Source organism: Triticum aestivum, chromosome 4B (genome assembly GCF_018294505.1).
Source record: "Triticum aestivum cultivar Chinese Spring chromosome 4B, IWGSC CS RefSeq v2.1, whole genome shotgun sequence".
In the NCBI taxonomy this organism is placed as follows: Eukaryota; Viridiplantae; Streptophyta; class Magnoliopsida; order Poales; family Poaceae; genus Triticum; species Triticum aestivum.
Window position 1 is genome coordinate 212,619,178 of NC_057804.1, and position 72,089 is coordinate 212,691,266.

The following is a 72,089-nucleotide window of genomic DNA, read 5'->3' on the forward strand; positions in this document are numbered from 1 at the left end:
GAACTAACGAGCGGATACCTAACCTTCGAAGGAGAAGAAAAGACGGATGTATCTTTCATTCATATCGATCAGATGTGCTTTGCTCAGGACTCCCATTTTACCATTGCTTAAGCCATATTACATAAAGCATAGTGAGTGATACGCAATGCTGGTACCACCATGTTTTTTTCCTCACTCTGTGTAGCCACACTTGTTTGTCCATGTCTACTTATTATTTATGTTAAATAGTATCCGTTGGTTGTAGAAGCACTGGCGTTCAGGGATTGCAAAATCCATAATATCAAGAAGCAGTAGGAACCTGGCTAACTTCGATGCGGATAACGCCTGTAGAAGAAAGTGGATCAACCAAAGTAGATCTTGATCAAAAGGCACCACAAGGCGACCCAATAGAGTGTGGTGTAAGTGGTGAAGCAGAATAGGAATTGGAACTTCTTGAACTAGAAAGGGCTTCCGCTACCGCGCTACCTCGGGAGCTCCGGAAACGGTATACTCGCTTCACTCATCTGTAATGGTATCCTTGAAAGCTAGCTAAAGTGGGTTCTAGACAAAGTTCTCCTAAGCAGGGCGGAAGGAAAAACAAGAGCAATATAGCTCTACATTACGCTTCGGGGGCCTCGTCTTACTCACTCACCTTCTACTAATCGGACCGTGACAAAACAACCAGCCCAGCAATAGGCAAGGACTGGCTGAAATCCCTTTCCGGATCCAGTCTATCCGTATCTGCTGTCCCTTCCGCTTTCTGTGTTGATGGAGCTCGGTCAGATAGTTCCGGTATTGCGAAGGAGGGCATCGCATTGGGATCGTCCAATCCCTTCTGATCGGTTGTCATATTGAATTGCAAATTCTCGTATAGTAAGAGTTCCTTCGGTTTCCTACCTAGCACATTCTCTGTTGTCTACGCCAATATTTTACCTGCGAGTATAGTGTGGCTGGCTACATACGGGGGAACTCAACCTACCTTTCGAAGGGTAGACCTTTACAGATGAGTGAAACAAGGATTTAGGTATATAAGGAGACGACCCGCCAAGCGAGCCAGCCTGATACCGACTTTCATTGATAGGCCATGAAACATAGAGAATGGGAACTTGTTCGCACGTACCTCGACCGCAGGTCTGAGAATGACGAGTGTGCTTTCGCCCACAGCTTCTGTTGCTTAACCGGCTCGTGGTATTTATGGTCCTGACCCAGTACAACCGCTAAGCTCATTTTTCATTTCCAAGTGTTGTTACTAGCCTCGAGAGAGATGTTTCACAGGATTCACCTGCAACTGATAAACCTGGGGGATAATACTGAAATAGTCCTTTTTTTCTGATCATAGAGGAGCCGTATGAAGCTAAGGTTTCATGTACGGTTTTGCAATAGCGGTGGGAGCTGTGATGTTATTATCGACTATGATTATCTAACAGTTCAAGTACAGTTGATATAGTTGAAGCACAGCCAAAATATGGTTTTTTTGATGGAATCTTTGGCGTCAGCCTATAGGCTTTCTAGTTTTTAGAATTTCTTCTTTGGCTGAATGTGAAAGATTACCCAGAGGGGGAATTAGTTGCGGGTTATCAAACTGAATATTCCGGTATCAAATATGGTTTCTTTTCTCTTGTTTCTTACCTATCCTTATTAGTTTCCTCTTTATTTGTAACAGTTCTTTACTTAGGCGGGTGGCATTTATCTATTCCCTACATATCCATGATTCTCCCAGTGTAGGAATCACACTAGTTATCTTGACCTTGATTCGGTCAAGCAGTTTTTCCTTACTATACTCCAGTACGAACAGGAAAAGAATCTGTGTACTCAACGGTGCATTAGTAATTATCTGGGATTTATTTGGCTCTTTAAAGCAAAACGGTGTCTTGACTCTCAAGAATAGTGCGTGTTAATATCCATGTAGATAAAGATAGAGATAGCAACGAACTGGATGCATAGTCAAACAAGAAACTTGTGACTTGTTCTCATAGGCTAACTAACCAAATCATAGGATCTAACACGAGACCGGATAAACACCGCACCCCCGCCGCGTCTATCTATATAAGCTAATCCCTCGACCTCAACCGACTCCCAAATCTCAATTGCTTTGGCTCTCTCTCTCCCTCCCTTTCGCCGCGTGGGCCGTCCAATCCGAACCAATCCCAAGTCCCCACCCGCTCGCGGCGAGCAAAGCAAGATGATTTCCCCGGACGCGGCCCGCAACGTCGTCGGCAATGTCATCTCCTTCGGCCTCGATGCACTGTTCGGCCTCGTCCTGTACGCCTGCTACTACAGGCCGACCCCCAAGAAGGAGAAGAGCGTAAAGCTCAAATGTGATTGAAGGCTCCTGGCTCCTTGACTGCAATAACAAGTGCTAGCTACAGTAAGAACAAGGGAATCTAGAGACCGAGACTGAAAGAAAAGGCTAGGCTACTTCTATTCGTTATTCGTTTCCCATATGATTTTCCATATTTTACCATAAAAATAGGATGTTTTTAGCCATTTATTGTTAGTACTGAAATTAGGCATAAAGGATTTTACGGGAGGTAAAGAAGTTATTTCAACAACGTTCCTGTCATCAAATCCTGATTCAACAAAGCCATGCCAGCTGTGTTGGTCGTTCCTCCGATTCAAAGTTCTCTTGGATTCCAAAAAGCATCGCTACCCGCATACTGAAGTTGCTTAAATCTATTGAATTCCACCTCTGCACCTCTTTCTTGGGGCATAGGTGAACCTATAATTGATAGTAGAGCGTATGCTAAATCCCCAACCCTCATGATGCACTTCGTTTGATTCATTCCGCTTATCGTACTACTTAGAGCTTTCAAACCCTATTCTTAGCGCTGCGGTAATATGTTGTTATTTATAAATAGGAATGGTATGTTTAATACCTCGCATATGTGTGTTTCAGATTCTATAGTACTCGGTTCTTCTGTTCGACGAGTTCTTATTTTCCTAGGTCTAATAATATGTTTACTGGTTCGTTTTCACCGGAGGAGGCAGCTAGAAATCCTGTTTTGTCAGTAGGTTGGCGTACAAGGAGCTTAAAGGTGATGGATAAGGCTTTCACCCATCCGATACTGAGTAATCCGTTAATCAATCCCCAAGGGAAGGGTACTTGTATCTATAGCACATTGGTGTTTCAAGCAGGCCAGCCCACTCTTAACAACAATGCAATCCGTCCATTCACTCAAAACCGGAACCCACACTCAAAGTTAAGGTCAATACTCCATTTATACATACAAGCCTCGACAGAGGGGAAGCACCTACAGCATAATCACTCATGAACACATATTGACTCACTTCTAGATAGATTAGTTGATTCACAATGCCCGCAGATACCTATATATGTTATTTAACCTTTTTATTGGAATATGTTTATCTAAGGCAGATCGAACTAGTCTTAATATATGGAAGATCTTGGGGACAAGGAGCTTAAACATTATCGATCGACATATTGGCTCAATCGGGGCCCAGGCTCTGCCCTCCGAGCACTTAAGCATGCATCCGGATTCGGGCTCTGGGCTTGCTCATCAATATGTCAGTGTGGCAAGTGCTTAATGTAGCATTCTTGTCAAGGACTTCCCAATGTTTAAATAGAGTCCAGGGATCTGCAGGCTTGTATTGGGAATGCCATCCGCTTCTAGCGTGTGGTTGACCGGGCTGCCATCACAATAATCTAGGGTTTGCATATGCTCTAGCATTCATTCTTGTTCTTGGTCTTGCTTGTTCTCCCTGGATCTCACTGCTTCCTTCCTACCCCCGGTAGCAAAAGTCACGAGATTAGTTATTTAAAACGGGCCTTCTGCCTTGGATTGCTTTGGCCCATTTGACTGGATTCCCAGTATGGCACCTTGCCCATAAAAGCTAACTACTAACTTCGGTGAAGGAAGAAGCAAGTTCCCAAGAGAAGTGAAGTCATCACCCTGGTATTAGTTTGCCAATCTAAAAGTCAAGTGATACAGGTCGGGATGGGAAGAAAGAAGCGATTTCCTCGAATTTGCTTTCGAAAAGGTGTAGCTGCATGGAACAAAATCCACATTACCAGTTCTCAATTATGAGTAAATTGCAGGATGAAAGATTCTTATTATTGTTAGCACCTCTACTCTACCTTTTTAGGCTAGCTTCCCATCGCTCGAAGTACACTTCCGGTGCACTTCTTACTGGTCAAGCACTATCGCTTGATTTCTCTCATAACTCTTCCACCTACTCCTTTGAGTAAAGGAGAAGATTGTTGGATTGATCCCTCGATTCGGACACTGTAGGGAGCTTCTTCAGTCAGTGGGCAAGGAATTCTGCGGCTCAAGACTCTAAGCTTGATTGCACATAGGGTGAGAGAAATCTACCTTCTACTAAGGTGAGGTGTACTGTGTGTAGGGCCCTGCTAAGTCTTAAAGACCAACTTGAGGACTCAAGCCAACCGCTGACTGACTTCTCGATGGCCCGAGAAAAGCAATTCGAAAACTAATCTAAGTAGTTCCACACACAGGGCTTTGTTTGAAAGACAGAGGTATGTTCGTAAAGGTAGGCTAGGCGCAGCGCAATCCTTAGAAAGCATACCTAGATTCAAAGCCCAATCTTTCCTTCAGCTTCCACCGCTGTCTTATGCGGCAAATAACCACCTAGGGAGTAGAAGTTTCTTATTTCGGTCTTTTCCTAGTTGTCTCTATTTCGATTGCATTCTATGTCAATAGGTTCGTTTTTGCTTTATCGATAACTATCTCCTCTTGATGGAAGAACAGAAATCTCATTTGATTCGCTAGGAATAGGAAAAATTGGAATAAGCAGAAGGGAGATTGGATTGGGACGACCAGTCGGTATTCGAAGATCCTTTGGGCTTAAATGAAATAGACTAATAAAGACATTCGCACAGAGCACAGATTCGCTAACTAGTCAGGATTCAGATTTGGTGGAGCATAGTTTGGATCAGTGATATCATGACCTGAGCAGGCATCCTTCACCTTGGAATTTCCTATATTATGAACTATCAAAGTTCACGTGGATGCTGCTTTCTGTCTCGGATACTGGAATTGGCGCAACTGGAGCAATTATCCGAGATGCGGCGGGCATGTTCATTGCGGCCTGCAGTGTTATGCTCCCTCGGGCAATTGACGCGACATCAGCGGAAGAGAAACCAGTATCTATTGATGGCGAGCCCGGATAATTGAAACAAGCAAGATACCATCTCTTCTTTAACCGAACTGAACAGAGCAAACCTCAACCGATGCGGCCAAAGAGCAAGTGGACTGAACTGCTCTCCCTTACTATGAATAAAACGGAGAGTAGAACCGAACACTTGAAGCTCTAATTACCAGTATCTTTGGATAAGGAGACCGAGGAAGAGTACCTCCAATCTCTTTAAACACACTCTAATTGGGGGTCCAGATTCCAGGTCGGAACCCACGTTATCCCTTGTTTAAGGGGAATAGATGAGATCCATGGCATATACCTCAGAACTAACAGAGGCAGACCCGGTTTAATGACACCTTTCACAATATCATTAACCCGAACCTCGTCCTCAGCAGTCAGAGGCGTGATAATTGACGCGAACGTCCCCTTATACTAAATATCTTTTTATCAAGCTATTATGATGCTCGCTTCTCTTCGGTTGGATTCCTCTCGAAGAAGGAAATTGTGCTTCTTCAGTTTTACATTCAAATTATTGTGAGTAGATGGATACCAGGCCTTTTCTGAGAAACTTGGTTTCGGGAACTTTGTGGGATCCTTGGTAGAGCCATTTGGAGCGGAGGGTAATCGGTTTATGACAAAGACTGTGCTTTCAAACACGACACCCAGGGGAATGGAGGCTTTGTACATAGTTGCAAGACGTTGCTCTACAATGTCTCGGTGTTGACGCTCTGCGAGGCCTTGCTTCTCCTTATCTCATTTCTTTGGAAAGGCAAACCTAATTGATACGGAACTCTTGGTACATTTCTTTTTCACTCTCGCCCCGGCGAAAGCACACAATGCAGATCCATGCATGGGAGCTAGTTCAATAGGCCTCTCTGTGAAATCGCCTACTTTACTTTTTATACGAAATTCGTTGCACGTAGATCTTCCATTTATTGGGAATTCGTTCGAAGACCGTCTGATTCTAATTCACTTCCATCCTTTAGCCATGTCTCTTGATCGATACCATCCACGTGTCTTTTATTCTTCCTAAAAATAAAATGCATTGCAACTTCCTCTTTTCTGATTTGCATTCAAGTAGATAAGAGAAGCTTGTGGGGATCATCAAGAACAAACTTAGACCAGTTCATATTTGCGCCTGCACAACTGAAGAGGTCAAGAGAAATAGGCCCGGATGCGCTCACCTTGGCCCAGGGTTGGCCCTTGAAAAGGATAAAAAAATATGAGATAGAGTGGAATTCTTTTCGCTATTACATTCCCTGTAGATCGGTTCAGCCCATTTCTTGTAGCATACATTCGAAGAGAAACCATTTATCCAATCTGCAGATGTACGCTGAGAAGGAAGGGGCAGCAGACCCGACCGTTGCTCGTACTCGGTTTTCTATGGAAGGTCTCGAGTCAGCTAAAAAACTAGAAAATCAACAGCGGTCAATCTCAAGGATCAGCCCATCTGATCTTTTATTTGATTGGGATTGCGGTTTCGCTAGGCTTACTTTCTTGATGAGGTTTAAGGTATAGCAAGTAAGGCGATGCCTCCTCCCTGATTGCAGAAATTGTTGACTTTAGAAAAGGTTCAACAAGTACTATAGCAATAAAGGAGCTTCTCCAGTTCCACAGGTCAAGGTACAATGGTAGAACTTGTCTCCTTGAATGGCTACTTTGGGAAGATAGACCTCTCCCTCGCTTATCGCATGGCTGTTATTCCCCTCTACGAATGCCCAAAATCGGGTCGATTTTGAAAAACATTCCCTCCGGCTATAGGCCGAAACCACGCTCAAGTGCTTCTATAAGTTATTTTTTACTCGAAAGCCGGTTGCTTTTTTTATGATAAAGCCGCCTCTACTATGCTCGCCATCAACTGATACTGGTTTAGCTTCAGCGGAAGGATGGGGAATCAGGAGAACATGGGGGGAGGAAGTAGCTACGCCTAACTCAAGATCTAGGAAATGCTTAGTAAGGTATCCCCGGTATTTACTGATTCTTGCTGTCCCTATATATCTGTAATGATCGCTCTGGCTCTGGGCCGTATGATCTTCGGGATGCAGAATAGGGGATCGCTTGTAAAATGGACCAGCTCCGTATCAACGAATCTTCTCCGTTCTTATTTTTACCTGTTGTATTATTTCCTAGGAGGAATACAATGCTCTTCCGTTCTTTCCAATGACAAACAGGAAGTCAGGTTTCAAATGTAATTCCGTGTTGGTAACTTAATTTGGGTCTGGGAGGCCGAAGCTACCGATCAAGCTCCATTTTATAGATTTTATAGCTCAGCCCTCTTTCTAACAATGAATCACTGATTTCCCCGATATTTTCCTCGGAAAGGGGAAACAAGATATCGATGGAATTTACCCACACCATCACCACTTTTGAAAGAGAAAATAAGTGTTCAGCTGACCCAAATTTCGATCGAAAAAACAAAAACTTATGGATTGAATGATTTTGACAAGCGAAATTGACTCGGAACCAAGGGGAACAAGATGAGATTCCATGTTCACTAATCGATTCCAAAATGAATCGAATTCGTGAACTTTAGAACGATATTACTCCTCTTCCTTAGGGCTCCCCTGTGCCTAGTGATTTCTCGTGCTCGATTCATCCCATTCGAGTATATCTACTCGGCTATCCTTAGAAAAGTCAAAAGATAAGGAGCTCAACCTGTGGAAATCCTACTACCATCAGCTGTCACATTCGTTCCCACTTACCACAGGGATGGATCAAGTAACTGGTGATTCTTTTCAAGGTCAGATGCTTTTTGGGCTTATTTTCTAAAAAATCTTCATTTTGATCGAAAAAACCCGGGGTTAGGCGAATGAGCGGGTACACTTGATCTGGATGCTCCATGTAAATTTCCTCATCCAACTCCCCATTAAGGAAAGCCGTCTGCCCATCTGATGAACGAGAAGACCGTGCGAGGCAGCCCATGATAGTAGTACTCGAATGGTGGTAAATCTAGCCACAGGTGAGTAAGTATCAAAGAAATGCCTACTTTTGCTGCTATGCGGATGGAGGACTTTTGGGCCTGGCATTACGAGAAATCGGGACAGTTCTCTGTCCGTTCTGCTTACCGGATGTTGATAAAAACGAAGCAGCGACTGGGTACCTGTGGATCCACTATGCAATAGACCACTCGGGTAGTGTTGCCATAGGCGACACGCAGAGCCCACACTGTCAGATGGGAGAGCGCCAACAGCCTTTGGACGATGTCAGGAACGGGGGACCTTGAAGGATCAGGAAGAAAAACATCTGAGCCACCGTCAGACTCATCACCGTCGGAGCCAGCGTTGTCAGGCGCCTGAATAGCATGGGATCAGTCCATCATCGCCCGCAGCTTCACTTCAGTTTAGTTCAGCTCAGCATAATAGGGAGACCACGAGGAATGTGAGAGTACTGACATATGACCCAATCGCGACAAAGCCTTGTGCTGCAACAACTGTGGCTAGGGATATGAGTTCCTCGGCTGCAACTTCCAATAACTAAGCTCGCGTAAAAGTATTAGTTAGCGGGTCTTGGTTGAATAGTGGATCTTGGTTGAGAAACTCATAGATAGAGATTGATCTGTTTGCTCTCTGCTTAGTGGTTTCTTACTCGGTCTCCTCATCTGAATAGATGGTCGCACGCTTCAACTAGAATCCAAACCATAGTAGAATGGGGGCTCAAAAGGAAACTTCAGAGCTGGAATATATAATCTCCAGTAGTACACTTAGCCCTTCGGCCTTATTTCAACTTGAACATGAATTTGCAGCACATTTTGGCGTTATTATATTAACATAAGCATTGAACACTGACGGCTAGCCCATACATGCAAACACAAGAAATCAAACCAAACAAAGACACTTAGCATAGGAGTAGATCGGAATCAAACTAAGACAAAGAACACCTGACATGAAAACAAATGTCTCCAGACACTTATTGAATTTAAACCAACCTTAGAAAACTAAAGAGTCTACGGACTCTTCTATTCTAGCAAGATGCTAGACGAATAAAGAGCACTTGCTGCTCCACCCGCAGCGCTTCCTGCCTCTCCTCCAATCCCTCTATGCGCTCTCTGGTAGCGCGAATGCGCGCTTCTTTCTTTGCAGGATCCATTGTTCTAACACTTCTCAACTGGTTGTTTAGCACTCTACGGTGCCCTTCAATCTCATTTTGCAGTTGCTCCGTTTCGGTAGCAATTGCAGAAAGCCTGTTTGCGGTTGCAGCATCCATAGCAATGCGTGCTAGTACTCAATTTCTTTGCGATGAAGTGAAGATATCTATATACCATTTATAGAGTGGTAGAGTAATATCGCCATGCAGTATGAATTGCATTGGTGCATGCAGCCTTTATGAACAAACAAACTTTGCATAGCCATTTCACCTAATCGATTCCGTCAGCGGATCATCCACGTCACGAAATGAATGGCAGGCACAATTCTTACTAGTTCTCCGCCCTACTTTTTTCAGTTGAAGACTATCAGGCCTGGAAATGGAAACTTTGGACCCGGGAGACGGTTTGATGTCTCGTACATAGCCAGCCCAGGGCGCTGCCCATAAGGGTCACTGTATGTAGGTTTTCAGCTCTAAGGTCCCCACTCATCACAATCGTTGGCCCTCATCCCGCATTGGAGCATAGCGTTAGTATCTTTCGGTGTATCAACAACATAGGCACCTGATCTATTTGAACTTTAAACTACGAGGAAGTTTTCACATAAGCGGCCTTTCTCCCGTTAAAAGGTGGGTACCTTTCCCTAAATCCTTCTCCCGTGCATGCTATTCTCCTGTTCCCCCGAAGGGCAGTATCAATACGGCAACCCGAAAGCTCGTTATCAAAGTGGTCTCTTCTCAAAAGCTTATCTGCCAGATGAAAACAAGTTCGTAGTAACAGGTGGCCGTTGAGCTCCTAGTTTGATTGTTGGTGCCAGACTAGAATGGAAGAATGCCCATAATACTGAAATGCAGAAGAATACCTCACTAATAAGAAATAGAGCTACACCCATTGTGCTTCCTTTCTTTTACTAGAGAGAGTAGTCCAAGCCTCTAAATATCTTGAGGGCTTTGTGTTGGATCTGATGGTTGAGCCTTTGTTCTTTGCGAGCCTTGCCTTTCTCTTTTTTTCTATGCTGTGGAGTTCTTTGATGGTCTATCTTCGCACCTGGCGCTTCTGGCGCTTTCTTCCTTCCACCTTCCTCTTGTACTCGACTCTTCCCCGATCACTCCCCAACAAAGGCTTGCTCGTCTTCGTCATAGTCCAAACTCTTTCTCGTGTGACTGTGGTACTTTCTTGAGCGATGACTTGGGAGGGTTCCGGTCACCCCTACCCGGGCAGACAACCTCCCTCATTCACATCAGAAATGGCAAAGATTCCATTTTGGAAAGTCAATCTCTTTTTGTATAGATATAAAATAGCAAAAGTACGGTTCGGAATCTTTTCTTTCTTATTTGAAATCCAAATCGAAATGCCTCAACTTGATAAATTAACTTATTTCTCACAATGTCTTCTCCTCTTTACTTTTTATATTCTCTTATTTAATAATAATAATGGAATACTTGGAATTAGTAGAATTCTCAAACTACGGAACCAACTGCTTTCGCGCCGGGGGGGGGGGCGAGATCCAGAGCAAGGACCCTAAGAATCTGGAAGATATCTCGAGAAAAGGTTTTAGCACCGGTCTCTCATATATGTACTCCAGTTTATCCGAAGTATCCCAATGGTGTAAGACCGTCGACTATTTGGGAAAAAGGAGTAAAATCACTCTGATCTCAGATTTCAGAGAAATAAGTGGCTCACGAGGAATGGAGAGACAAATTCTCTATTTGATCTCGAAGTCCTCATATAACACTTCTTCCAGTTGGATCACTTGTTGGAAAAACATAATGCTCACACATGTTCCACACGGGCAAGGAAGCATAGTATTATGATGAAAATGAATGGAATACTCGGCAGAATAGGAATATTCCTATTAATGATTGTGACAGCGTTTATAGGATACGTACCGCCTTGGGGTCAGATGAGCTTTTGGGGAGCAACAGTAATTACAAGCTTAGCTAGCGCCATACCAGTAGTAGGAGATACCATAGTGACTTGGCTTTGGGGTGGTTTCTCTGTGGACAATGCCACCTTAAATCGTTTTTTTAGTCTCCATCATTTACTCGCCCTTGTTCTTCCTTTTGATTTAAACGTTCTCCCTCGGGAGCTGCAGAATTCTGGCAGGGGCAGCCCCCTTTTCCAGATCATGAAAATGTGGTGGAGAGTGATGATTCATCAACTGATTCATCAGGGAGTTCATCTGATGATTCATCAACTGATTCATCAGGGAGTTCATCTGATGATTCATCAACTGATTCATCGGATCTCGACACGGATTATGATGAGCTAACTGATGATTCATCAACTGATTCATCAGGGAGTTCATCTGATGATTCATCAACTGATTCATCAGGGAGTTCATCTAATGATATGGACTGCTCTGAAGGAACACCACCCCTGAAGGGAATGAAAGCCGTCTGATAATCTTTCTATAGGTTCCCCGAAGAGAATGGAAAAATCACAGAAACACTTTCTATATGTTCTGTTATTTCGAGATTCGAAGAAGCAAGCAAGTTTTTCATATAGTTGTTTTTGTGTAGTGATCTCTATTCATGGAGATCACGAGGCCACTGATACCCCATGTGGATAGGTGGGATAGAAGAGTGGGCATGTGGGCTTCTATCAAAAGAGGAAAAGATACCGCCACGCTCATATCTCCCTTCTCACCTCTGGGAGGGGGAAACATGCACTTTCGCACTAGATGGTTAACTCTAAGTTTTTTCTGAAGTAGGTTGTTCAATGCTAGTTCAATGATTGAGCCATCTTCCTATCACCAATAACAAATGGATAGCATGCGTTGTGCAACCAATCCTACCCTCAGTTGTAGTAAGCTGAGTGTGATCCGCAGAGAGCAAAGTGTGTATCACATGAATTTGATAGCTCAGGCCTTGGAAGGACCTTTTTGGCACTAGACAGACTCTTTAATATCGATGGCAGCAACTATCCATTTTCTCAATCAGATTACTGCGTGTGCGCTTGTGTGCTCCAATCTTTAGTAAATAAAGCAAAGATTTCTGAGCTAAGAATCAGAGGAAATGCTCTGACTCAAATCCAGATACAATTTGATATGTCGGAGACCTGTGTGACTCCCTACATGTATTTGAAGAGTCCCTCAGGATCATATCACAATAAATTAGACTGGTCAGGATGCTCCAACTAACAATCTAGAATCCATACTTGATAGGATCAAGAATAAAAAACATGATATCAAGAATAGCATATTGAAAGATCCCAATCATTTTTCTTGATAACTTCTTCAACCTATGTATTTTTCGTATAAATTGGATCAATTATTAATAAAATATGGAGCAAACATAGGTATCAGATATCAGGAACATAAGCTTACCCGGGAGAAATGCACTCTGTGTTAGTACGATCACTTAGCTTTTGCTTTCGCACTCCCTACTGATGCCTATTGCATGACTCTCATTCAGTCAAACTAGAAACTGTGTTTACAGCTGGAACGATGAATGTAATCCTACTATTCTGGAAGGGTAGGGTCGTCTGAGTACGGTACTATGGACATTAGGGCATATTGAATATAGTCATATAATTTGGTGTGCTGACACACCTAGAAAGGTTTCTACCTACGCAAGGAAAATGAAGAAAGCAAGCCAAATACTGAAATGTATTAAGCTATCGATCGGGGGACATAACACTATGAGGGCTGTTAAGGCGGGGCTAGGAGCTTGATATGCTGCCGACTCAGAATCAAATGAGCACAGGGGACCCTAGTCAACATTCATATTTCTACCCACCGGTGGATGATCGGTCACCTTAGTTCCAATTTAGCTACTGTTCATTTTGTTGATCTCCAAGAAGGACCGATTGCTACGTACTCTTGAGAAACAAGATGTTACGACGCCGCTGTGCCCGCGGTCCAATGATCCACCTATGTTTGTGTCGGATCTTATCCATGCTGCAACCAGGCCGTGGAATATGGAGGTGGTCAGAGAACATATGTATGAGATGGACGCCGAAGCAGTAGCGAACATTCCCATCAGTCATGTTGCCCAGCCGGAAAGAATGGAAGAGGATTTTTTGTATCACATTCGTACTGACTTAACAGGATCCGTCTCCCATAGTAATATTATGACAGTCTCTCTTGCCCCTTCGTACTTACTTGAAACAGGAATTTCTTGGTGCTCAACTGCTTATTCTGCTTTTCCTGGTACCGGTATAGATAGATAGAAAGCGCATTCAATCGAGAAAAGGATCAACTGATCCACCTCTTTACTTTTTGGTTTTTATTCGGCTGTTTCAGCATAGGTTGCATTTTAAAACAAAAGAAAAGAGCAAGTTCCCACAGGCGAAGAGCTGCTTCCGAGAAATCTTTTACCCCCTTTACGCCCTTCAGGGCTGCTAACAATGAGCTAATACACAGGAACGGCACGGCTCCTACACCGCTTAACTCCAATAATAGAACCTGGTCCCACATCCCTTGCATTTGATAATGAAACAATCAGAATTTGTTGAATTGAAATATGTTCAATCTCATTTCTTTTACGTGGTTTTGGAAACTATCAATTATCTCTTTCCTCGGCTTCCTACACGGATATAGCCGTAAACGGTATCTAGTAGGCAACCTGGGAACTACATTAGCTTAGGGGGATCGGGTAGCGAGCGCTCTCCTCGGCAAAGCAGACAAGAAGCAATTCCACCATTGGGAACGGCACGCCCCCTTCCCTAGGGCTAGATGTATTTACATGCTGCATTGAACCTAACGCTAGAGCGAGTACTACGATGAAAATCACTTTTACGAGCGATACCTTTGTCTTTGGTGCTTGAGTTGTCCTCCCAGCGGTGTGGTCCTCGGTTTCGGAAATGACATATTGAACCAGTATCTTTAGCATATAAAAAATCCTTTGTTTGACGGCATCCCTCCTCTAAAGCTGCTTCCTTCCTTTCCGGTTCGTAGTGGTTACGAGCAGAAGTGCAATTCAAAGCGCATTCCATAGTTGTATTAGATAGTTTAGATATAGTGACCCGCTAGTTCGAGATGCACTGACCTTGGCCATTGCCTGCTAACTACGGTCATTATATGTCAATTCGGATCACACACCGGAAGCAAAGATCAGGGGTTTGCCAACTTGAATGAATGTAATCCGGTTACGGTGTAGGGGAGATTTATTATTGAGTTGATAACGCACTCTGTTTACTAACATTGAGAACTATGCCATGGAATGGAATATTCCCATTTCCGATTGTTGAAAACAAATGCGAATTTCAAAAGGCACATCAAATGTATGGACACAACGATTTGCCCACGGATTCATTGATTCATTAGCTGCGCTGCTTTTGTGAGTTCCACTGGCGTGAAACTCCGAAGGGAGAGCCCGGAGGGAGCTTATTCATTCCTTTCGTGGCTTGCCATGGTTATTTCCTTGCCCAGGGCACAGTCTGGTTATCTGTTTTGTGCCTCATCGGGCACCCAAGGGTTTCTCTTATGAATGGTGCGATCCGGCATCCTTGAAGCTCGGAACTCCTCTCTGGAATTTTGACCATGAAAATGCCATTTACCCTTAGCAATGAAGAAATCTATTGAACAATCTGTTTCATTGCAATAGCTCGCTCTAACAACTCCTATTCCCACGGCATTACCACAAGGATTTCCTGTTTCCCCGATCCACCAGCTACGTTCGCACACTTCCAAATAGTAAATGCTCCCGCGGTTGGAGTTGAGACTTTCTTATCCCTCTTGTTACGACGGATCGAGCATATGATTCTTTTCTTGATTGAAATCATTCACTTTTCCTTGAAATCATCACAAAGTAATTGGAAGAAGAAGTGCTTGAGAAGCTCATGGATATATTCTATGGTGGCTTCTCCAATAGTTCGAGCCATAGCTTCATTTCATTGTTTCTATAATTTTCTTCACTTTATCATTGCCCTCAAGTACAAGTAATTTCTGACAAACTTTCTTTCCCATGGTTCGGGTGGGCACGGATATGGATGGCAGGACAGGAGTGAAGATCCCTCAGCTAAGGGCTAGACCGGACGTTTCACTGTCTAATGACGAGTGGCACACAAATCAACCTGAGAAGGATTCTGCTATGTCAAAAGTGTTTATATAAATGAATTGTTTAACGCCAAGATGCCAATAGCTATGATGGATAAAGCAACTCCCACGAGTAGGGCTCGAAAGCCGGGGACTCTCCTGGCAAAGAATCTGAACGATCTGAGTTCTTTTCTGAGAAAGAAGAAGATGCAAGGCATGGATCCAAGCCTGAAGGCGACGTGGAGTGTTATTATTATTTTCCAATATTTGAAGGGGCCAGGTCTTGGATACAAAAGTGTGAACATTACTTTTCGGTGTACCAAGTTACGGATTGGTACAAGGTAGAACTTTCGGCTATGCACCTTAGGGGAGAGCTGAAAGCTGGTACAACAGTTTCTTAGTGAATAGGGGACAAGTATCTTGGCAAGAGTGAATTCAAGAGATTGTAGAAAGGTTTGAGGTAAGAAATGTGGTTGGTGTAGTTGATGAGTTTAATCACTTGAGGCAAAGAGGAAGCCTAGAAGAGTACAAGTCACACACAATTGGCAGAATTGAGGGCTGCCATGTTGAGGTGCAATCCCTATTACGATGACAACCTTTTTCGACAAAGTTTTCTTGGGGGTATTGTAAATAGAGATAGATGTTTCGTCCGGCTCTGAGAAACAATCGGCAACCCCGCTCTTCCCTTTGCCTCTTCCACATCTATTTTTGAAACTTGATTCGGTTGAGTTTGAAGCAAGGATGTAATCAAATAACGCTTTGTTCTCCAATGAATGGAGGTGGAATAATTTATTGAGATGGAGAAAGCTACATCTCGACTTTATTTAAATGAAAGAAAAAGGTTAGTCCTGCTCCTAGACTTCCAATTCCAAGTAGTAGTAACGGAAAGGAACAGGTTTAGGAGAACTTTTTTTATGTCTTTCTTATAGCGATCGCTGAAAGTCAGTCAATGCCCTGGCTTCAATGAATGAAGACCGATGGGCTACGAAGTGGAGATGTTGTCGTCGTGTCATTGCTCGTGATGTCTTCACCAAGATTTGACTTACCAATGTGAAAGGTACCGTGCCAGTGGTTCTATCATTTAGATAGAGAGTGATCTTTCCTTCTTGTCGAAGAAAGATATGACGTTGGGAAGGGAAAGGGAGTAGAAACGTTTTCGTAGCCTTGGGGCGAAGGGCTGAGAGTTCCGTGATCCAGTTCTTTGAGCATACATAGGTTGAGGATGGAACTCCTATAGCAATCGATGTGGAAAAAGGCAACAACCGAGAAAAGCAGAAAAAGCGAGTGAGATCTTGACTTTCTATTATCATACAACATAGAAGTATTTAATCAAATCAGAAAGAGCCCTGGGATTTGACCAAACGGCATAATTGAAAGCTCTCGTCTCAGTCGCTCGCCTAATAAAAGGTACCGGGTTGCTCCGTGATGACGAATAAGCAACCCAGCCCAATCCTTGCTTTCATAGAAAAAGGTGAATTTACTCGAATATTCGTTCAATGACTCAATATTTAGTAATCAAATCATGCATTTGTTAGATCATTTAGTGATAAATAAAACGAGAATAAAGAGAGAGTCCTCACCTCAATATCGACAACAATGACCTGGCAAGTGAAGTAAAGTAAAAGCAAAGTAGAGCCCGGTTGATGTCAAATGTTTTCAAATCTTACCCACCATATCCATTCATGCACGTTACTAGATGAAAAGTAAAAAATAAAGCAAATGATGGTTTTTATCAGAGCCACTTTACAACCGGTTTAGCAACTTCTTCATGCCCCTACGAACGAAATATTTGGAGTTTGACAACTGGTTGACGCCGGTTGATACTCGAATGAATATATCGCCGGTAGATACTTGCTTTTCTAATGAGGTAGACACTTTTGTATGTTAAGGTTTCCACTTCAAACCATCCAGATTTACACTTCAATTTCTCGTTGTTGACACGGTTTACACTTGACTTCATTCAAACTAACACTTATGTATCTATCTAGGCGGGCGGGCACTTAACCAAACTCAGGTTGACACAAACTATACAAAAGTCTTAATTAGGGTGTTTTTTTCCGATCAACCCAAAACTCCGAATAGAACCGAACCTGACTAGACCTTTTCCCAAGCAACTCCGAATACTGGAAAATATGAATAAAATTCGATAAGAGAAATTAGAGCATGTTTCTAAATTTGTGATAACTACTTATTTATGAGTGCGAAATGCTTCATGCGAGCACCCTTGGCGGCCTGCTTTTGAGACAGGGAGGCCATGCTCGTATCTATGCTTTTCATCATTGGTCTGGTCTACTCGTACCCCACCCCACAAGGTACATCTTCGACTACCGTGCTTCTTATCTTGACGCTATACATTCAGTTTAGTTAGTCCCAGAGACTTATCCTTCAGAAAAAGGTAATCCACCTATATTGGACTTTTCTTCACCTGGCCTCGTGGATTCAATACCGAATTCTCTTCGCATACCGGCCTGCTAATTTCGGGATTAGCTGTTCTCAATGACTGGTGGATGCCTCTTTTCTACCTTAGAAATCGTTTTTTATGTACCTTCTCCCTCTCTACACCTTTTTTCCGCCTCGCCGCCCAGAAAGACCTATAGAAGAAGGAAGAATTCAATCCGTATACTCCAAGCGCCGTAACTATCGCACTTTCCATGCAACCCTCCAATGAAGAATGTGCAATTGAAACAATCAAGAACGGAAAAAGAATTAGACTCCCTCGTCAATTGTTTGGATTGGAATTAGGCTCCTCTACTCTAGTCGTCCTCTTCTATTTCGGGCAGTAGCTCAACCCGTTCCGGGCCTTCCTTTACTGAATCTATTAGTAGTTGCACTTTTCGACATATGCCTTTATTTAGGCATTGGTTGTAGGCATCCCCTTCTCTTCAAGGAATTTCTGCGCCCGGTTCCTGATCAAGTGTTGGAAAAACCGGAATATGATGCTTTCTACTTCAGCAGTAGGGTTGGCCTGAAGCCAGCCCATAGAATAGATACGGGCGTGTTCTACACTGGAGTTCTTGTAGAACATGTTCAAATCAAACCTCTTTCCCTTCGTCTCCGGTTTTCAATACGAACAAGTGTCATCCTCTTCTCCCATCGTTTGGATGGAATACCCACGTGGAGCTGACCTTCACTTTTCAGAGACAGGGGCAAGCCGATAATTTGTAGCCTCCCTGGTTGTTTTCTGGAAATTTCAGTAGAAGTGAAGCCCTATAGGAGCTCCCTAAGGACTCTAGCTAAGACCTTTTTGATACCCTGGGTGACTCGCGTGGACTTATCCCCTCTCGGTAAGCCGAAGACCATATCGTCTGCGTAGCGTGCGTAATAGAAGACTACGGCCCCATCCTCTCGGACCATTACCCTTTCAAGCTTGGCATCCAATATATGGAGATAGCAGTGAATGAGGACATGTTCAATCGGGCTTCCGAGCGGTATTCCTCGCTTCTGGCACATGTAACTCTTACCTTTTCTATCTACGTGTGGTTTTCATGAAAACCTATTTTATCAACCTATGGACTCCTTTCAATGACAGAGTCTTTGGAGCAAATTGGTTCAGGATTCTAAGGTTAGAAAAGAGTTACCACTCAAGGGAGGGACAGGATATGTGGAAGGCTATCCTGGTGGCTCAAGACTGACCGGTATACCTGGACCAGTCTATATTGAGCCATATTCATCAATTCGTCAGGCAATTTGGCCTCACACAATGTATCCATGTTCCACCAGACGCTTAATCAACCCTGGAACACAAGAGAACCCTTCTTATCAAAGATAATTGCGTATTAAATAGATGAGAGAAATATCCCTAAATATGTGCATCGAGTAAGTCATTACCTTCTATTCGATCTCCAGTATCGCTCATCAAGTACTTGATCAGATTCCTCTTTTTTCTTGCAATTGCAAAGTGGTGGAAAAAATTTGTATTTCGGTCACCATGTCGTAGCCAATTGGCTCTGCCCCGTTGGAGCCATGCTACTTCTTCTTGTTCAAACAGGTTCTCGAGCAGCAGTCAAATTGACTTCCCCTACTTGAGCGTAATGCCCGCCCCTGGTGTGGTGGAAAAAGCCTCATTTTCTATTCCTTTTAAAGCTGCTGATGCGAGCTACCGAACAAACAAGATTAGTACAAAAAGCCACAACTAGCACTAGCTTTCGTGATTGCTTCTTTCTACCTTTCTCACTCCGGTAATTGCTCCTTCTCCAAAATATCACTACGGACAAGATGAGCTAATAGAAAAAGTTAGGGCAACAGATGATAGCGACTGGCCAGACTCGAACTGGCATAGGCAGATCAGATCAAACAAAATTAGCCTTTCCTCCATCAACAGGAATCGCTTTGATTTCGTAGTTCAAGAGGATGGTGGGGGCAACCTCTCTACATCCGCGGGCCGGTAGGCCAGCCAACTAACTCTTCAAATGAAGAACTAATTACTCCACATCTATGAACCTATCATTCCCCGCCATTGCACATTATTTCTTTTTGTATCACGCTAGGACTTTGCCTCTTTTTTGGAGGAAAAATATGGAAGTAGAATCTCCTCTCTTTTAGAGGCGTCTTCCAAATCCAATTTCAGATCAATGAGGTCTTTCAGAGAGCCGCTGCTCTTTCCATGAAATTCTAGGATCTCTTCGATTCTATGCACAAAAGCAAGGTGTGAGCCCGCGACCCCTCGATCGCTCTCACAGTCAATCGGCCCAAACCGGGGTATGAGCTCAACAAAAAAAAACTATTTTGTGAAATTGCCTGCAAAACCGCCTTGCGAGCGTTAGCGTCAGCGTCAATGCCATCTCCCGATTGATATTTTTTGCGCATCTCCAATAGCGCCTTGGCCCTATTTTCTTCTTCTTCTATTGGGGAAGAAGAAGAGGTGGAGTAGCAGGCGGATCTCATCCCTCCTGCGGACTTCCCCGTACTCAAAGTGACTCTGAGAGATTGCGCTTCTCTACTAGTCGCATTCTGTTCAAGAATCACTATTTTCATGATTGAATGACGAAATAGATATACGAACTGTATAGGATCATTTGCTGGGATGGGATAAGTGATTCTTTTATAGGATTCCCATGGGATCGTAGAATCAACTAAGGATGGAATAGGTATTTGTGATCGATCAGCCTCCAGTATGACCGAAGACTTTCTATTTGCATTCAGAATAACCACACAATCAGGTTGTTGGTTCAACCCAAAATTGATCTTCTTCTTTCTTGAACGGAATTTTTTTATTTGCAAAAGAATTGGTCAAAAACGTCCCGATCTTCCATCGAGAATCATCGAAACAATGAGAATTCACATTTCTTAAATAGCTCGCCATTTCTTTCGTTATCTCATAAATAAATAAATGACTGGTCTTTAAAAAGAAGGAACGGCCTTTTTGACGACTGGGAGATCCTATAAAATGAAGAGCATTTCGTAAACAAATCAGTTTCTTGTCTGAATCGAGAATAGCAATTCCATTTCTTGAACCACGGATATAGACTTTGAAATGGTGATCAGCTACCCGACGGCCGAGATGTGCATTCGTACAAAGTAATTTAGTACAGACTATCGAAAGCATTGTCATTTTGCGATTTGAGTTCCGGAGATACAGGTGGTAAGTTATGGGTAATGCGGGGGAACTTTAAGATGAGATAGAATACCTAATATGGGAGTGGTTTAAGTGAGAGAATAGCTCCCTTACCAAACCAACTGAGCTATTTGCCATGTTTTTGACAAATGACCTAACTTTGATGTGATGTTCCCGGCTAGCCTGGATCATTCTTAGAGCAGTCGAGGTTACCGGAATTACGGCCTTCCGTACAAGAACTGGCACTATTGTAACTCGCTATGGGCCTCCTGCCTTCTCGAAAGAAACTGGCTTTTGAAGAAATTACTCTATTTTACGCATTTAGTTGAAGCGGATTCAAAGAGCTCTATCGAGCAAGGAAGGAGTATACTATACTGTAGCTGGATAAGCTAGATACCAAAACTTTGATAAAGATTGAGGCAACCCATTTGAGGAAGAACCGGACGGACCCCTGTGGAGATGGCATAAACAATCCTTTGACGAACTTTCTGGTTAACATAGAATCTATGAGTTTTTTCTTCTAATTACTACTACTAACATTATTCAATCTGGTAAAAAAATTTATTAAGCTCATCCCGCAAGCACATGTACACATCTTGGATTTGACCGTCTTAAGATGGAAGAAGATTCGTTCTCCTACCCATTTCTAAGTTAAGCAAGAGATAACTCATAATTTGATATGCACTCGCACTCGCATCTTGGGTCACTGGAACCTGATGATAATTACTCACTCCTTCATCCTAAGAAAGGATCTTGGCTATGAAAAAAAATGGATCACTAGCTTGCACAGCAAATTGAATGAAACTTTTGTCCGAAGTAAACATTTCAGTCTGGTGTTCGTTATACCATTTAAGGGCATCATCTAAGTTCGAGAACTTTGGATACTTAAAGACTGCAGCACATGCTAAGTGTTGAATGAGATTCTTTTTTTCCGACAGGTGGTTTTGTGCTTGAGGTTGAGGATGATCGGCAGAAAAGAGTAACAAACTTTTTGACAAATCACGCTCATGAAAATGCAATACACCTGAACGGTAGATTCTACCACGGAAGTCCATGAATGCTGGCAAATAGAATTGATAACCTTCGTATGTTGACGCAAGTCTTATTAAAAAATCTTCATAACTAGCCTGCTGCACCTGTTTCCATAATTTATTTAATAGTATGTTATAGCTACAAGCATTCTTAATACCTTTGACGTTATTGAAGTAGCACTCCCTCAATATGTCTGAGGCTTCTGTCGGATTCACGCGAGCCAGAGCATTTGGTAAAAGAAGCCCACACTCAACTAAACATTGACGATTCTTTTCCAGAAATCTCAAGAGCCTTTTGTTTATTTCAAACGCTTGAGACTGAAGCCCATTCAAAATATCACACATCTGCTTGTATTCTTTTTTATGTAACTTTATATAGAAGTGGTTTAAGTCATGGGAAATTAATAGCTGAAAGTGATTCTAGATATCCCCCGTCGGTTTGCATAAGTAACCTCCTATCAGATCCGATAATGTATCAGGATCAGACCCCCTCTCTGCTGGTTGCCAATCCAAGGGTTTGCAAAGCATCGGAAGATTGAGTTTGATAGGGAGCATATTTATGTTCAAATTGCACATAACATAACAAGAATTCTCTATATACCCTTGACCTTTCTTAAGAACCAGCACTGGATCTTCTTTTGTTACTCCCCTATCTGTTGATATATGTAGAACATTTCTTTCAATCATGAATTGGAGCAAGTATTTCCCGATATCATAATGACACTGCATTTTTTTCTTTTTCCCTTTTTTGCTAGCACCTTTGGGCTGAACAACATCCTTAACTGATTCTACCTTACTAGTGAGTACTGCTTCCACCTTACCACTACCTGGTGCTTTGTATTGTAGAAACCTTGCTTGTTCTCGTACAGTTGAATTAAGTTGATTTATAAATCTAGCTGCCCTAACTACGGATGATTCCTGAAGAGTGTTGAATACCAAGCCTAGTACATGAATCATGATAGCCTCAAGCGTATAGATACCAAACATCTTAAGCTTAGGTAAGCTACTTGGTAGGCAACCCTTTAGATATTGCTTAGCGTTAGGCTGATCTTTATTAATCAAGAACTTTACTATGTTAGGAGTTACTTTGAATAGATTATCCTCATCGAACTTCATTGTGCAATTTGCAATTTGATTCTGTAAATCTATTAATTCAGTATCGGAAAACACACCATTTTGATTCTTATTTTCATTAATCAACAACTTTCTAACATCATCCTGATACATATCAACATTAGAAGTCTTTTTCGTTTTGTCAATATCCAACAGCTTAGCGTAGTAATCGTTCCAGAACTCCTTAATAATGCGTGCATTTTGCAAAGATTTCTCATTCTCAATGCTATCATCATATGTCTTGGAACAATAAAATAGAACCTGCATACTTTTATTTGTTACCCTAAAAAAACCGCAGTAAGGATACGAATACGACTGAAATAAACTACTAGAATCTAAATATAAGGAAAGGATCAGAATAAGTACTAATGCTCTATATAATACTTTTCCCCGAGCGATGGTTTAGCGGATTCGGAATTGTAACCAAGCATCCTGGGTTCTATACCCGATTCAACACTAGAGCATGCAGCCGATCCTGGATACATAACTCTAAAAAGTGTGTCTGCAGTTTTGGATCTTTATTGGTAGCTAGTCTTTCACTTCTGCCTCTCCACTCCCATGCCTTTCTTGGTCGGACCAACCCAACCGGCGATTTCCGACAAGTCTTTCTGCTTAGAGCAAGAAGCGGAACCAAAATAAAGCTTTCTTTATTTTCATTTATGGATAACCAATCCATTTTCCGATATAGCTGGGAGATTTTACCCAAGAAATGGGCACAAAAAATGAAAAGATCGGAACATGGGAATAGATCTCATACCAATACTGACTACCCATTTCCATTGTTGTGCTTTCTAAAATGGCATACCTATACAAGGGTTCAAGTTGCGATCGATATTTGCGGAGTGGATCATCCCTCTCGAAAGCAAAGATTTGAAGTTGTCCATAATTTACTGAGTACTCGGTATAACTCACGCATTCGTGTACAAACAAGTGCAGATGAAGTAACACGAATATCTCCGGTAGTCAGTCTATTTCCATCAGCCGGCCGGTGGGAGCGAGAAGTATGGGATATGTCTAGTGTTTCTTCCATCAATCATCCGGATTTACGCCGTATATCAACAGATTATGGTTTCGAGGGTCATCCATTATGAAAAGACTTTCCTCTGAGTGGATATGTGGAAGTACGCTATGATGATCCAGAGAAACGTGTGGTTTCTGAACCCATTGAGATGACCCAAGAATTTCGCTATTTCGATTTTGCTAGTCCTTGGGAAAAGCGTAGCGACAGATAATTCCAAATCTACATAGGTCTAGTCCAGGGGACAAATCAATAGGAAATGCTATTTGCTTCTTAAGAAGAAGAACTTTTTTGAAATGAAAGAGTTTCCACGGGCGTCAGATATCATTTCTTCAAATAAGGAAGAAGTGTTATCGAAGGATTTCCTTCCATTCTTCCTAGTATGGAAGAAGTAAAGAAAAAGTACTGCGTCTTGATCTATACGAAAGGGCACTGGTTTTTTCTTTCGGTTTCATTGATAGCAGAAGAGTACGCTAGCTAGCGGAGCCTGAAAACGCTTGCTTGCGCCCCACCCCTACGGAAACTATTGCCTATGCTTGTTGCTTGCTCAGTGTCAGTAGAAGGGAAGAAAAGATGGTCACTCCTTTTAGGAACATGGCGAGCCTTACTTACGACTGTTGCACTTCACTCGCTGCTCGTTCATTCACTTGCTCATGAACTCGCTGCTTCGCCAGAAGCGACTAGTCGCCTCCTTTCCTCCACCGAAAGATGCTTAGCCAGAAGCGACGAAGGAGGGGAGCTGGGGAAGGCCGACGATGGCAATGAGGGGGAAGCTGTCGTAGAAGCTTTGCCCCTTGCATTACATAAATGGATTGTTATGAACTTACTAAATGACCTTATTTATTCTCCCGGAACGCTAGCAAATCTAATAGTTCCATCTGCTCTTCTTAACTTAAGAACGAAGGCCGCCATCCTTCTTATTCAGGAACCCTTTGTTTGAGGAGGGCGTATCCCCGGGAAGGGGAGAGTGGCCGAGCGGTCAAAAGCGACAGACTGTAAATCTGTTGAAGGTTTTCTACGTAGGTTCGAATCCTGCCTCTCCCACTTGTTGTAGACTTAAGAGAAGAGAAAGTAGGCAGAAGCCTAGGAGGGCCAACCGAGCGAAGCTCTTTTTTTGGCCGTGCCGTGAAGTGCAATTTTCTCGTATGCGTTTTAGAGAGGTTGTTGAAAAAAGACGATCTATAGAGATTCCCCATCTATATCCAATCGAGAATAGAAGCTTCGAAGCTGGAGTGCTTTAGCCCTTTTTTAAGCAAGAATCACCGTCTTGAGCGCCTTGCACGCTCAAGAACAAGCAAGGGATGAGCGCTTTGTTGCTAAAGCGGATACGTTTTCTTGCTGGGGAAGGCCAATTTGATCGAGGATTGGAGAGGAGGGAGAGGTGGAATAAAAAGCTCGGGATGGATTTTGGAGTCTTTGTGCGAGCCGTATGCGGTGAGAGTCGCACGTACGGTAAGGAGGGGGGTTCGCGTCTATACGTGTAGTGTGGTGGTTGGGCCTACCCACCCTATTTGTTCCATGATCTATGGGTCTACTGGAGCTACCCACTTCGATCAATTAGCCAAGATTTTGACCGGATACGAAATCACTGGTGCTCGATCTAGTGGTATTTTTATGGGGATTCTTTTTATCGCTGTAGGATTCCTATTCAAGATTACTGCAGTTCCTTTTCGAGCGGCTGTAGGACAGACGGCCCCCTATAGGTAGTAGGGTAGGGTGGGTGGTACCGCTCAGATAGTGGCCAATCCTCCTAACTGCGCGCGGGCCGGGCTTAGAGCGCGTGAAACTCATCACTACCTCGCAAGGGCGTTGAGACCATAGCATGTTACACAAAAGCGCCGCTTTCTCAGGAGTGTTGTCACACAGCTGCCCGACTAGAAGAGCTACTCGCTCTGTAGTGTTGTCACACAAGATAAGCACGCCGCCCGCCTGCTGGCCGGGCGAATCGAAGTTATCTTCCGGTCAACTGTCCACCCAGTCAAGTGCAAAAAACACAGTGGAATCACGCAATGCACGCTGCTGGTGTGCTTCCTGCCCACGAGGAAAGAAGAGCGACAAGGTTCAGATTTGACTGTTTGCAGCATGGGAGCTGATTACCCAAAAAATCCCTGGGAAAAAAGAAAAGATATCTCGGTAACGAAAACCATAGGAGGCTGTATTGGCGAGATCCAAGGGTTCACAGCAGCCCAAAAGAAAAACCGCTTGGAAGTCCGAGGACCTTTAGTACCGTACTGAACCAGCAGCCTTCGCGCCAAGCGACGACCGCCCTTGTCCCTTTCATTTTTCCACTCAGCCTACTTCTTAGCTTTGTTCCGTCAGTCTAAGGCAAAGCTTAAGTGGTTTTCCTACCTTACCCACTTGATGAAAGGGAACGAACTTCGTTTCCTTGGCGGCTTTATGGATGGATTCAGTCAGAAAAACTCCCTCCTTTTGAGAAAAGTGACGCTTTGCGTCTTCGCTTCCGAGGGTTAGGGTATAGGCCATTTCGAGCAAGCTTTTGCTTTTTCTCCCGGCTTTCTACAACTTTCGCTTTAGCTTCCAAAGGCGACCCAATGACCTTTCCGGAATTGGAAGTATTCGTCGCCCTACCCTAAGAAAGAAGTCACTATCAAACAGCTTGCCCTCCAGAAGTACCAAAGGTGCGCGGAGCCCGGTGAAAATGAATATGTTTGCTACTGAAAGAAGCCTGCCTATTGACTAATATTCGTCTTTAGAATGAAAGTAGCTATGAAGCCCAATCTATACTGTTGATTCAAAAGGGGGCATAGTCATATGGGTGGGGTGTTTGTGGGGAGCTGCCTTGGATATGAGGAATTCCTCCAATCTAAAAAAATGAACAAAGAAAAAGTCCGTGACGAAGATCTTTCTTTTCTATCAATAGATAGGAATGAGTGTTCGTTATAGGGGATAGGATCCATCTGCTCTCTCTCTCTCTCTATTTTCTTTGATGCAATTTAGAGAGAAAGAGCAGTGCGAATTAGAAAAAAAAGAGAATCGGGAGATGATTCCAAAATAGATACATAGACATCTCAAGTAAAGGGATGTATATATTATTCCTATATATATCATCTATCTATGAAAAAAGTAAACAGAGTTCGTTTTTGGGTTCCCCAAAGCCCCGAATGGATTGGATCGTTTCTGCTCCTGCCAACGAAATGAAGGCCTCGCCCCTTCCGAATGCTTCTCCGATCCTGAAGTTCTCGCGAAGAGAATAAGATGCAGCTCCCCCTCCCTCTGTCTTTTTCTGCTTTGCTAATCTTCCCCTCTAACGCGGGCCGGGCTTAGGCGGGTGCGGGAGGAAGAAAGAAAGTCGAAGAGCACCTTCTCCTTTGTCCTTTTTTCAGTGCAACACAGGAAAGCACCCTATTTTTGTAATCCCTGCAGCTTCCCAAAGGCTTGCTTTTTTTATTGAACGCATGGCGTAGCTAGGACCCCTCCAATCATGTTTGAGCCTATGTTCACCCAGGGCCAAAAAAGGAGAATTCCGGAATGCCTGCCGACGTTCAGATAAGGTGCATATCCCTTACCACTAAAGGAAAGGCTCCACAAAGGGGGGGATATTAGCTGGGTAAGGAAAACGCTTTCGGAGATTGAGATGTCGATTTGTTTTTCATCGAAAAGGAAGAAGGCCGAGGGGATAGCAGCCTTCCTTCGTGATTTGCCTGCCGACGTTCTAATAAAGAATTCCGGCTCGGCCCGGGAAAGCGCTGGCAACAACATAAAGAAAGGGGTCCATGTAGCTGCTGCGCCCGACCACTGAGCAGCAGGTTCGGCATCTACTACAAAAGAGAGAATCCACTTCAGATAACCACGTCTCTGCTAGGCAGCGTGTGGAATGGCCGAGAGAGGACCAAATGGATATATAATCCAAGCCGAGAGTGGAGTTACGTGAACAGCCGTCTGATGGAAAACAACTTTCACGTTCAGTTCAGAGAGCACTTTTTTCGTTGAGAATAAGTCCTTCCCTTTTGTGTGAATTCCCCAGCGGCGAATTAACAACTTGTGGGGCCCTATCTATTAAATCTCTCGAGCCCCAAGAAAACCCCCCTCTCCATCGGACTCAATCTCTCTTTTGACTATATATATGTGGGCACCTGATATCTATGAGGGTTCACCCACCCCGGTGACAGCATTCCTTTCTATTGCGCCTAAAATCTCTATTTCTGCAAATATGTCACGTGTTTCTATTGTTGCTTCCTATGGGGGTACAATTCAACAAATCTTCTTTTTCTGCAGCATTGCTTCTATGATCTTAGGAGCACTGGCCGCCATGGCCCAAACGAAAGTCAAAAGACCTCTAGCTCATAGTTCGATTGGACATGTAGGTTATATTCGTACTGGTTTCTCATGTGGAACCATAGAAGGAATTCAATCACTACTAATTGGTATATTTATTTATGCATCAATGACGATAGATGCATTCGCCATAGTTCCAGCATTACGGCAAACCCGTGTCAAATATATAGCGGATTTGGGCGCTCTAGCCAAAGCAAATCCTATTTCGGCTATGACCATCCCCATTACAATGTTCTCATACGCAGGAATACCCCCGTTAGCCAGCTTTTGTAGCAAATTCTATTTGTTCTTCGCCGCTTTGGGTTGTGGGGCTTACTTCCTAGCCCCAGTGGGAGTAGTGACTAGCATTATAGGTCGTTGGGCGGCCGGAAGGTTGCCATGAGTAAGGTTGGGAGACCGAAGGCAGTTTTCCGTGCATCGGACACGTAGCTTACCGAATCAGTTGCAACACAGATGGGAATGCATGCTACAAAAGACAGGGTCGAGTCTGATACATCAACCGTCGACTCCATATCCTTGTACGAGTCCACAATCACTACACGAGATGAACCTGGGTTTGGTGAATGGAAGTTGGCCTTAGGTGTAATAGGACTCCCAGTTACTGCGCGCGATCGTATACTGAGGTGCTCCCCGTTGGTTGTTGGAACGACGCGAGCCGGGCCGGGCCTTGATTCCTTTCAAAAAGATGAAGGGACAGAGGTGACTAATTCCCCAACTCATTTGGGGCGGAAAACGAATCGACATCTCGATGTGATACAACCCTTTCCATTTTCGTTGGGAAAGAACGGCGAAGTCCATCGGAACCCTCCAATGAAGAAATAAGAGGAGAGCAAAGCGCCAATGGCGCGCGAAGCGCATGCGGAAGGGGCACAGAGAAATAAAGAAGTGTGGGGGAGAAGCAGCCGAGCTCATTCCCTTCGCTTCCTGGGCCCAAAGCAGTGCTTTGTTTCCTGGCCAAATCAAGGATTTGGGGCTGATTGCAAAAGATATCTGAATAGAAAGATAGATCCATCCATCTATCCAGATATCTAAAAAAGAATCGATTTCGATTTCATGAAACCATTGATTCAAAGAACTACGCTTAGCCCCCCGCTCATGAAACGGCTCTGCTGCAATGGATGGCAGAGGGTCCGTAGTACCCGAAGCACTGCAGTGATCCAGTAGCCGGGAAGGGGCCTAGAAGTGCCTACTACTACACCACACTTGGCTCTACACATTTACAGAGCTTACCCCTGTCCAGTGTCTGGCAGAATGTTGGGGGCTTCAATCGTCGACTCGTTATCCCCATCTCAGCCCAGGCTAACGGAGCCTGACTTATTCATGGGAGAGAGTGGAGCCTATCGAAGCACTGTTGAGAGTAAGATCCTTGGCTCCTCTTCATTCTCTACAGGGGTCTCTTCCCACATGGAAGCGGGGCAGAGATGGATAAGATCAAACACGGGAATAAGAAGCATTTGAAATGCCTTTTTGATCATTTTGATAGAGGGGGATGGATAAAGTGGGCAAAACAGACTCACATTTTTCAATCGAAAAGATGGGTTCCTTTTTGCGTCTCGACAAAGAAAGAATCATCTTGAAAACGCTCCTAACCCCTTCGTAGGGCCGTGTATAGTAAGTGATCCGAACCTGCCCGGAGCGAGCCCCCCTTAGGGGTAAGTGAAGTTGGTGAGCCGTATGATGGGCAACTATCTCATGCGGTTCGGAGAGGACTCAGCTGTTAGTTAGTACCCCCTTGGTTTCGGGGTGGACCCTTTCACTCTATTTTATTATATACGCTTAGCGAAAAGAATGTTTTTTGATAGACCAAGGACATGGATTCTATATGAACCAATGGATCGTGACAAGTCGTTACTACTAGCAATGACTTCCTCTTTCATTACTTCATCCTTTCCATATCCCTCTCCCTTGCTCGATCTTACTCATCAAATGGCACTCAGTTCATATCTGTAAGTTCGTTCGATCATTGACAAGGTTCAAAGAAAGGGTGGGCCATTCACCATGAAGGCTAAAAGCGAGATAGGCTTTACTAGACATTTTCTCTTACAAAGGCGAAGACAATTCCGCGTTTTTTCAGCCGATTCTCCGAAATTTAAGACAATTATCCTCACTCAAACCTCAAAAAGTCCTTTTTTCTAATGTAAATTATGTTTGTCTCCTTTGTCCTTCCTAACGCTAGTCTAGTCTCCGATTAAAGGATTGATACGGGCGTGCTTCCTTGCAGATGGTTGTTTTAGACACCTACCCACCAGAAACTTCGCTTTGCCACCCAGGTATAACCAAAGCCTTCCACAAAGGAATATTTACTACTGGGTCCATCACGTGTCCAGATACCGGTGCATCCTTTGCCGTTTCCCCATCGGCTGAAGTTGGATCAAAGTCCCCGGACGCGAATGCTCATTATAGAAAGAACTAGGCCTACTTAGGTAAACAGGCACCCCATAACTACCGTAGTAGTTGAAATCTCTAACTTAGGTGTGTTTGCCCATTACTTCTACCCATCTACGCGATTCTGAGATCCAGCCATTGGAACTGAGAGATCCCCGTTGTTTGACGTACTCAAGTAGGCTTTCTATTGAATATCCACCCGTGGTAATTGCTTGACTGGTAGAAGCACCAAGCTTTGGTACCATAGTCGTACTCGAGACCCTATTGAGCTGCTTAGTATTCTCCTTTCTTTGGCTGGTGAAGGGACGGTGGACTTGTTGTTTCATTGCTCTCGCGCTCTGATCTTGATATTGATTGCCAACTCGGATAGAGGAAGTAAGCTGTTCTGTTTGGGCCATCATTCTCTGTTCTATTGGATTTGACACTTTTTCTGATCTCCCTCTGCCTGTTTTTGAGCTCAATAAAAGAGAAAGTTTCATGCCAGTATGGGCGAAAACCATCAATTTTCACATTCCCCTAATAAATGGGTGTTTTTGAGGTCCTTTTTCCGATCAGTTTCATGCCAGTATGGGGTCAAAGTATACAAAAATCACATTCTCCCCGTAGAACGCTGTTTTTAGAGCTCTCCTTTTTTGGAAACTTTCATTGCGCATAGTACGAAAACCAACAGAAATACCACTAGCAAAGGTGTTGTGCCGGTTGCCGACCAGGCAATCGACCAGCTTCCGACCAGAAGCGTTGGTCCAGTGAGGTGAGCCACGACCAGAACAGAGCTGTTACAAAGGAAGCCCACTCCCTTATGTTCTGATGGGAAATAGGACTAGGATCTGTAATAGTTATATCTACTTTCCTTTGGTTTGCATGGGCATGTGATACATTCCTAGCATGACGTTGGAACAAGCAAGGACCCAGCGTGATCCAGAGGGCAAGCCCATCCTGGGTAACTTTGTATCCTGACCCAAGCCGGAAGTTTGTCGAACTTGTAGTCTAGGACATTGGTAGGGATCCGCATGGGCACGCTGAACAATCCGATGGCCACCCACAAGACGAAACATCGGCCCCGCTCGTAGCGCTTGCCGATCATCCCTATCTCTACCGGGCCCGTATTCCCCGCCTCGCTGATACTTATTCATTTCTTTGAATCGATAAATATGGGTATCCATGCCTCTTAGTTCCGGGGAGATACTGGTTATGCCAGTGTGGACAAGTTCAAATGGAGCAAACCCGCAAGAGCATGGAGCATAGGATTTGAATTAGCCCAATGCGGATGGCAGCGATCGAGCAACTAAACTAGCGAACTCCAAATAGAAATCTTTTGCGCTTTCCTAATGTGTTCTAACAGGTGTTACAAGCTTCAATAATCTAGCGTGAACTAACCCGAACTATGGTTTCGCTTCCCTAAACTATGTGGTATAATCACTTTAAGTGAAGCATGTCCCGATGATTCCCCGGATAGGAGAAGGCCAGCTGGGTCATTTGTTTGTATAATTACGAGTCAATTCACTCCTGCGGTTTTTACCCGAGTCAAAAGACAAGCAAGTCCTTTCAGTACACAGCGAACGAAGTGCCAGAATGTGAGCCTAGGGTGAACAGTGGTGCTTCCATGGCAGTTGGATAGTAGATCAGAGAGGCAGGCCAGTAGAATATGGAGTTGTTTTCGTTCTCTTGTTATTCTTTTCTGGCTATAAGTATTTTTGTCTTGGATTCGTTTGGCCATTAGGTTTGAATTGCCTTCTCTTTCTGTCTTCCATTTGAATTCTGTGATTTATCCTGCTATTTGGAGAGTAGTTGATATGGTCTTTCTTGGGTTTGCTTTCAAAGTGCAGTTCGAAAAGAGTGAGTTGCTGTCAATGCCTGGAATGGAATATATAAATAAGATGGAAAATATGGCTTTCTTTCCATCTACCTATTTGAAGTAGTAAGCTTATCTTTTAGGTGGGAATAGTTTACAATCGAGTTTGAAAGCATTAATGAAGTGAGCCTATTACATCAAGTTCTTTTTTGACCTTTTCATTTGAATGTAGCCATAGGCAAGGAAGGCTACCTATTGATATGGAAAGAAAGCCATCTCTGGCTATTCTTTTTTAGGGTGGAAAAGAGTGCTCCATATCCATATATGTGCTTGGAGGGAAGGCCACATCTTTAATTGTATTCTTTTTCGAGGTCATCCTCTTCAACCTGTGTTAGTAGTGCTAGTTTTTCGTTTTTAGTACCTTACGGGTCTATAGAAAGGCTTAGAGGATCCTAAAGTGTCAGTTTATGTTGGAATTGCTTTGCTCTTTTTCAAGCAAATAAGCTTGAAAGAAAGTGCTTTTATTTCAGTGGAAATGAAAGAAGAAATCGTCTATCTAGACAGAGTATGTGTATTATTCGGTCCATGCTTGCCCTTCTAGGCCCTTTAGATCTATATCTATCTTACTATCGAAAAGGGTTTTAGGAGGAGCAGAGCAAGTCGCGTTTACAGCCAGCAGTTCTTATGGGCGTAACTCCCTATAGTATTCTAATAATCTCCTTTCCTCCAATATGTCACTAGTATTCAAGTATGCGGCTCGTATTAGTATGCCAGGCGTTCGAGAGACCAGAATTCTTTTCATAGCCTTCCCTTCAATATGCCATCTTGTCTTGCGGCGCTCTATCCTTCCAAGCGAGCCTGTGCTCGGGGAGCACTCCTTCTATCATTCATAAAATATGCTTATCTCTCCTTGGTCGTAAAGCTTCGCTTTGCTTTCATTTACCGAAAATGCCATTGGAGTTTCCAGCCGGGAGGCGCAGTCTCGTACAAGCAACTTCTCTTCCTCTTTCGAAAAGTAGCAAAGTGGTGTCAGGTTGGAAGCCTGCGGGCAAGTCTGTTCTAGCGCCTCATTCTTTACATCCTTGCATTAATCTCTTCCTTTCCTCCTTGCCCTAACTTGAACTAGCTGAAACTAAAATGGCCGGACATTCTAATGATGGCACTGGCTTGGCTGGATCGACATGAACTTCTATTAGGACAGCAACTGTTTTGCCCCTGTCGAACTTTGACTAAGACATAGCCTTGCTGCTGCGGGGTAGCCGACTTCTAATTCTAGTTACTGTCCTTCTTGTTCATGTAGTGCCTGCCTCTCTCCAAAACTCCTTCCCGCACTTGATTGAGCAAAAGATGCAGCTTCACTAATTGAGTTAGGCACCTGCACTTCCACTGCAGCTCTGAGTTCATTCTTCAGACCCAAAAGAAATTGTGTCACCAGCAGCAGTCCTCCTACATTCAGATCATACAATTTAACCTAGCAGAGCAGATTCAACTACTTAAGATATTCTTCCTCAGAGCCAGTCTGCTCTCTATCATCATCTATCGTCTAAATAAGTAAATAATGACACCGATATAGATCTTGTTGAGGACCCCCATCCAAGCCATAGGAAAGAAAGCCACTGGAATGCGACGCTCAAAGCAAAAGTAAGTAATAGGGAAACAAGGTTCTATTAGGCTTGCAGGGCTGCTGCTCTTTGAAAGACGAGGTCTAGTGGAAGAGGCGGGTCGGGCAAGTTGAGTACTCAGATTCGGACCTTGCTTGACATCTCTCTTTGAATCTGAAACCTGACATGACCATTGATTCCGCCTCCATTGCCGGAAAGGATAACGATGGATCTTTAGCTAGCTCATAGGCAGAGGAATGGTATACGTTAACAGATAAGGAAAAGTGGATCCGCTACCAAATACGTTGTGGAGCCGTGTTCTCCAGTGAGGAATGAGAACCTTTCCGGGGGCAAGGGTGGGCTTTAGCTTAGAATCAAAAGTATGATTCCCCAGAAACACATTCCCTTTCAAGCTGAGCTGAGACGTATCCGGCACCTTTACTTGGTCCAGTGCTGCCTCCGGCACTTCTTTCTCTTTCTTGTGCGAACAAACTAGAACCTGCCAGCCCAGCCCTACCTTCCGAATCAGAATGGACTAGTGATTTTGATCTATTGCAAGAGCCCTATTCTTATGATGGAAAGATCCGTGCTCACATAGCTGTCAGAAAGTTTTACTTGCATCTATTTCAACTAGACGTGAGGTCTCTCCACGGCAACAACGAGGAGGAGGAGATCCACATTTAGAGGGCGAGGGGTTCGAAACTCGGGGAGGTCACATATGGTTGTCGAAGAAGAGCTTGTACGGGCTCCGAGGTCAAAGAAATTCGACAAGTTCTTGGTCGATCGATACCTTTCCATCCCGAGGCAGATCTCCAGATCCAATACGAGTAACGTATAATGTCTAGAACAAAGGAAGTGAGTCTAGCTCCACTCCGAGGGATAAGACGGAAATCTTCTACCGATGCCAACTGCAAGGTGTGCTTTCCTATGAACCGATTCTTAGACTACAGATCTCATCCCAACGATCTACTTGTATGAAAGAAAGAGAGATGGTCTACTTGCAGCTACTGTTTGTTACCACTGAACATCTGCTACCAATACCAAGAAATACCAATACGGACTTCTTGTTCCAATCAAAACGAGCAAACCTGGGGAAGATAGCAAGATTAGCAGAACGGGAACCCCCCATGGGGAAGGGCTCTGAGACGCGCCACAGAGCCCGTAGTAGCTACTTTTAAGGTTTATCGCCCATCGGCCCAGAAATCCGTAGAAAGACGACTGAGATTAGTGAATGGCATCGATCTGAAGTTCATAGAATCTCTAGCGTCTCTTTGTTCGTAACAAATGAGTAACTTAACTACTAATGTGACGAATAGTGCCAGGCGTAGTGTATCACTGGAATTCGATCAGTCTGTTGGAAAGGGATCACTCTCTGATTCTGCTTCAAGTCCTGTGCGTGCCTGTTTCGAAGAATGCTATTCGCTCTAGTGTCCTGTGCCTGTTTCGAAGAATGCTATTCGCTCTAGTGGAAAAAGTAGCGATTTATGGCCATGATCCCGACCCGAACCCTCAAATGATGACGAACGTCTGACTTCACGTAGAACCCGTTATGCCAATATGGATTCCACATCTGCTACAAGAAAATCGTCTTGAAAGATTGCAAATCAAGCATTCGTCCTTAGCTCAAGGATTGGATTACCGCAGTTCCTGAAAGATATCGTGCCAACAGAAAGATCTCGTTCCCGTAGATTCCGTTCGTTCCAGCAATCGTGCCGGAACTCACTGATCCATTCAAAGGATTTCTTTACCCGATGGCCAAAGGACCGATATCTTCTTCTCACGCCTAGCAAAGATCGAGTTCTGTTCTCACTTCACTTAAAGAGCCTATTTCTCTGTTTTTATACCCGTTTAGATAGATGGGCTCTAAGGGAGAAGTGGCGCACTTTCTCGAGCTATCTAAGCATCCAGGGTAGTGATTCCACAAGCTAGAGAGATTATCCTCTTTTCTTTTTCAGAGTTGAGCTCAGGCTAAGGCCAAGCATGGATCAATGTTTGTCAAATCATTCTCTGTTGAGTTGAGTTCTCGCCGAAGGTGCCGTGCCGTATAGTACTTCTCCGGTTATAGGTGATAGGTGCATGGCTTCCGCTCATAAGAATACTCCGATTCTGTATTGGCCACCAATAGAGGATAAAGGAAAAAGGGGTTCATGAGATTCTGCCACCAATAGAGGATAAAGGAAAAAGGGGTTCATCAATGAGAGGCGCATGAGATTCTGTATTGGCCAACTCTTTCTAACTATCACTAGGACGGATACTCCGATTCTCTGTGGACGATTTCCTTCTCTCTCGTTCAATTCTCTTTGGTCTTGAGGATCACCATTTGGTGGGGTTGGGGTCACACCCAAAGTCGTATTGGAGAATTGAGCGTAACTACTTCCATGTGCACTCTTTTCTCGGGTCAGGAAGCCCTATTTTTGAAGCAGGAAGACCTCTTCGTCATCATTATTGGGGTATGGGCCCTAAATCATTGGAAAAGACGGTTTTATTTAGGGAATTGACACGATATCGCCTCCTTCTGTACTAACAAGGGAATGGATGAGTTCACTTAAGAAGCAGGCCTGGCCGGTACTAAAACAGAGAAGTCAGCTCAGGTTTCATCTCATCTAAGCAGCAGCCAAGCGATGATTCTGGAATCGTGCCATGCTTGACAGTTGGACTTCTCGCCATACATAGAAATTTATCTGGTACTAGACTTCACACATGTTGCCATCCTATAATCGGAGAATCAACGCTGCTGTCTACCTTCGGAAAGCAAAATAGATGATTTTTGATACTAGGATGACTAATCCTGAGGCCTGTTTTAACTAAAGAATTTACAGGTGGCCCGGTCGGTAAACTATTCCCGAGAGAGGAGAAGCAGAAACATCAATCTGTATTTTCGTATCATATTCCAGCAGCTCCAATGCCTGAGAGCGGGATCTTATCTTCCTAGAAAGAAATGAGTGTTGCACACAGATAGCCAGCTACTCCTTATGAATGGGATGCATGCATATTTCAATTCATGAACTGAAGCTCGTAGAAATCCTTCCTATCCGCCTAGTTACCTATCCGGACTTGTTTCATAGAAATCCTACCTTGCTTTTAGGCGGAGAAAGACTATTTTTTAGTTTCTTCGGTGCAAAAGTGCCGTAGGCAAGTCCGTTTCATATAGCTGCAAAAGTTAGCAAGTCCTTTTTCCCTAAGGAAACTCGATTTCCAATGAAAAAAGTGCGGATCACTATGGGTCAAAAGTAGTGTTTTTCTAGTTTACCTCAAAAATGCATGTTTTGAGAGCAATATTTTTCGATCAAGTCCTAATCACTTAGCTGTAAAAGTAGGCTTGTTTCATCTCCCGAAACCCAGGCCCTCTCCCCAAAACTCCACACCAAGCCTTTAGATACGCAAATATGAGCTTGCCTTGGCTTTATTGCCCTTATCGGATGGAAGTTACGGATGAGAAATGACGTATCTTACGTATCGAATCTCAAGTAACGGATGAGAATTGACGTATTCAAAGTGGAAAGAATGAATATCGATTCTCGTGGATGAATGGAGGAAATGGGAACTTGGTCTTTGCACTCTTCTTTCGGGGGGGTTATCCCATGACATGAAAAAGACCAATCAAAAACTTCTGCAAGTTAATCCCTACTATCAATGTCATGCAGGAAACTTACACACCAAATGATGCCACAAAAGAGATTGCAGTACAAGAAGATGAAGAAATCCCACAGGATCAGGACTCCCCTCCAAATGAGTATCTCATGCATATTTTGGCTCATGCAGTTTCAGGGCAGGTCACTGCTGGCACATTTTCAGTCAAGGTCACTGTTGGTGGACAAACAGGCATTGCCCTTATTGATACCGTCAGTTCAAGTACATTCATTGATTTGTATTTAGCAGTTACAACCACTTGCCATATCCAAAAGAAAAAATCGGCTAAAATAGCTGTGGCTGGGGGAGGCCAACTTACATCTGGGGGAATCATAGCAGACACTGCATTCTGCTTCTTGGTTTTCCAAAGGTCCGGAGGAGCGGAAGAGTTTCTAGTCGAGAAGTGTCGGGCATTAGCAAATCCTTCAATCCCAACTCTTGAAAAGAAGAAACCAATTTTAAGGCATCTCCTCCCCTCGGTGCATATTATCATATAGAAAGAAACGTTGCTATTCCGTTGCGTCTTAGACATTTCACTGATGCGGGGCGGGGAATCGAGTCTATTCAGGAGTGCATTTCCCTAGCGGATAAGGTGATTTATGCAAGATCTTGTCAACTTGATTGATTTAGCTGGCGACGAAAAAGAGCACGAAATGCTACTTGAAAACGCGTATAGTAAGTAGTCTTCGTCGATGGGACCTCCAGTGTATGCGTTACGAGGCAACTAGCATTTTGTCATTAAAGTTCGTGAAAGAATGTTTCGTTGGAAAAACCAACGCCGATCTAAAACTAAGTCTTCCTTTCAAAAGTGAGCGAGCAAAGCTGAAAAAGATGGAGTTACCTGGAGATGAGATTTCTTTCTACGGATATGAAGGCTAGAAATATGCTATTTGCTGCTATTCCATCTATTTGTGCATCAAGTCCGAAGAAGATCTCAATCTATAATGAAGAAATGATAGTAGCTCGTTGTTTTATAGGCTTTCTCATATTCAGTCGGAAGAGTTTAGGTAAGACTTTCAAAGAAACTCTCGACGGGAGAATCGAGTCTATTCAGGAAGAATTGCAGCAATTCTTCAATCCTAACGAAGTAATTCTGGAGGAATCCAATGAACAACAACGATTACTTAGGATCAGCTTGCGAATTTGCAGCACCGTAGTAGAATCATTACCAACGGCACGCTGTGCGCCTAAGTGCGAAAAGACAGTGCAAGCTTTGTTATGCCGAAACCTAAATGTAAAGTCAGCAACACTTCTAAATGCCACTTCTTCCCGCCGCATCCGTCTTCAGGACGATATAGTCACAGGTTTTCACTTTTCAGTGAGTGAAAGATTTGTATCCGGGTCTACGTTCAAAGCTTCTACCATAGACTTAATTCGAGAAGGCTTGATAGTCCTAAGAAAGGTGATGGTGGGGGGTTCTATTTAGGAAGAATAAGAAGAATCTCATTCATGTGTTCATGCTAACAGAAGAGCGGATCCAATACACATAAGACTTTTTTTCAGGAAATTCCTAATGTAACTGGTGAATTTGGGATGTCATGCCCCACAAGTTAGTTACCCAAGCGCTCCCTAGGAGGGCAGTCTACCACAAGATAGAGTTTGAGCCTGGAGCCAAAGCCCGAACCCCTCCATTTTAGGTTTTTCTCAGGAAAGAATTTCAAGAAGTCATATCGGCCAGATAAGCCTCTGACGGCTCCATATTGATTTTTCCCCAGTTTTCTTTCAGAAGAAGCGGGAGCCATTTTGCATTGAAACTCGGTATCAGCAGAGTCATCTCTTGAGAAAGACTTCTTTCTTATTTATACAAGATTTCAGAGAACATAGTGAAGCCCTCAAAGCGCTAACAAAGTCATAAGTAGAGAAGTTTTCCAAAAAGATACCTCGTTTTTCCATTAAGTGTGCGTTGTCTGATGAAGAATAACGGGTGAGCCAACTCAATAACCTAGCGGAGGAACCGTCCGGAGTTGAAACAGCGGATGCAACCCTTGCATTTCGTTCTTTTGTTCTTTACTATATTTTCGCTTTGGCACTCACTTCTTTTGGAATAAGGGAATTTTTCTTCTCTACTCATTCCGTTGACCATCAAACAATTTCTTAATTATGTTATGTCAAATGATGGGAAAAAGGAAGGAGTAATCAAAAAAGACTAGAACTACCCGATCCGTTGAAATACGATACGAAGGAAACGGACTTCAATCCCTCATTCTTATTGTTTGTTCTTCCGATCCCCTTGTTTTTAACTCGCTTAATTCGGAAGAGGAAAACGACAGCAGCTAAAGTGAGAAATAAACAACTGCTCGGAAAGCTTCGGTTTGAGCGTTGGTTTTGATGATAGTGAAGAAAGCTCGCCCAAAAGACGTACGTGGAACCAATGATACCAAAAAAAGAATCAAATATGAGGAGAACTGGGTGCATTGGTAAACGGCTCCACCATAGCTTGTACGCCTTCTGAATCCTATTAATGGCGCTCTCCGAATAAATAAGTAGATACAGGCGGACTACATACACGTGCTCTCCGAGTAGGGAAAGTGAGAAATCTACGGTCTTCCATCCGCGGATGTGACAAATCCAATCCAATTTGGTCTTGTCCCGTGGCTCGGACCCGGTCGCGTAAATGCAGCTACCACTACGACGGGATACTATAGTTATTTACTCTGTTTCAATCCCTATTTGGCCATTCAACAGTAGTGTACGGCCTTTGGAAAGCATCTCTTCCTAGAGGGGACTCCCGCTTGTGATCTTCTTCCTTGGGTCGGAGAAAATAGAACTTACCAATTGGAAATGGAAATGCCGAATGAATTGAACCAAACTACGGAAACTGTGGTTGAGCTTGCCTGTCATCAACGAAGGATGGTTGTGAAGTTGGTGGAAGAAAGCAAACCAATGAATGCAGCTAGTCACCCCGAAAGGCGAGCCCATGTCTTTTGAGAAACTGACACAACCTTTTGTGTTGACTTATCTTATACTAAGGGTCCGTCCCAGCCAACAAGGGATTTCTCATAATTCTATGATGAAACAGCATCATATCTCAGGTTGATTATGAGAGAGATTGAAGTGAAAGAACCCGGTTTCAGAGCGTGGAAACGGAAAAGAATGAGGTGAAAGGGCCGACCCATGCGGCCCACTTAGAATGTGCTTTGACTTCCCCAGGTTGTACAATAGCACTATTTTCTGGACCCAAGTTCGAAAGGATTAGGGCACTGGATTGAGGAATAGCTTGGTCCGATAGAAACTTAAGTTGGGCTCGCGGAGGGATGAGTGGAGCTTCTGTATGACATGTACTGGTGTTTCATTAGTCCCTTGATCGGGTACCCGAAGCTCGCTATGAGGAAGCAGTGCCATTTGGTTCTTCCTTCTTTCACGTCCATCCGCGAATGATTTGAGAATTCTTTTCATCACTGTTTGGATCGCAGACTTGACCGTTGTCTATAGAAAGAAAGTGCTCACTCGTTTTCTGTTTGTTTTCATGTGCGCATACACTCAGCCTAATTTAGTAAGTGTGAAGTGGAAGGGCGAGTACGGGTGAAAGCCCACTACCTTTCGGATAAAGGATATGCTCGATTTGTAGATAGCTTTGCTTCACTATATAGCGTGGGACGAATTGATAAGCTCTGAATGCAGGAAGGGAAACCTTAGAGCTTTCTTTGCTTATCTTCCCAAGCAGACCATATGATTCTCATTATTCTATTTCTCTGTCTTTCCAACTAGCATTCCCGCTTATTCTGATTGGAGTGATGTGTGGTACCTGGGATAATGCAATTGATGGTGCTCGTGGCCCCACGGAATGACCGTCTAAAAGGAAATAGGCAGCAAGGGAGTTGGGTAGACTAAAGATACTGCCTTTAGCCCTCTGCGGCCTTTTTTTTGAAGTCGAGTCGTAAGGAAAGATCGATAGGATTTGGTCCATTTGGTGTCCTTCCAGACGGAGAAGCGAGAACCCTTTCTGCTTTGACCGCTTGCCCTCCTGGCACAGATGTGGGAAAAGGTCTCAGTTGCAGAATAAAATATGAATGAAGTTAGAACAATCAGCGTAAGCTCTTTCTCTAGGGCCACTATCAATAGTGACAAGAACTCTTACCAACTAGCTTAACGCATCCGGTCTCCTTCTCCTTCGTACCCCTAGCGGATATGAATAATAGGAAGAAACAGGTCCTTTCTAAAGGCGGGCATTAGACCAGAGTTTCGTGAGCCGGAGAAGATCGATAAAGCTTAGAACTTGCTCGTTTGCAGGAGGAGGCGGTGGTATGACTCCGTCCGTTGAACGAGCATTTCGTGCCACCTGTTCGGCGTCCACATCCACTACCATTTTCTGATCCCAGTATCTATAGCAAAATCGCTATTTGCCTCACTCTATAGAAGGCCTCCCGTATGTAAGATCACCAACCAAGTTCCTTTCTTATTTTGTTTGTGCCATCTTTACCAACTTCTACTTCTTGGCTGGCTTGATGCTTACAGGTGTTGCCTCTGCTGATACTGGTCATGGGGACAAGAACTCCGTGGGAAGAGAGCAGATGCCAATGCTAAACAACCCTTAGAATGGCCTCATCCAAACGGATGATTGTCATTGATGAGACGGGCAGGTGGTATGTTGATACTGAGCCGCTTCCCCTGTAGTTGTTAGCTCGTTCTTGACAAATCCGATCGGGTCTTCATAATCTGGAGTAAAAGGATTCGAACCTTCGCATGCCGATACCAAAAACCGATGCCTTACCACTTGGCTATACTCCAAACAAATAGTAGGTTCCTGGAGAACCCTGGAAACTAGTTAGTTCAAATCGAACTCAAAAGCAATGCGCATTATCTAGGCCTTTTTTGATTCACCAAGACCCGCTAAAGGCTGATACAAACGAATAGTGGGAGTTCTTTCTTACGAATATAAATGGAGGAAATATCCCTAGTACCTTTGTCCTCTGCAAAGATCATAAGATCAGATGGAGTTGGATTGATTTCTCGCATCTACTAGATCAGAGATCAGAATCAGGGGAGCTCTCGTAAGTGAGCCTAAGTAAGTAGTGTGGTTCGAGCGGATCAGTGACCGCTGAGTTTTGCTTTCCTCACAGAGTTGGTTTTAGCCGGAACCGCGCTCTTGCCTTCTTCTTGTGCCCCTTGATTATTGATCTGAATTCAAGTTAGATTAGAGAATACCGGTGCCTTTTGATCCACCCTTAGGTTTTAAAACTGTGGAGGTTCAGTTACAAAATGCAGTTTAGGAGGCTGCTTTGTATGCCAGTGTGTAGGAAGGAGAGTTGGAAGATATACCTAGATCCCCCAATAGAGAAAAGAGCGAGCAGGTTACCTACTCTTGTGGTGGATGGCGGCACTAGAAGTTGATGCTTTTTATGGACGGACATAGAAATTCGATTTCCAATAGAGCTACAAACGCTACTGTAAGCCGAAGACGAATGCTGGCCAAAAGTAAGCAAAGCAGGAGAGGCGTCGTTTCCTTCAGTTGGTCAACCAACAGGTCTCCTCACTCTAGCATTTCTTCTTTGTTCGGTAGCAAGGCAGGGAAATGGAGGATTTGTTTCTGCTCTATCCTTTACCGCATCGATGGATTCCATTTCAGTGGATAGAGCTCAACCTGTTGCCATCGTCATTTCAATCACAATTCACTTGGTAGGTAGACACTTGTTTTGACCTCCATAGTGGCACTTTGACCTTTTCTCAACAACATCTACTTCTAATCTGCTTGAACGGCCCTCTTGTCATTTGACCCAGAATTGAACGAGATGACACCCACCAATATCTTCCAACACAGGATCTCCCTTACAGGGCCGTCCTTCTCTCTTTCTTCCCAAGAACATCGGGGGTTTGTTTTCTGAACGAGTCAGCACCAGCCCCGTTACCAATACGGGGATCTCGGCCATGAGAACTTGTAGAACTTGTCTCTTGAATTGCATCCCCCCCTAGGCTGACCAGCTAAGTAGGACCCACTTAGCAAAACAGGTCTATAGGGCGCTAGGGAAGGGGTATAGAATGGTACTTGAATCTATCTATAGACATAGGATCCCCCAGCCACTGGAATCCATTGGTTTCTGTCTCAATTCGTCATTTGAACTGAAACTAACCACGAAGGGAAAAGAAAAGAAGGATTCTAGTTTGCCACTACTTGGCCTCAACTTGGACTTTCGGAGGAGCAAACCATTTCCATTAATATATGACTCAGTCATAGCCAAGAGATCATCATTCTAATAACAAGGATCTAGTTTATATATCTCGAATTGGGTTCCATAAGATGCCAAAATAGTGGAAGTACCATCACGTCTACCTAAAGCAAATGGTTTCTATAGATTGAGAAATGGTTTCTATAGAATGAGATATAGTCGAATGTACCTTTAATACTTCACATGCATTCTTCGCTTATAAATTTAGCCAAGATCCAAACATCTCAATCTCTTCATACGTTCTTCCTGTTGAACTCTTCTTTTCGCTCAACAAATGCAAGTTCGTCAGGGTTTGGTTACTAGTTTTCTTGGAAGGGTTTTCTCCCTTGATCTTTTCCCTTGTTTTATGATTGGAATGAAAGTAGGATTGTTTATCCAATCCAAACTATTTATTGAGGGAAAGTAAGATCAATAGTTGGCCCTATTGTCTGTGCTCTGTTCTGTTAAGGATTTCTGTATTGGAAACATAGGCATCCTGCTATTCCCTGCTCTAGTTTCAGTTCAGTCATAAACCTATTGCCCGGGTCCTTTGATACTTGATTTCCTGGGTCAACGGTACCTAGATTCCCCTTTGGCTTGATCTTACCTTGGATTTATGATTGGAATACAGATTGGATAAACAAGAGGAACTTGGAAAAGAGGGTTGGCCAAAGCATAACGATAGTGCATTAAATCAATTCCACTCTAGTTTTGCATATCTTTTCCCTCAATAAATAGTTTATATATGAAATAAAGTGCCAACTTATTGTTCTTGGAATGCTGATTTCCATGGATTTCTTCTTGGCATATCCCCCCTGATTTGATGACCTGGCTAAAACACCTATTCCTTTTTTCTAGAATTGCTGCCGAAAGCCTGTTTGCAGCATCCATAGCAATACGTGTTAGTACTCAATTTCTTTGATTTTCATTTCATGAAGTGAAGACACTTATCTATATACCATTTATAGAGTGGTAGAGTAATCTTGCAATGCGGCATGAATTGGATGACTTAATAGTTTTCTGCAGTTTAGTACTAACATGCCTGTGTGGTGAACTAACTACCTTGGGAAGCAACAAATATGCCCCCAATCATGCTGCCTATGTGAACAAATTCTAAAACTTTGCATAAGCAGCTTAATTAAGTAGAAAAACCTAATCGATAGCCTACTACTTATACTTCTTACTTTCACTTTGATTTATACTTTGACTTTCGATACCTCTCCCCTAGTGTACTCGAGAGCTTGAAGGGGAAGACAGACTAGAAGACTTCCACACCATAACTTCCTTCCTTGGCTGACTGCCTGGCCTTCAAGAAACTCGAAAAACTGTAATAACTCACTTCACTATGATAACTATCTTTCGAACAGGACTACTACTTAAAGGCTAAAAAGACCTACCAGGACTGGCTCACTTGCTTGAAGGACTAATGAAAACATGTCGAACTAGCTAAAAGGACGTAAGTAATAGCAAAACTCAAACAAAAACGGATGCTGACTCCGATATAGATATCGAGGATTTTCTACAAGCCGCCGCCTCACCCTGCTCGCTTACTTCCCACATGCTTGCTTAACTCACTATCTTTTGGGGTAATACACTATATAGATAAGAAAGAGATAAATGAAAGAAAAAGAAGATAGAATGAATTGATAGAGTCAGATGATGTCACTAGCTTCAATGAAAGGACTAACGAGAACTTTGAAAGTTCTTCCTATCAGCATTAGTCAGCTTTCGAGTCCTTCAAGCGAGTGCCGCAGGGAAAGGAAGAGTATTTCATCATGGCCATTTATTAGGACTACTTGGATAAGTTAGGACAATTTCTCTAAGGCCAGCTCTTGAGTTAGTCGGTTCATAGGTTGTCGTAAAATATGGGTGTAGGAAGCCTGGACTCTGATTACCGATTATGAAAGCGAGGACTCTTTTTCTCTCTCCCCATTAACGGAAAACTATCTTAACCTCCTTCAGCAAGTTCGTTATCTACAAGTAAGTTAGAGAATTCCTGTTGTCAAGGTAGTTATCTTATACAAGACTTTTCTATAAGGCCTGCAAGCAGGTTTAGGTGGAAGCGGGAAAGTAACACCACCTGGTTTTAGACCGGGTGTAACTCTTTCTCTTTTGCCCTTTATGCCAGCCTGTTCCCTAAGTAGGATAAGTTCATTGTGTTATTATAGGTAGTATTGCTCTCAAAGCTAGGAAGGAAAGGTAAGTAGTAAGCTTATTTACTAAGATCCTAGCGAGTGGAATACTTTGAACGAGCAGGGGAGCGAGCGGAGTACTTTACGCAAGTAGTGGTTTACCAGGAACTCATATAAGAGCTAGTTATATAGTCCTTGAAGCATTATTCCTTTTATCGGTAGGGCTGTTAGCAAGGAGTTTGAAGCTTGAGTACTTTCAGCTTTCCTGTTTTAGCTAGGAATGAAGTTGGTTCAGAGGTGTCAAGTAGAGAGGTTAGATCTTCTCTTCCTTCTCATACTGCAAGTAATATCTCTACTACACTTTCCACTTTATGTTGATCAATTTGAGCATGAGCAGCTCGTTCAGGAGCAGCCGCCCGTGGAACTCTTGTTTTGCGGAAGCAATGAACATTATCTTTTTCCATTCTCAATAAATGAGGAAGGAGGGGTGAGGTCCTCACTTGCGAGTGAGGCAAGGCTTTCTTTTAGAATACATCCTACCCGATTTTGGTTGACGATTGCGTTCTATTCCAATTATTCACTTGTTTTTCTTGTCACTGTGGCGAGACCAGATGAGAGAGAGAACTATTTTCCATTTCCTGACAGACCCCGAGCCGAGGTTGGAACAATTCTTTATTTTCTTGTTGGTTCCTTCTTTATTATTTATTCAAAGTTTTTCTCTTCCATTCGGTTCATTAGCTTTAGGAAAAATAGAAGCTGCGGAAATGCTCGCTTCTAAAAGGCTTAAAGGCTCTGATCAAGGCAATGAACATTTTGCACTTTGAAACTAATAAGAAAGGAATTCAAATCAGAGTTCAATACAGACTTTTTCTCTTTTAAGAAGGGTGAAACTTTCCTGCCAATACTTGTGCGCTCTACCCATCTCTACTGAACAAACCCACTACACATCGAGTGGCAGGGTATGCGTGTAGGCCTTTTCAAGGACATTCGAAACAACATGTCGATAAATTGCTATAGAAAGTGGGGCTAGATCGAGAGTTCTGACCTTTTCGTGGGTTGGGTGATCTTCAAACTCTTGTTTTTCTAGCGAAAGAACGCCCTTCTGAGCGATGATCTCCTACAAGCGAGTATAGTAAGGTTGACTTCAATTGAGACAGAAATGTCACTGGTCAGCTCCTTAGCGTGACAATTAACACCACTTTCTTATTACCTAAGAGATTAGATAAGGGAAGAAGGCAGGCCAAAGCTTATAGATTCAGAGATCGTACTTCTAACGCTTTGTCTGAGTCAGTCCTACGACCCCTTCCGGCTGAGACATGAATCCTAGCCTATCTGAGTCGTAGAATGAAGGGCTCTTCAGAAGGCGCCGCCCAAGTCTCCTTTGAGACTTCGGAGTCAGGAATTTTTTTTCCAAGGAAGGCGGATTTTCTGCGTTCCGCAGCATGAACAGGGTGTACAGAAGATCGATGTGCCATCTTTCTAACCACCTTCATTTGTTGTATGATCATTAGGGAAGGGAGCCTTTGATAAAGGGACCCCCAACCAAGGAATCTACTGTCTCAGAGAGACAGTCAAGCTTGTATCGCGGAACTAGAACATTTCTTTGATTGATAGGTCAGATAGGAAGCAGGCAAGCAAACCAAGTTATAGGTTTGGAAGTTAGAACTCAGAAAGGTTGTCCTGTGACTACCTTTGAAGTCTTTGGGTAGGACATCAGGCTAAGGTCTTATGATGAGCCACGCGCATATGAGGTTTACTGCAGCCCTAAAGCTCTGTCCCCTATCCTACCACTAGATCTCCTATGCCGGAACATGAACAGATAAAGTTGTGAGTGTAGTCTTAGGAACGAACCGGGGGTTGCTCTCGCAAAAAGATTGTACTAAAGAAAGCTACAAAGCTCAATTCCAAGCTTTAAACCTCTGGTCCACGGGTCGGTGAACGAATGGGTTTTGGGAAATAGAGAACATGGACTCGATTGAACAAAGGTGGCACCGGAATGAATAGCCCACTTGTTTCAGGCAAGAATGAATGGGACTGATCGACTCGAGATACCGAGCGACCTCCACTCTTCGACTCGATCTTTCGCTTCTGCTTTTCTCTTGTTTTTATTTATTAGCTTTTTAGGGAAAGAAGAGGGTCTGAAATACAACTATGTCTACGAGTGCCGCGAATGAACCTTCGGTTCTTCCCAAGAACAAGGAGACACCAACTAAATAACTCGTATCAGGCTACAGGAATAGTGAACGGGAAGAAGGAACTAGTGAGGCTTTCGTTGGTCAAACAATATGCCCTCCTCACTTGAGGAGAGTGAAGGTCATGACTTATTGAAGCAGAACGTCAATTGGCCAAGAGAAGGGGAACTCTTTTCATCGGTAACTATTGAATTGCCTATCTAACAGTGGAGCGAAGCGGAACGTTGAACGGGAAACTCGTGTCGGAAACTCCCTTAATAAATAAGAGGATATGACTGATGGAAATGTGTGCCTGTCATTTACTAGCCTGCCTGTCATTTAACACGAAGGCAATGAAAAAGCACTAACATTCATTCAAGTTGGCAATCCCCTGATCTTTTCTTCCGGTGTGCGATCCGAATTGACATATAATGACCGTAGAATTGTTTGCACTTTCGAAAGGAAAAGTGACAGGCTAGATGCCCTCTACCTCTTAGTTCTCAATGTTAGTAAACAGAGTGCGTTATCAACTCAATAATAAATCTCCCCTACACCGTAACCGGATTACATTCATTCAAGTTGGCAATCCCCTCATCTTTGCTTCCGGTGTGCGATCCGAATTGACATATAATGACCGTAGTTAGCAGGCAATGGCCAAGGTCAGTGCATCTCGAACTAGTGGGTCACTATATCTAAACTATCTAATACAACTATGGAATGCGCTTTGAATTGCACTTCTGCTCGTAACCACTACGAACCGGAAAGGAGAAGCAGCTTTAGAGGAGGGATGCCGTCAAACAAAGGATTTTTTATATGCTAAAGATACCGGTTCAATATGTCATTTCCGAAACCGAGGACCACACCGCTGGGAGGACAACTCAAGCACCAAAGACAAAGGTATCGCTCGTAAAAGTGATTTTCATCGTAGTACTCGCTCTAGCGTTAGGTTCAATGCAGCGTGTGAATACCTCTAGCCCTAGGGAAGGGGGCGTGCCGTTCCCAATGGTGGAATTGCTTCTTGTCTGCTTTGCCGAGGAGAGCGCTCGCTACCCGATCCCCCTAAGCTAATGTAGTTCCCAGGTTGCCTACTAGATACTGTTTATGGCTATATCCGTGTAGGAAGCCGAGGAAAGAGATAATTGATAGTTGCCAAAACCACGTAAAAGAAATGAGATTGAACATATTTCAATTCAACAAATTCTGATTGTTTCATTATCAAATGCAAGGGATGTGGGACCAGGTTCTATTATTGGAGTTAAGCGGTGTAGGAGCCGTGCCGTTCCTGTGTATTAGCTCGTTGTTAGCAGCCCCGAAGGGCGTAAAGGGGGTAAAAGATTTCTCGGAAGCAGCTCTTCGCCTATTCCGGCAACCACCTTTTGTACAAGTCTTGCCGATGTTGCATGTAATCCTTTGTACGAAGCCGGGCGCAGACCCCGTGCATAAGTAAAGCTCATGTGCTCCGCACATCTTGTCAATTTCATGCTTTCTGAATTCTTTTGCATGCGTTATCTGACACTTTGTGCAACGCCTACCCCCGATAAGCAATAACGAGCCGTAAGGCTACATATCTTTATTTTCTCTTCTTTCTCTTTCTCAAAGAAAGGAAGGATCCCTCGCCCACAAGTTTGCCGGGGGGAAAGGAGAAGATAATGGTGTGGACCAAGCGTCGTTCGAGGAAGTTTCGCCTTACCGGGAAGCAAACGACAGAAAAGCTAAGTTGCTAAAGTTTGAGCAATCAGTTTTAAATTTTTAAGTTATCTTCCTCGAACGACCGTGCTTTGTATGGAAAACCTGTGCGCGGAGGAACCAACTCGTAGCTAGTTGCGCCCTTACTTTGTTTTGAGTCCGCTCAACAACTTAAGTGAGCTGCGACTAGTTGCGACAAGGTTTCTTGTCGGTAGCGGCACCGCCAGCAGGCTGCTGACGTCCCGCACTCAGTGCTCGCGGCTAAGGTACCTGCACTGAGAAGTTCCCTAAAAGCGTAGGGCAAAAACATACAAACGAAGGAATCAAGTAAAGGAAATAACATCGCAATCGGTACCCAAAATAGAGTCATATTACAAGATAGCTTGTCGCAGCTCTAACAGATTGTTCTCATAACATGACCAGCAGCGACAAGAAAAAGAGAAAACGGGTGGCCTAATCTATGCGATCGCCCTCAACCCTCTTGATCCCGCTCACCTTGTCCACAATGGGTGCGACAAGGGTCTTGAGCGCTTCCAGATCAGCATCCGGCGGCAAGGTCCTGAGGACATTGGTGAGGTTGAGGCCTGGGTTGCGGAAGGCCACCTGCACCAGCACCTTTTGAAGAGCTCCCGTGCAGATCTTGCGCGACTCGTCGGCCAGCTGCTTTGGGATCTTCTCCCGGAGTTGCTGGAGGGCCGTTGCCATGCCTTTGAAGAACAAGCTGAGCTTGGCGCTGGGTTGGAGGTGCTCATCGGAGGAATGCTCGAGATCCTCCATCCCCAGCTGCGCCAGCTCCCTGTCGATGGTTGCGGCAACATCCACGAGACCCTCGGTCCAGTGCTCCACATTCTCCCTAAAAGTGTCCTGGGCGGCAGCGGCACTTGCCAGCTGCGCCTCGTCGGCCTTGATCTTCTCCTTCAAGGCCACCTCCTGCTCCCTGGCGCCGTCCAGCGTCTTGGTCAGAGTAGTCGGCTTCAACTCAAGATCTGCGTTGGAGTCCTTGGCGGCGCTAAGCTCCTTGCTCCTCTCGGCGAGACGACCCTGCAGCTCGCCAAGGGTGTAGGCGTCCTTCTCGCGCTCACGCTTGAGCGCAGCAAGCTCCTCGCCGCTCACCTTGAGATTGGCCTCCAGCTGCGCCACCTTCGTCTCCAGCTCCTTCTTGGCGGCCTCGGCAGCTGCGGCAGCATCCTCTGCTTCCTTGGGAGCCCCGCCAAATGTTTGCTCGCGCGCGGCAAGCTCCTCCTCGTGGCTGTCAAGGTTAACCTTCCGCTGCGCCAACTCGCCTTCCTGCGCAGACAGCTTCTCGGCAGCAAGCCACTGTTGCTCTTCAACTTCAGCCTTCTCGAGGAGGAAGGCTTTCCGCTCCTCTGCCAGGGACCGGAGAGCTTCCTGGTTGAGGCCCCGGAGCTCCTCCACGCGCTTCTCGATGTCCACTCCCGCCTTCGCGACAAGCGCTTCTCGGGATACCAGCTTGGCCTGTTGGGCGCGGTAGAGCGACAACAGCTTCCGCAGCAGCTACTCCTCCTCAGGCTCGCCGTTGCTGCTGCTCGGTGCGTCGACCAGCGTCAGCCCAGCGGAGACGAGCAACTCTTCATCAAAGATTTCTCCTTCGATCAGCGCCCTGGAGCTCGATGCCTAGGGGAGCTTGATGAAGATGCCATCGCCGGCCTTCAAATAGGCGTCGGGCTGGGGCTCTTCGGAGCCTGACGCTGCAGCAGCGGCGGAGGGATCGGCGGTCGGCGCAGCGCCTGACGCTCCTGCGGCCTCGGGGCCGTCAGTGCGATCGCCGGACCCCTCGCCAGCTTCTGCGGCGACAGCTTTGGCAGCCTCTCCGCCGGCGGGATCATCAGCGCCGGCTTCTTCTTCGGTGACAGCGGCGTCGTCGGTATTGCCGCGCGCGTTCTCCTCGCCGGCGACCTCGGTTTCCATCAGCTCCGTAGCAGATGGACCTGACGACCGGAAAAGGGAGAAAAGTCAAGCAAAATTTCAAAAAGAAAATCAGAAGAAGAAGAACCCAAGGGAAGTTTTCAAGCAAGAAGATTACCTGTACTAGGATCTACAGTCATGGTCTCCGCCACCGGGGGGTCACTGGTGCTGTCCCTTACCGGAGAATTGTCCCTTGCCGGAGACTTCTCCCTTACCGGAAAATTCTCCCTTGCCGGAGAACGCTCCCTTGCCGGGGAATCCTCCCTTGGTGGTGTAGTCGAAGCAGATGGCATGTCGGGAGCGGCTTCCGGGCACTCCTGGTGAGACTGCTCTGCTCCTACGCAAACCAATAGTGAAATGTCAGCAAAGAAAGGACACCCATGCGCGCCTAACAGCAGGAAGTAAACCATATACTTACGCTGGGGGCTGCGCTGGGGGCTGCTTTGGGGAATAGTTGCCGGGTCCGGCAAGGTGGTCTCGGACACACCCCCTGCTGTCGCGGTGGGTTCGTCCTCGATGACAATCACCGGGACCTTGGCTCTCTTTGCCGCCCTCTGGGCCAGAGTCCTAAAAAGGAATAGGTTCGGAGTAAAGCAAATCAGATACAAGACAAAACAGCAAGAATTGAAGAACTACAAGTACAGTAAAGAATCTTACTCTTCCTCTTCCTCGTCGGAGCTGAGTGCGGAGAGGTCGAAGTCCGGCCCACCTTCGGCATGACCAGGCGGAGGAGTAGTTTCCCTTAGCCGCTTGGCGGGAGCAGAAGCGGTGGTCCGGGAGGGCCCCGCTCCAGTTGCCGCAGCGGCGTGAGGTGCTCCCGGGGCAATAGTGCTTGCCACGGTGGAGCGCATCGCGCGGCGCGGCGGCTGTTGACCCGTCTGCCGCCCCGCTACGTCCCCGGCCTTGCGAAGACGCCTTCTTGGTGGAGCTGGGGGCTCCGCTTGCGGCAAGCTGTCTGAAGGTGAGAAAGACGAGGAGTCGATCTTCAACAAGTCGCTCGCGCCCTCGGCGGGCTCGCTCGACTCAGCTTCAGGCCCGACAAGCTCTCCCTCGCCGGCAAGCTCCTCTTGCTCGGCAAGCCTTGCCGCCTCTGCTGCCTCTGCCTCCTCCATGGTGAATCATAACTCGCCCGCGGCAGCGGCTGCCGCTGCCTCTTCCAGCCTAGTGGCGATGCGCTGCATCTCCGCATCGGTGGTGTCGCGAGTAAGGCTCTTCTGTTCATCGGAGCGGACCGACATTTCTACCAAGCCGTCAAAGAACTCCTGCACGATGTCGTCTGCAGGCTCTTGCCAAGTTGGGACAATTCCATGCGAATCGCACAGCGGCATCATTGCACGGATGCGGTCGAGCGAGGAGTTGTTGCACAGCGGAACGACACCCCTTGGCAACCTGAACACTTCAGGATGTTGAGGATCGTGCTTGAACAGTTCCAGCAGCATCGCGTCCAGTTCCAAGACAGTGAAGTTGAAGTTGAGGCCTGGGCGCAGCCTCATGATATCCGCCACATTCTGGAACTCCCAGGCGGTTCTCCTCCTCTCCTGCAGGGGGGCAATGCGGCGGCGAAGAAAATCTGCGCCAACGGCGCCGACGGTGAGCCTGGCAAGCCTGAGGCGTAGGATCCGGGTGACGGCAATCTTCAGCCTATCGTCTTCTGGGGCCACGTTGCTCCAATCGTTGCCGCGCGCTACTGGGCTTGGCGCTGGGTGGTAAATGGCTGCGGGTTCTCCTCGACAATCCAGCACCAGTTTGCTCTCCATTCATCCCACTTGCTGCGGAGCTCTCCCTCTAGATAAGCTTCCTTCTTGCCAGTTCTCGAGATCCAAGCGATTCCGCCGGATAAAGGCTCCCCTCTCTTGACTCGGGGCATAAAGAAGTGGCAAAAAAGAGCTACATTTGGATAGACTCCGACAAAGTTTTCGCAGAGATGTGCGAAAACTGCCATGGTCAGAACGGCGTTGGGGGTGAAGTCAAGGAGGCGGAACCCGTAGGTGTTCGTAATGTCACAGAAAATTTCAGAGAAAGGCCGGCAAAGCCCGCAGTAGAAGAACAACGCGAAGAAGGGATATCCATTTGGAGCCAGTTCCGAAGCGGCAGCTGAGAGTACCTTCGTGCGTGGATGCGCTCGCGTCTCCGTCGACCAGAAGAGGTAGTAATACTCCCTCAGCTCCTTCGCGGCGAGCTGAGGGGGGAAGGTTGCCCGCTCCTTTCGCAGCGCCCGAGCCGCTGCGCCTCGGACGACTTCACAACCTTCCCGGCTTTCGGAGCCATGACGGAGGTGGTGAGAGAGATCGACGGCGTTGGTGGTGCCGGTGGCGATGGGGGGCGGAGCCCTGCTCTCTTTCAGCTTTGGGAAGAAAGGGGGAGCGGCGGAGGTTTTTTTTTTGAGATTGGAATAGCAACCGGCGAGATGGGTGAACTGCCCCTGTTTCCCCTGCTTATAAAGAGGGAGGGGGCAGACGTTCCGTCTTTCCGAATAAAGAAACCACCCATGATCTCTCCCACGACGCCGCCTTCGACACGTGCCGTTCGAGGAGGGCGCGGTGGATACAGAGTGACATACGGCGTAACCCAGGCCGCGCGTGCCCGTGCCCTGTTTTGGGCCTGGCCCAACATCGCTCGGCACCGTGTGTGGCCCAGGCCCGGGGGATCCTATCGGTGTACTAGAGTAGGGGTACCCTAGTATCCCGAACTTATGCATGGGCAGTTGCAGCACCCCGCGGCAAGGCTTGCCGGGTGACCGCCAAGGTCCTCCGTGGTTCCTTTGGAGCCATTCAAGAACAAAGTATTCAAGCCAAGGAGACAAGGCCCCGGCAAGAGGAGCATGCCGGGAAGGCCAACCAAGGCATCTCAAGGAACTTGCCGCGACGCGCCACGCATCCCGGCGAGGCCCGGTGAGCGACAAGCTTCCGGACGCGACAAGACAACGACCGCGGCAAGGCGCTTGCCGCGGCAAACTACCACTCTGTACCCGCACTCCAGCACATCCACCAACGTGTCGCCCTGGGACCTTTCCAGGCGCGCGTGGCAAGAGCTTGTGCGGCCAGCGGTGCGTGGTGGCAAGCGACGCTGACAAGATTGCCATCGTGGCAAGCGGTGGCGTCCCTAACGGTCCCTTTTTGCACTATTTGGGTGATGTAGACGGGCATTTAATGCCTTTGTCCCCTGCCGTCAGGGTTAGGTATGATACAGTGTACAGGTAGTTGTACCAACCGCAATTCCTTTTCCATTTTTACCCTTGTCTACGTTGCCACCTGTCGGAGACCCCTTTAGCATATAAAAGGAGGCCCATGCGCAACGTAGAGGGGGGTTCGAAGGCAGAAAAACACTCACGCTCGGTCTCGTTGGCAGCTAGTGTGTACTGTAGCACTCAGCGCTCCTGAGCAAGAACTCAATACACTCAGACATGCAGCAGTAGGAGTGTTATCTCTCCGGAGAGCTCCGAAGCTGGGTAAACTGCTCGTGTGCTTCGCCTCGATCCGCTCTTCGTGCGATCTCCGCCCCCCCCCCCCCCCCCCCGCCGAACCGAAAGGGGCTTGGTCCGCCGGTCCCATAGGTGTTCGTGGATCACTTTCCCCGACACCCAAGGACACGGTGATACGTCTCCGTCGTATCTACTTTTCCAAACACTCTTGCCTTGTTTTGGACTCTAACTTGCATGATTTGAATGGAACTAACCCGTACTGATGCTGTTTGTAGTAGAACTGCCATGGTGTTATTTTTGTGCAGAAATAAAAGTTTTCGGAATGACCTGAAAATCCACGGACCAACTTTTCAGAATAAATAAAAAATACTGGCGAAAGAATTAGCATCAGGGGGCCCACACCCTGTCCACGAGGGTGGGGAGCGCACCCCCTGCCTTGTGGGCCCCCTGGGTGTCCACCGACCTCAACTCTAACTCCATATATTTGCTTTTGCAGAGAAAAAAATCAAAGAGAAAGTTTCATCGCGTTTTACAATATGAAGCCGCCGCCAAGCCCTAATCTCTCTCGGGAGGGCTGATCTAGAGTCCGTTCGGGGCTCCGAAGAGAGGGATTTGTCGCCGTCGTCATCATCAACCATCCTCCATCACCAATTTCATGATGCTGACCGCCGTGCGTGAGTAATTCCATTGTAGGCTTGCTGGAGGGTGATAGGTTGGATGAGATTTACCATGTAGTCAAGTTAGTTTTGTTAGGTTTTGATCCCTAGTATCCACTATGTTCTGAGATTGATGTTTCTATGACTTTGCTATGCTTAATGCATGTCACTAGGGCCCGAGTGCCAAGATTTCAGATCTAAACCTATTATGTTTTCATGAATATATGTGAGTTCTTGATCCTATCTTGCAAGTCTATAGTCACCTATTATGTGTTCTGATCCGACAACCCCGAAGTGACAATAACCGGGATACTTCTCGGTGATCACCGTAGTTTGAGGAGTTCATGTATTCACCAAGTGCTAATGCTTTGGTCCGGTACTCTATTAAAAGGAGGCCTTAATATCACATAGTTTCCATTAGGACCCCGCTGCCACAGGAGGGTAGGACAAAAGATGTCATGCAAGTTCTTTTCCATAAGCACGTATGACTATATTCGGAATACATGCCTACATTACATTGATGAAATGGAGCTAGTTCTGTGGCACCCTATGTTATAACTATTACATGAGGAATCGCATCCGACATACTTATCCATCACTGATCCAATGTCTACGAGCTTTTCACATATTGTGCTTTGCTTATTTACTTTAGCGTTGCTATTGTTACAATTAATACAAAACTACTACCATTACTTTTGCTACTGCTACCATTACTTCCATACTACTTTTCTACTAAATACTTTGCTGCAGATACTAAGTTATCTAGGTGTGGTTTAATTGACAACTCAACTGCTAATAATCGAGAATATTCTTTGGCTCCCCTTGTGTCGAATCAATAAATTTGGGTTGAATACTCTACCCTCGAAAACTGTTGCGATCCCCTATACTTGTGGGTTATCAAGACTATTTTCTGGCACCGTTGCCGGGGAGCATAGCTCTATTCTTTGAGTCACTTGGGATTTATATCTTCTGGTAACTATGAGGAACTTGAAAGACGAAAGAACTAAGATTTATCCCTCAACTAGGAGGGGAGGTAAGGAACTGCCATCTAGCTCTGCACTAGATTCTCCTTCTGTTATGAGTAAGCTTGCGACACCTAAACCTGCTTCTACTATTAATTCTGATATGTCGCGTGCCACTTCTACTATGCATGATACTTATGATGAAACTACTTCTATGCTTGGTACTATTGTTCCATTAGGTGAATTTCTTGATGAACAACTTGCTAGGATTAGAGAGAATGAAATTCTTGAAACTGATACTATTGAAGATAGTGATGATGAAGGTTCTCCCCCGAAGTATGAATTGCCTGTTGTTCCTGAGGGTTATGTTATGGATGAAGAAACTACTAGAGATATTCTTGCTTGCAATGATAGATCCGATCTTAAGAAGTTATTAGCTAAACTAAAACAGAATTCTCTATAAATGCTGGAATGAAATATGACCCTACTTTTGCTACTTCACATCTCTTTGTTACGGATAAGGATTACGAATTCTCTGTCGATCCTGAAATAATTACTTTGGTTGAATCTAATCCTTTTTATGGCTGTGAATCTGAAACTGTTGTGGCACATCTTACTAAATTGAATGATATAGCCACCCTGTACACTAATGATGAGAAATCTCACTACTATTATGTCCTTAAGATATTTCCGTTCTCATTAAAGGGTGATGCTAAAACTTGGTTCAATTCTATTGATCCTGGTTGTGTGCATAGTCCCAAGGATATGATTTATTACTTCTCTGCTAAATATTTCCCTGCTCATAAGAAACAAGCTGCCTTGAGGGAAATATATAATTTTGTGCAAATTGAAGAAGAGAGTCTCACACAAGCTTGAGGAGGCTTCTCCGGTTACTTAATGCTTTGCCTGATCATCCTCTTAAGAAAAACAAAATACTTGATATCTTTTATAATGGACTAACTGATGCTTCCAAGGACCACTTGGATAGTTGTGATGGTTGTGTTTTCAGGGAAAGAACAGTCGACCAAGCTAAATTGTTATTCAATAATATGTTGACTAATGAAAATAATTGGACTCTTCTTGAGCCAATTCCTAAGCCAATTCCTGAGCCAACTCCTAAACCAACTCCAAAAAAGAGGGGTGTTCTATTTATCAGTCCCAAAGATATGCAAGAGGCAAATAACTCTAGGGTTTAGGGTTTTAAAAAACCGACGAACCGAAACTTAAAAAACGGATCTAGGGTTTTAAAAAAATTCGAATGATTTTATCAAAAAACCCGGCGGCGGCTACCTCGGGTCCGGCAGGGTTCCGGCGAGGCGACGAGGCCGCGGCGAGCTCCGGTGGCAGCTACGGACGGCTGGGCGGCGGATCGGGCGGCGGTGGGACGGGGGATGCCGGCGGCGGCGAGTCGCGGCGGCAGCGCGGGGCGACGGCGGCGGCCGCGGATAGAGTTTGGCGGCGGGGTTGGCTTGGGGCGGTGGTGTGGGCTTCGGGGCAGGGGGGCCCGGCTTATAAAGCTCCCCCCTCGGACGGAGTCCCGCTCGGGTACGGCCCGGAGTCGGTTTACTTTTTGTTTATTTTTTTATATAATTCCGACATGCAGAAAAATAAATAAAAGAAATACTAAACAGACTCCAAAAATCCTGGAATAAATTTTCCCCTTGCTCTAAAAATAAGCCGGACAAGGTGAACATTTATTTGGGCCTAAAATGCAACTTTTAAAAACGCGCATTTTTTCTAAATCAAATAAAATAGCGATAAAACTCCGAAATAAAATCTTATTTTGATGCTAGTTGGTTTATTTGGTGGAAGATCATTTGTTCAGATCCTCTATGCATATTATTACCCCCCTGATTATGAACATAATATGCTTTGTGAGTAGTTACGTTTGTTCTGGAGGATAAGGGAGAAGTCTTGCTATTAGTAGTCATGTGAATTTGGTATTCTTTCGATATTTTGATAAGATGTATGTTGTCTAGCCTCTAGTGGTGTTTTGTGAACATCGACTACAAAACATTTCACCATTATTTGGGCCTAGAGGAAGGCATTGGGAAGTAATTAGTAGATGATGAGTTGCTAGAGTGACAGAAGCTTAAACCCTAGTTTATGCGTTGCTTCGTAAGGGTCTGATTTGGATCCATATGTTTCATGCTATGGTTAGGTTTACCTTAATACTTTTGTTGTAGTTGCGGATGCTTGCAATAGAGGTTAATCATAAGTGGGATGCTTGTTCAATTAAGAACAGCACCCAAGCACCAGTCCACCCACATATCAAATTATCAAAGTACCGAACGCGAATCATATGAGCGTGATGAAAACTAGCTTGACGATATTCCCATGTGTCCTCGGGAGCGCTTTTCCTATTATAAGAGTTTGTCCAGGCTTGTCCTTTGCTACAGAAAGGATTGGGCCATCTTGCTGCACTTTATTTACTTTTGTTACTTCTTTCCCGTTACAATTTATCTTATCACAAAACTATCTGTTACCACTTATTTCAGTACTTGCAGAGAATACCTTGCTCAAAACCGCTTATCATTTCCTTCTGCTCCTCATTGGGTTCGACACTCTTACTAATCGATAGGACTACGATAGGTCCCCTATACTTGTGGGTCATCAAGACTCTTTTCTGGCGCCGTTGTCGGGGAGTGTAGTGCCTTTGGTAGGTGGAATTTGGTAAGGAAAAAATTATATAGTGTGCTGAAATTTTATGTCACTTTTTACTATGGAAAGTAATTCTCTGAGGGGCTTGTTTGGGGTATCTTAACCCTTTCCAGTAGAGCAAAGAGCTGCTCCTCAACCTACTGAACCTACTGAACCTATTGAAAATGAAACTCCTTTTGAAATCCCTTTGCGTATGATGGAAAAACTGCTAGCTAACACTTTTACAGGAGATGGAACAAATCATCCTGATGAACATCTACTCTATGTGGATGAAGTTTGTGGACTATTTAAGCTTGCAGGGAGATGCATTGACATGGTACAGGCTATGCGATGATGTTGTTAAGAAGAAGGCCTTCCCTCTATCTCTGAAGGGAGATGCATTGACATGGTACATGCTATGTGATGATATGAGATCATGGAACTATAAAAGATTGAAATTGGAATTTCATCAAAAGTATTACCCTATGCATCTTGTTCATCGTGATCGCAATTATATATATAAATTTTTGCCTCATGAAGGAGAAACCATCGCTCAAGCTTGGGGGAGGCTTAAATCAATGTTATATTCATGCCCCAGTCATGAGCTCCCAAGAGAAGTAATTATGCAAAGTTTTTATGCTCGGCTTTCTGATGAAAATCGCACCATGCTCGATACTTCTTGTGCTGGCTCTTTTATGATGAAGACTATTGAATTTAAATGGAATTTATTTGATAGAATTAAATGCAACTCTGAAGATTGGGACCTCTACGAAGGTAAGGAGTCAGGTATGACACCTAAGTTTGATTGTGTTAAATCTTTTATGGATACCGATATTTTCCGTAAGTTTAGCACTAAATATGGACTTGACTCTGAGATAGTAGCTTCTTTCTGTGAATCTTTTGCTACCTATGTTGATCTCCCCAAGGAGAAGTGGTTTAAATATCATCCTCCCATAGAAGTAAAAGTAGTTGCACCTATTGAAGTTGAAGAAAAGACTGTCACTTATACTGATCATATTGTTCCCACTCCTTATGTTGAGAAACCACCTTTCCCTGTAAGAATTAAGGATCATGCTAAAGCTTCAACTGTTGTTCGTAAAAGCAATATTAGAACTTATACACCTCCTAAGAAAGTCAAAGTATAACCTAATATTGCTATTGTTAAAGATCTCTTGTCTGATAATATTGATGGGCATGTTATTCAATTCTATGGTGAAACTGCTAGAATTGCTAAACCTTGTGCTAGAGATAAACATAGACTTGTGGTAGGCATGCCTGTTATTTCTGTTAAATAGGAGATCATTGCTATCATGGCTTATGTGATATGGGTGCTAGTGCTAGTGTTATACCTATTACCTTGTATGAAGAAATTATGCATGATATTGCACCTGTTGAGTTAGAAGATATTGATGTTACAATTAAACTTGCCAATAGAGATACTATATCTGCAATGGAAATTGTTAGAGATGTTGAACTCCTGTGTGGAAAAACCAAATATCCAGCTAATTTTCTTGTTCTTGGTTCTCCACAAGATAGCTTTTGTCCCATTATATTTGGTAGACCCTTCTTGAATACTGTTAATGCTAAGATAGACTGCGAAAAGAATGTTGTTACTATTGGCTTAGATGATATGGTTCATGAGTTTAATTTCTCTAAATTTAGTAAACAACATCGTGAGGAAGAATTGCGTAGTAAAGATGAAACCATTGGTCTTGCTTCTATTGTTGTACCTCCTACTGATCCCTTAGAACACTATTTGCTAGACCATGAAAATGATATGTTCATGAATGAAAGAAGGGAAATAGATGAAGTATTCTTTAAACAGGAACCTATTCTGCAACACTATTTTCCTGTTGAAATCCTTGGGGATCCTCCTCCACCCAAGGGTGATCCCGTGTTTGAGCTTAAACCATTGCCTAATAATCTTAAATATGCTTATCTTGATGAAAAGAAAATATATCATGTCATTATTAGTGCTAACCTTTCAGAGCATGAAGAAGAAAGATTATTGGAAACTCTGAAGAAGCACCGTGCCACTATTGGATATACTCTGGATGATCTTAAGGGCATCAGTCCCACTCTATGTCAACATAAAATAAATTTGGAAGCGGATGCCAAACCAGTTCATGATCCTCAACGATGTTTGAATCCTAAAATGAAAGAAGTGGTAAGAAAAGAAATACTCAAGCTTCTGGAGGCAGGTATAATTTATCCCATTGCTTATAGTCAGTGGGTAAGTCCTGTCCATTGTGTCCCTAAGAAGGGAGGTATTAATGTTGTCCCTAATGATAAAGATGAATTGATTCTGCAAGAATTAACACAGGTTATAGGATGGTAATTGATTTCCGCAAATTAAATAAGGCTACTAAGAAAGATCATTACCCCTTACCTTTTATTGATAAAATGCTAGAAAGATTATGCAAACATACACATTATTGCTTTCTAGATGGTTATTTTGGTTTCTCTCAAATACCTGTGTAGGCTAGAGATCAATCAAAGACTACTTTTACATGCCCTTTTGGTACTTTTTCTTATAGACGTATGCCTTTCGGTTTATGTAATGCACCTGCTACCTTTCAAAGATGCATGATGGCTATATTCTCTGATTTTTGTGAAAAAAATTGTGATGTTTTCATGGATGATTTTTCTATCTTTGGTTCCTCTTTTGATGATTGCTTGAGCAATCTTGATCGAGTTTTGCAGAGATGTGAATAAACTAATCTTGTCTTGAATTGGGAAAAGTGCCACTTTATGGTTAATGAAGGTATTGTCTTGGGGCACATAGTTTGTGAAAGAGGTATTGAAGTTGATAAAGCCAAGGTTGATGCTATTGAAAAGATGCCATGTCCCAAGGACATCAAAGGTATAAGAAGTTTCCTTGGTTACACCGGATTTTATAGGAGGTTCATTAAGGACTTTTCAAAAATTTCTCGGCCTGTGACTAATTTACTACAAAAAGATGTACCATTTGTATTTGATGATGATTGTGTAGAAGCATTTGAAATACTTAAGAAAGCATTAGTCTCTGCACCTGTTGTTCAGCCACCTGATTGGAATTTACCCTTTGAAATTATGTGTGATGCTAGTGATTACGCTGTAGGTGCTGTTCTAGGGAAAAGAGTTGATAAGAAATTAAATGTTATCCATTATGCTAGTAAGACTCTAGACAATGCTCAAAGAAATTATGCTACTACCGAAAATGAAGTTTAGCAGTTGTATTTGCTTGTGATAAATTCAGACCCTATATTGTTGATTCTAAAGTAACTATTCACACTGATCATGCTGCTATTAAATATCTTATGGAAAAGAAAGACGCAAAACCTACACTTATTAGATGGGTTCTCTTGCTGCAAGAATTTGATTTGCATATTGTTGATAGAAAAGGAGCTGAGAACCCCGTTGCAGACAACTTATCTAGGTTAGAGAATGTTCTTGATGACCCACTACCTATTGATGATAGCTTTCCTAATGAACAATTAAATGTCATAAGCACTTCTCATAGCACTCCATGGTATGCTGATTATGCTAATTATATTGTTGCTAAATTTGTACCACCTAGCTTCACATACCAACAAAAGAAAAAGTTTTTCTATGATTTGCAAAATTACTTTTGGGATGACCCACATCTTTATAAAGAAGGAGTAGATGGTGTTATTAGACGTTGTGTACCTGAGCATGAACAGGAACAGATCCTACGCAAGTGTCACTCCGAAGCTTATGGAGGACACCACGCTGGAGATAGAACTGCACATAAGGTATTGCAATCCGGTTTTTATTGGCCCACTCTCTTCAAGGATGCCCGTAAGTTTGTTTTGTCTTGTGATGAATGTCAAAGAATTGGTAATATTAGTAGACATCAAGAAATGCCGATGAATTATTCACTTGTTATTGAACCTTTTGATGTTTGGGGCTTTGATTATATGGGACCTTTTCCAACCTCTAATGGATACACACATATTTTAGTTGTTGTTGATTACGTTACTAAGTGGGTAGAAGCTATTCCAACTAGTAGTGCTAATCATAACACCTCTATTAAAATGCTTAAGGAAGTTATTTTTCCGAGGTTTGGAGTCCCTAGATATTTAATGACTGATGGTGGTTCACACTTTAATCATGGTGCTTTCCGTAAAATGCTTGCTAAATATGACATTAATCATAGAATTGCATCTCCATATCACCTGCAGTCTAGTGGTCAAGTAGAATTAAGCAATAGAGAGCTCAAATTAATTTTGCAAAAGACTGTCAATAGGTCTAGAAAGAATTGGTCCAAGAAACTAAATGACGCATTATGGGCCTATAGAACTGCATATAAGAATCCTATGGGTATGTCTCCGTATAAAATGGTTTATGGAAAAGCATGTCACTTACCTCTCGAACTAGAACATAAGGCATATTGGGTTATTAAAGAGCTCAACTATGATTTCAAACTTACCGGTGAGAAGAGATTATTTGATATTAGCTCACTTGATGAATGGAGAACCCAAGCTTATGAAAATGCCAAGTTGTTTAAAGAAAAAGTTAAAAGATGGCATGACAAAAGGATACAAAAGCGTGAGTTTAATGTAGGTGGTTATGTATTGCTATACAACTCTCGTTTAAGATTTTTTTGCAGGAAAGTTTCTCTCTAAATGGGAAGGTCCCTACGTTATCGAGGAGGTCTATCATTTCGGTGCCATAAAAATCAACAACTTCGAAGGCACAAATCCGAAGGTGGTAAACGGTCAAAGGATCAAACACTATATCTCAGGTAATCCTATAAATGTTGAAACCAATATTATTGAAACCGTAACCCCGGAGGAATACATAAGGGACACTTTCCAGACCGTTCCAGACTCCGAAAAGGAATAGGTATGTGGTACGGTAAGTAAACCGACTCCAAACAATTGTTAAGGCAATATTTCTCCGTTTTAGAATATTTAGAAATATAGAAAAATAAGTGGAAGTACGGGAAGGACACGAGGCCTCCACGAGGGTGGAGGACGCGCCCTACCCCCTGGGCGCGCCCCCTACCTCGTGAGCACCTCGTGTGCCCTCCGGACTCCGTTTTCTTGCACGATACGTATTTTGGTCGGTAAAAAATCATTATATATACTCCCGAAGGTTTTGACTCTCATATCATGCAAATAACCTCTATTTTTGTTTTGAGCTGTTGCTGCTGCAGATTAGAGAAAGATGTCTTCTCAAGAGTCAGTCGGGGAGAGCTGGGTATCTAACCTGGCACCGGAACCAAGGGTAATTAGCGACGCTGACCACTTTGGGCCAGCAACCGAGGAAGAGATGGAGGCTGACCTGGTGATGGTAGATGCCATGGAAGATCAAGAAGTCACCTCTCTCCTCCGAGCTAGATTTACGATGGGGGAACTACAGAGCTCAGCTATTCCAAACTCGGTTATCCCTTCCAATGTTAGATTTCTTTCCTATGAAAATATGAGGAGGAGTGTCTCTTGTTCTCCCACAGCTATGCAACACCCTTGGGTGCAAGGAGCTTTAGCCGCTACAGGAAAGATTCACAAGGAAATAATGGACCTCAAGCTGCAAGTCAATAATCTCGAGGAGGAGAACCGTATTTTGAGGGGAATCATCGCCAAGAATATTACACCAACAACAAAGAAGGAGAAATAATCACATGGGTATGGGCACTCCCCTTGGCAACTGCCAAGCTTGGGGGACGTACCCTGGTACCGTATCACCATCACAACTCCTATCTTTATCGTTTTTCGTAGTTCGATCCTATTAGTAGTATCTTGATTTAGTAGAATAAAGTCATGGCATGATCTAGTTTTGAGTTTTGCTTTATGATCCTTCTTTGTAATTGAGTCAGTGAGCTATATAATAAAGTTTAGTGTTGAGTCAAGGGCTTGATTATTTTTCCATGATCTTGGGTAAATAGAAAGAAGAAAACGAATAAAAAGAATCAAAAAGTTCATATTGATCTTATTGAAAGTAATGACCTCACATAGAAAGAGTATGATGATTAAAAGTTGTTGGGATTTGGCAAATATAGCTTTGGTCATCGTTGCAATTAATAGGAAGTAATAAGGAAACAGAGGTTTCACATATAGATATATTATCATTGACATCTTTTATGATTGGGAGCACTCATTAAAATATGACATGCTAAAGAGTTGAGGTTGGACAAGGAAGACAACATAATGAGTTATGTTTTCTTACATCTGAGATAAAGTATGTTGTCATGGATCCTCTAACGTGTTGAGCTTGCCTTTCCCCCTCCTGCTAGCCAATCTCAGCACCAAGTAGAAATATAACTTGTGCTCCCAAATACCCTTAAACCAGTTTTGCATGAGAGTCCACCATATCTACCTATGGATTGAGTAGGATCCTTCAAGTAAGTTGTCATCGGTGCAAGCAATAAAAAATTCTCTCTAAATATGCATGACTTATTAGTGCAGAGAAAGTAAGCTTTGTACGAACTTGTTGTGGACGTAATAAAAGCGACGGACTGCATAATAAAGGTCCACATACACGGGGCAATATAAAGTGACGTTCTTTTGCATTAAGATTTTGTGTATCAACCCTAAACGTGCATGAGAACCTCTACTTCCCTCTGCGAAGGGCCTATCTTTTACCATTATCCTCTACCTTATGCAAGAGTCACGATGATCTTCACCTTTCCTTTTTCATTTTATCCTTTGGCAAGCTCAGCATGTAGGAAAGAACATGATATATATATCTAATTGGATGTAGGGGAGCATGAATTATTATTGTTGACATTACCCTTGAGGTAAAAGGTTGTGGGGCAAAACTATAAGCCCCTATCCTTCTCTGTGTCTGATTAAAACACTGTAACCACAAGTATTGCGTGAGTGTTACTAATTATGAAGGACTAAGTGATAGTTGAGTATGTGGACTTGCTTTTAAGCTCTAACATAGACTCTTTCCGATGTTATGATAAATTGCAATTGCTTCAATGACTAAGATTATAATTTGTTGGTGCTCAATAAGGTTTCTTATTCATACTTTTGCATTGTGAAAGATCATCACTTGAACATGAGTAATCATATGACAAAATCTATATATATCGCTGTTGTGGAAATAATCATGATGCCTTCATCTCCGGGTTTTTTCGATGCCTCTACCTCTAAACATGAGGACATATTTATTGTTATCGGCTTTTCGCTTGAGGACAAGCGAGGTCTAAGCTTGGGGGAGTTGATACGTACATTTTGCATCATGCTTTTATATCAATATTTATTGCATTATGGGCTATTATTTCACATTATGTCACAATACTTATGGATATTCTCTCTTATTTTACAAGGTTTACATGAAGAGGGAGAATGCCGGCAGCTAGAATTCTGGGCTAGAAAAGGAGCAAATATTGGAGGCCTATTATGCGCAACTCCAAAAGTCCTGAAACTCCACGGAATATCTTAAAATAAATAAAAAAAATCGTCACCAAAGATGAAGGCCAGGGGGCCCACACCCTGCTCATGAGGATGGGGGGCGCCCCCCCTGGGGCGCCCCCTACCTCATGGGCCCCCTGGTGGCTCTCCGACGCCCATCTTCTCCTATATGACGTCTTTTGATGAGAAAAAAATAGAAGGCAACCTTTCGGGACGAGACTCCGCCGCCGCGAGGCGCAACCTTGGCGGAACCAATCTAGGGCTCCGGCAGAGCTGTTCTGCCGGGGACACTTCCCTCCGGGAGGGGGAAATCATCGCCAACGCTCCTATCATCGGGAGAGGGCAATCTCCATCAACATCTTCACCAGCACCATCTCATCTCCAAACCCTAGTTCATCTCCGGTATCCAATTCTTGTCTCCAAGTCCGGGATTGGTGCTAGTAGGTTGCTAGTAGTGTTGATTACTCCTTGTAGTTGGTGCTAGTTGGTTTATTTGGTGTAAGATCATATGTTCAGATCATCTATGCATATTATTACCCCTCTGATTATGAACATGAATATGCTTTGTGAGTAGTTACGTTTGTTCCTGAGGACAAGGGAAAAGTGTTGCTATTAGTAGTCATGTGAATTTGGTATTCGTTCGATATTTTGATAAGATGTATGTTGTCTAGCCTCTAGTGGTGTTATGTGAACGTCGACTACATAACACTTCACCATAATTTGGGCCTATAGGAAGGCATTGGGAAGTAATAGGTAGATGATGGGTTGCTAGAGTGACAGAAGCTTAAACCCTAGTTTATGCGTTGCTTCGTAAGAGGCTGATTTGGATCCATTTGTTTCATGGTATGGTTAGGTTTACCTTAATACTTTTGGTGTAGTTGCGGGTGCGTGCAATAGAGGTTAATCATAAGTGGGATGCTTGTTCAAGTAAGAACAACACCCAAGCACCGGTCCACCCACATATCAAATTATCAAAGTACCGAACGCTAATCATATGAGTGTGATGAAAACAAGCTTGACGATATTCCCATGTGTCCTCGGGAGCACTTTTCCTATTATAAGAGTTTGTCCAGGCTTGTCCTTTGCTACAAAAGGATTGGGCCATCTTGCTGCACTTTATTTACTTTTGTTACTTGTTGCTCGTTACAATTTATCTTATCACAAAACTATATGTTACCACTTATTTCAGTACTTGTAGAGAATACCTTGCTGAAAATCGTTTATCATTTCCTTCTGCTACTCGTTGGGTTCGACACTCTTACTTATTGAAAGGACTACGATAGATCCCCTATACTTGTGGGTCATCAGAGCCTTCGCCGGTGCTCTGCCGATGGGGGAATCGACCATAGAGGGCCTCTACATCATCTCGAAGGCCTCTCCAATGAGTTGTGAGTAGTTTACCACAGACCTTTAGGTCCATAGTTATTAGCTGGATGGCTTCTTCTCTCTCTTTGAATCTCAATACAAAGTTCTCCTCGATCTTCTTGGAGATCTATTCGATGTAACTCCTTTTGCGGTGTGTTTGTCAAGATCCGATGAATTGTGGGCTTATGATCAAATTTATCTATGTGAAATATTTGAATCTCCTCTGAATTCTTTTATGTGTGATTAAGTCATCTTTGCAAGTCTCTTCGAATTATTAGTATGGTTTGTCCAACTAGATTGATCTTTCTTGCAATGGGAGAAGTGCTTAGCTTTGGGTTCAATCTCGCGGTGTCCTTTCCCAGTGACAACTAGGGCAGCAAGGCACGTATTGTATTGTTGCCATCGAGGATAAAAAGATGGGGTTTATATCATACTGCATGAGTTTATCCCTCTACATCATGTCATCTTTCTTAATGCATTACTCTGTTCTTCATGAACTTAATACTCTAGATGCAGGCACGAGTCGGTCGATGTGTGGAGTAATAGTAGTAGAAGCAGGTTGGAGTCGATCTACTTGTCACGGACGTGATGCCTATATACATGATCATGCCTAGATAATCTCATAACTACGCGCTTTTCTATCAGTTGCTCGATAGTAATTTGTTCACCCACTGTAATACTTATGCTATCTTGAGAGAAGCCACTAGTGAAACCTATGGCCCTGGGGTCTATCTTTTGTCATATAAGTTTTCAATCTACTTTTATTTGCATCTTTACTTTCCAATCAGATCTCACTTTCGCAAGTGGCCGTGAAGGGATTGACAACCCCTTTATTGCGTTGGTTTCGAGGTTCTTGTTTGTTTGTGTAGGTGTGTGGGACTTCTGATGATCCTCCTACTAGATTGATACCTTGGTTCTCAAAAACTGAGGGAAATACTTACGCTACTTTGCTGCATCACCCTTTCTTCTTCAAGGAAAACCAACACAAGCTCAAGACGTAGCAAGAAGGATTTCTGGCGCCGTTACTAGGGAGGTCTTCGCTCAAGTCAAGACATACCAAGCATCACAAGCTCATCTCCCTCGCATTACATTATTGCCATTTGCCTCTCGTTTTCCTCTCCCCCACTTCACCCTTGCCATTTTATTCGCCCTCTCTTTCCTGTTCGTCTCACTCCTTCGCTTGTCTTTTGTGTGCTCGTCATTATGGCTAGTCCTCCTATTATTTTTAATACTCCCGATCATGAAGTTCTCAATTTTAAACAAAGGGAGGGAGAAAATTTAAAATATGCTTTGCATAAAATTTGTAATGCTCAAAATAGATCTACAAGTAAGCAATCTACTTCCGTTCTTCTTCTCAATTTTTATGTGGGCATTACTCCTTGGTATAGAAGTATTCTTGATGCCATTACTGGAGGAATTTCTTGGGTAGCAACACTTTTGATCCTTATAACGCTATGTTAGATCTGTTTGGTCCACCACCTCTCTTGGTTAATGGAACTATCTTAACTCTAGAACATGTGATGCAAAGGCTTGAGATTATTGAAAACAAAGTTGCCACTTTTGAGTTAATTGAAAATTTGGATAAAAAGATCCACAATCAAATCACCCAATTTGGATCTTGGGTTGTAGCTACTTTGGAAAGTTGTAAGGATAAAGAACCTATAGTTAATGAAAGAATAGATCAAAATTCTTCAAGAAATGGTAAACTTGAGGATATAATTACCAACTTAGGGGCTGCCTTTTCATCCGTGAAATATACTCCCACTCCACCTACCAAAATTGCCAAATTAATTTATGTTCCTTAAAATAAAGGTGAATCTTCTAGTAAGGAAAATGCAGATCTCAAATCAATAAGTGTTCACCCCAATTGTCTCTCTATCATAAAGGAACCTTTTTCTTTGAATGAATTTCTTGACTTCTTGCCTAGGGGTTTAATCATTAAGAAAGAAACCCCTAAGGACCATAAATGCTCTATTGAAGAATTGAATGCCAAAGATGGCACTACTTAGATCTATCCTCGCTTTTATGCCTAGCTAGGGGCGTTAAACGATAGGCTAGTTGGGAGGCAGCCCAGTTTTATTTTTCTTTCTTGCTTTTTTCTTCTGTTTAGTAATAAATATTTCATCTAGCTTCTGTTTAGATGTGTTTCCATATTTTATTTAGTGTTTGTGCCAAGTAGAACCTATAGAATAACCTACGGTGATAGTTAATTTGATTCTGCTGAAAAACAGAAACTTTTGCGCGCACGAAAATAATTTTAGCAATTCACAGAAACGTGTTGTATATCAATAGACAAATTTCCCAGGACTTCCTATTTTGGTAGAACTTTTAGAGTTCCAGAAGTATTCGAGAGTTACAGATTGCTACAGACTGTTCTGTTTTCGACAGATTCTATTTTTGTGTGTTGTTTGCTTATTTTGATGCATCTCTGGCTAGTATCAAGGGTATGAACCATAGAGAAGTTGGAATACAGTAGGTTTAAAACCAATATAAATAAAAAAAGGAGTTCATTCAGTACCTTATGTGGTGGTTTTTCTTTCTTGCACTAACGGAGCTTATGACATTTCTTGTTTTAGTTTTGTGTTGTGATGTTTTCGAGTTTTCGGTAAAGATTTGATGGACTATGGAATAAGGAGTGGCAAGAGCCTAAGCTTGGGGATTCCCATGTCACCCCAAGATATTAAAGGATGACCAAAATCCTAAGCATGGGGATGCCCCGGAAGGCATCCCCTCTTTCGTCTTCGTCTATCGATAACTTTACTTGTAGCTATATTTTTATTCGCCACATGATATGTGTTTTGGTTGGAGCGTCTTGTATGATATTAGTATTTGCATTTTAGTTTACTACAATAATCCTTGCAGTACACACCTTTTGGGAGAAACCCACATGACTTAGAATTTATTAGAATACTCTATGTGCTTCACTTATATCTTTTGAGCTAGAAAGTTTTGCTCTAGTACTCCACTTATATCTTTTAGAGCACGGAGGTGGATTTATATTGTAGAAATTGTTGATCTCTCATGCTTCACTTATATTATTTTGAGAGTCTATTAGAACAGCATGGTATTTTCTATGGTTATAAAATTGGTCCTAGAATGATGGGCATCCAAGTTGGGTATAATAAAAACTATCATAGGAAGTGAATTGGATGCTATGATCAATTTGACACTTGATAATTGTTTTGAGATATGGAGGTGGTGATATCAGGGTCATGCTAGTTGGGTAATTGTGAATTTAAATAATGCTTGTGTTGAAGTTGGCAAGTCCCGTAGCATGCATGTATGGTAAACGTTGTGTAACAAATTTGAAATATGAGGTGTTCTTAGATTGTAATCCTTATGAGTGGCGGTCGGGGACGAGCGATGGTCTTTTCCTACCAATCTATCCCCCTAGGAGCATGAGCGTAGTGCTTGGTTTTTGATGACTTGTAGATTTTTGCAATAAGTATCTGAGTTCTTTATGACTAATTTTGAGTCCATGGATTATACGCACTCTTACCCTTCCATCATTGCTAGCTTCTTCGGTGCCATGCATTGCCCTTTCTCACCTTGAGTGTTGGTGCAAACTTCGCCGGTGCATCCAAACCCCGTGATACAATAAGCTCTATCACACATAAACCTCCTTATATCTTCCTCAAAAAAGCCACCATACCTACCTATTATGACATTTCCATAGCCATTCCGAGATATATTGCCATGCCACTTTCCACCATTCCATTCATCATAACACGCATCATCTTTGTCATATTGCCTTGCATGATCATGTAGTTGACATCGTATTGTGGAAAAGCCACCTTCGTAATTTTTCATACATGTCACTCTTGATTCATTGCCCATCCCGGTACTCCGCCAGAGGCATTCATATAGAGTCATATCTTGTTCTTGTTTTGAGTTGTAACTCATAAGTTGTAAATAAATAGAAGTGTGATGATCATCATTATTAGAGCATTGTCCCTAATTAAAAAAAGAGAAATGCCAAATAAAAAAAAGAAAGGACAAATAAAAAAAGGAAGGCCCAAAAAAAGGGGGGACAATGCTACTATCTTTT

At 43.7% G+C, this 72,089-nt stretch overlaps 2 protein-coding genes, 1 non-coding gene and 2 pseudogenes across 3 annotated transcripts; 4 read left to right on the top strand and 1 right to left on the bottom strand.

The window, feature by feature from the left end:
* The first annotated feature begins 12,130 nt into the window (after positions 1 to 12,130).
* Positions 12,131 to 24,127, top strand: LOC123091834 (NADH dehydrogenase [ubiquinone] iron-sulfur protein 3-like; annotated as a pseudogene).
* Positions 19,626 to 20,872, bottom strand: LOC123091832 (ribosomal protein S2, mitochondrial-like; annotated as a pseudogene).
* A 705-nt stretch (positions 24,128 to 24,832) lies between the features above and the next one.
* Positions 24,833 to 24,915, top strand: TRNAY-GUA (transfer RNA tyrosine (anticodon GUA)). The gene has a single exon. It is a non-coding gene; the product is annotated as a tRNA-Tyr (tRNA).
* A 297-nt stretch (positions 24,916 to 25,212) lies between these two features.
* LOC123091833 (NADH-ubiquinone oxidoreductase chain 2) lies at positions 25,213 to 28,564 on the top strand. The gene is made up of 2 exons (XM_044513435.1): positions 25,213 to 25,543; positions 27,954 to 28,564. The coding sequence occupies exons 1-2, from the start codon at positions 25,390 to 25,392 to the stop codon at positions 28,547 to 28,549; spliced, it is 750 nt and encodes a 249-aa protein (XP_044369370.1). The 5' UTR covers positions 25,213 to 25,389; the 3' UTR covers positions 28,550 to 28,564.
* A 9,612-nt stretch (positions 28,565 to 38,176) lies between these two features.
* Positions 38,177 to 39,082, top strand: LOC123091835 (ATP synthase protein MI25). The gene has a single exon (XM_044513436.1). The coding sequence runs from the start codon at positions 38,423 to 38,425 to the stop codon at positions 38,999 to 39,001; it is 579 nt and encodes a 192-aa protein (XP_044369371.1). The 5' UTR covers positions 38,177 to 38,422; the 3' UTR covers positions 39,002 to 39,082.
* The last annotated feature ends 33,007 nt before the right edge of the window (positions 39,083 to 72,089 follow it).

Bases quoted from the DNA above. Each gene is read 5' to 3' on its own strand.
- LOC123091833 (XM_044513435.1), top strand. From the start codon at position 25,390: ATGATCTATGGGTCTACTGGAGCTACCCACTTCGATCAATTAGCCAAG. The intron at 25,544-27,953 runs GAGCGGCTGTAG...TTTTGACTATAT, and splicing joins GATTACTGCAGTTCCTTTTC to ATATGTGGGCACCTGATATC.
- LOC123091835 (XM_044513436.1), top strand. From the start codon at position 38,423: ATGAGATTTCTTTCTACGGATATGAAGGCTAGAAATATGCTATTTGCT.